General features: G+C 40.5%; 1 protein-coding gene across 1 annotated transcript; it reads right to left on the reverse strand.

The window, feature by feature from the left end:
* Positions 1-25330: 25330 nt before the first annotated feature.
* On the reverse strand, positions 25331-60063 carry LOC128105890 (rho GTPase-activating protein 20-like). The gene is given in 15 exon segments (XM_052731201.1): positions 25331-25459; positions 30999-31303; positions 33510-33771; positions 35780-35966; positions 36425-36534; positions 38946-39107; positions 39531-39788; positions 41364-41470; positions 44047-44110; positions 45725-45787; positions 52026-52107; positions 54878-54919; positions 56776-56827; positions 56830-56924; positions 59785-60063. Coding segments are annotated over 15 exon segments (2061 nt in total). The 5' UTR covers positions 59928-60063.
* Between the last annotated feature and the right edge of the window lie 2141 nt (positions 60064-62204).

Consider the following 62204-nt stretch of genomic DNA (forward strand, 5'->3'; position numbering starts at 1 on the left):
TTTGCATTTCAGTTTCCTTATCTGTATGCCAGTTGTTGGGAGAAGTAACAGAATATAAACAGAGCCCAATGATATAGACACATGAAAATGTCACAATGAAGTGCACTGAATTAGTTAGGGTTCCTATTGTTGTGATAAAACACCACGACCAAACACAGCTCAGGGAGGAAAGGGTTTATTTCAGCTTACATCTTGTAGTCCATCGTCCAGGGAAGTCAGGGCAGAAACTCAAGGCCAGACCCTGTGCCGTGGTCCTGCTTTGTCCAGGTTTAGGTCCTGAGACAGGAAAGGGGCATCGGCACAAGGAAAACTTCTGACCACCAAGTGGATTGCACTCAAGTGGCCCCAAATAGCTCAAGCCATCTTTATTTATATTTAAACAGAGTTTCTCTTACCAGGGTTACATGAACAGCTTTATTATTGGCTCCTATTTTTGACTTTAAGAAATACATCCTAATTTAAGGAATACATCATAACCATTATGAAAGCCCCCATTTTTTTCCCTTTATGCTTCCCAAAATACACCTTCCCACTCCCGTGCATAACCTTATTCTAGACATAGAGGTCAGCATTTTTGCAGACTTAACTAAATATCCAGCCAGACACATCCTGCTCTGCAGCACTTATGTCAGCTGGCAGCTGCTTGTGGTTACAAAGTTAAAAAGTAATAGACATGGGTACAATGCTTTAAGGACAACAATATTCAAACAAGTCTTTCATGTCTTCAAGATACACTTTTATAAAATTCCCTTTTCGACAAGAGGGTCCCACGTCTCAATCTCTCTATAAAAGGCAGATTTCAATAAGGCACTCTTTCCCCATCTCACTCTACCACACTTCTTCTATCAATATAAGCTCCTGTGTGTGGTAAAGATGGATCTATCTGTCCCATATTGTACATTGTACTTTTTTCCCATTGGAACATACTAGGCACTACATTGATTCTGTATTTTTGGTGTGTAGGGAACTTACTCTCAGCAGTTGGCACTATGCATATTCCTGAGGCCTTTTCCCTATTCTGTGTATGCATGTCTTACTCTCTTTTCCAGAACTGTGAGACATGGTTAATGTTCCAAGTGTTGTTTTCTCATATGTACCTAACTCTCTCTATTGTGTCAGGAAAGTTCCCAGGATTAGGAGTTGTAGTTAGTAATTCCAGATAAGAGATTTGAGAAACATTAGCCCTCCGCTGAAACTTAGAAAAAAATATTGGAGAAAGGGAAAATTACAGTTTTTGCATGTGTGACTGACAAACTAAAACTGAAAACTGCCAAAAGTATAATGAGGGAGAAAAGAGCCTGCAAGACACACGAATTTCGCAAATTCCTACACTGTCCCATGGTCCTTGTCAAGTGAGAGTTCGTTTCCACCAGTGCCTTGCCCTGAGGAAACCTGCTGGACAAGGGGTCATATGCTGATCCCAGACTCTCCTGCAAGGCTCCCAACTACCTTGGAGGCAGAGCTGATGCAGAGGCCAGGGAAGGATGATGCTTGCTGGCTTGTACTCCAAGGCCTGCTCAGCCTGCTTTCCTGTTGAATCCAGGACCATCCCAGGGGTGGCACCACCCACAGTGGGCGGGGCCCTCCCACATCAGTCGTCAATCAAGAAAATGCCCTACAGACTTACTTGCCTATAGGCAAATCCGAGGAGGCATTTTCTCAACTAAGATTCCTTCTTCCCAGTTGACCCAGCTTATGTCAAGTTGATATAAAACCCAGCCAGCACATCCATTATTGTGTACACTAATCTAAAAATCTAATTGGAGCTCTCCAATAAATAAATAAACACACCTTATTTAGGATAAAAAAAATGATAGAAAATTATTTACTGAGGGATTTAAAAAAATATTTACTTTGTAAGTTTTTATTCAAATGTCTACTGTATGTTAAACATCCCCACCCCACCCCACCCCCACCATTTCCCTCTCAGTCATCAACTTGGTAAGATTTAGAACCACCTGAGAGACAGGCCTCCGGGTGGAACTAAAGGGGATATCTTGATTAATGTAATCCAGGTGGGAGGACTTGTTCACTCTGGATGGCTCCATTCCCTGGGCTGGGATCCTGGACTGTACAAAAGGGAGAAAACTGAGCACATTTTTCACACTGTTCCTGGTTATGGATGTGATGTGCCCATCTGCTTCAGGCTCTGCTTGTCTTGACTTCCCTGCCGTGCCCAACCACACCCTTAGACTATGAGCCAAAACCAACCCCCTGTCCCTCACATGGCTTCTGTCAGTGTGTTTATCACTGCAATAAGAAAGACACCGGCCCTTTCTCAACTCTCGTTCCTCACCGAGGACTTCGGTAAGGGCTGTTTCTTAGTGGGTAATGGTAGGAAGGTACTCCTGGGCTGAAGGTGGCTTCTGGGTGATGTCATCATGGCTTGCAGACAGAAGGAAAGGAAACTGATGAGTGACCTGAATGATGTCATCCAGGAGACATTGTGAAGACCTTGAATATCACGGAGACACTGCGACATACGGGAGGGGCTTGGAGAAGAGTTGGTGCAGGGCCAACTCCTCGGCAGAGCAACTGCATGGCCTGCTCCTCTGGTTCTGCAGATGCAATTATGTTAGCTTCAAGGATGGCAGCTCTTCCTGAAGCATTTCCAAAGGATTAAAAACCACGCTTTTCTCGGCAGTTCTAAGGTGATGAGTGAGCGCTGCAAATCCCGAATCTCATCATGTGGAAAACTAAATAGAATGTTTTTGTATGCTTGCTTATGCGCCTGAAGTTTTGGGGTTTTACAGAACATGTTATTTATTTTCTTTTTTGGGTACAGGCAGATGCTTTAGTCTATGGAAAATAGTGATAAGAATATATTGCTTTCTTCAACCAACTTGCAAAATGTATTTGTATAAAATGCAAAGGGTATATGCAGGATGCATTTATACTAAATTGTTTTAAATTATAACTGTTTCAAAAATTGTTCATTTTTTATCACAAGTGACAGTCTAGCAAATTATTTTTCTGTTATTTTTTTTTCTCTTTGAAGTAAAGTACCCAAACTTCAGAGATATTGCTAACCAGGGACAATATATGTCTTAGAAATTTTAGAAGTAATTTACCACTGTAGTATATAAAAATATTACAAGTGCCAGGCATACAGTTGGTGTCCAATAAAAGCTAGCTTTTTCCTTCACTCACTGCTCTGCCAGGGCCATCTAGAAAAAGAACTTCTCCTCATTCTTGCCTCAGCATCCCCATCCCTCTCCCTCTCCATGTCATGTCCCTCCATGTCTAGTCTCCCTCAAGTCATAAAATACCTTCAGGTAGCTGTCTTAGTCACTGTTCTAGTGCTGTGAAGAGACACCATAGCAAGGCAACTCTTATAAAGGAAGGTAACTGGGGGATGGCTTACCGTAACTTCAGAGGCTTCGTCCGTTATCACTATGGTGGAGAGCATGGCGGCTCTCAGGCAGGCATGGTGCTGGAGAAGTAGCTCAAAGATAGCATGGAGAGAGAGAGAGACAGACAGACAGACAGACAGACAGGACCTCAAAGCCCATCCCTAGTGACACACTTCCAACTGGGCACTATGCATACACATATTTTAGCCCGTGGGGACCATTCTCATTCAAACCACAGCAGTAGTTCTGCTTCAAGTGTACCAGGAGTTAGCAATGCAGGGCGGACGGCGTCCTTCCCCTAAGAAACTCAGTGCAGAGAGGGAGAAAGGCAGTACAAACCTGAGTAGACTCGGCCTCTTGATCACGTGTCTCCTCTATGTTTAAGTCTATAATTCTGTTATTTCGGTCTTGCTTCCATTCATTAAACTTTGTGAGAATTGTGAATGGAGCCAGCAGAACAGCACAGCTTCTCTAGCCCTTCCCAGCAGGGAGCCTCTGTCTGTATTCACAAACCAAGAAACAGTAATGCTGTGGCACCGCACACTCTCACAGACATGTGAAGAGTGTTTCAACAGGGAAGTTTTCTGATTTTCTCTCTCTATGCATAGAGACTCCTTCTTAGGACCTGAGGGGGTGTTTCCAGAATCTTCCCTAATTTGTAATGAGTTCCGTCATTCACAACAGCAACAACAAAAATTGTTACAACTGTCAGTGTGAAAGCATAAAATATTGTAAGAGATTTGTTTGTTTCCATGATATTTTAATAATTCACAGGGTTTAAAAAAACTCTCAATCATGTCATTTTGTGCTGAATTCTGCCTAGTTTTAAATTTTTATTTTGCAGGGGGCAGGGTATGTACATGTCACATCTGTGCATAGCTGTGGAGGCCAGAGGAGGACATCGGGTGTCCTGCTCTGTTACTCTCCATCTTATTCCCTTGAGACAGGGTCTCTTACTGAACCTGGAGCTAGGCTGGCAGCCTGTGAGCCCCATGGAGCCTCCTGTCTCCACCCCTGACCGCACTGGGGTTACAGGTGCTTGTAGTGACCGCATCTGGCTTTTCACTTAGGCTTTGGGATCTGAACTCAGGCCCTCGGTTTGAGCAGCAAGCACTCTTACCCATTAAGTCACTGAATTCTACTTAATGAGACATCTTCCTCACCTCTACCGCTCAGCCAGACCCAGGTTCCGGGCTTCTCCAGCTTCCCAGCATTTGTCCACTTGCAGATGGTTTATTTCAACCCCATTTCCATCTCCCAAACCATAAGGTCAGTGTCCCGTGTCACACAGGGCAGTGGTAATGTGAAAAGGGCGGCATGCCTCATGTCTTAGTTTCTGAGTGGAATCGGGGAATTCCCTCCACTCCTCAGCAAACCAACTTATTCAGGGTGAGAAGAAACAGGTCTGGTGGATGAAACTTTGAAGGATAGAATTAAAAGGAATGAAGACATTATTTTACCTAATCCAGAGTGAAGGTGGTAACAGCAAGGAGTTGGTGATGTGTATCAACCATTAGAAGGTACCTCTGGACCAGAGCTGAAGTGTGGGAGGACTAACCCTCCATGCAGCATAGAACAGTTCTAAAGCCAGAGCTCGATTCTGCTGAGGCAAAGCCCTGGCCATTTTCTGAGATGTCCTTGGGAACACAGAATGTGGAGTTCAGGAGACGGATGGAGACCTGTATCTCAAGCGCCTACACTGCTTCTGCAAGAAAAATGCAGACCTTCAGAGTAGGGCCACAAAAGCCAGTAAGAGTCAGAGACAGCCCCTGTTCCCACTGTTAGGAGTCCCACAAGAGGACCAAGCTACACGACTGTCACATACATGCAGAGTGCCTAGGTCAGTCCCATGCAGGCTCCCTGGTTGTCGGTTCCATCTCTTGGAGCCCCTATGAGTCCAGGTTAGTTGATTGTGTGAGCCTTCCCATGGTGTCCTTGACCCTCTGCCTCCCACACTCCTTTCTTCTCCTACAATGGAGACATTTTAAATCTAAATATAAAATGGCTAAAGGACTCAGCAAATGCCAATCTAAATGATAAGCCAAACTTAAAGTAACCAAAACATCTCAAAAATTGAACTTAAAACATTGCAGGAAATCCATCTCTACTGAGCTCTGAGGGCAAGAGACAGGAACAAAGCCACCTATAGGAACCATTCTGGAAGAGAGATATGGGGTTCTGTATGATGAATCATCAGAGCTTAAAACGAAGCCAAAGCAGCCTCTGGGAAACATGGCATCCCCAGGTAGACAGGATGACATGGTAATTTCTTTTAAGGGAGAAGGGGTGGATGGGCTGAGAATTCAAAAGCAAAAGCTAGATCCACCTTTCGGAATTCCCAATATCTTAAAAGAGATTTTATGGCAAGAAATCTGCACAACCCTCTCTCACTCTTGTGGACCCATGTGCTTAAAATCCAGCACCGTTCCCTGAAGGAGCCCAAAGCAGCCTAGGCGGAGAGACCACAGCACAGAGCACAAGCCCACACATGGGCATCTGGCCAACTTAACCCAGCTAAGGATACTGTGAGCAGCATCAACTCTCAGACACATTGTGTGGAGACACTTCTGGATGCTGCCAGCAGCAGACAGTTAAGGCTTCCCAGATGAGACATCTCAGGCATGTGGAGCCGCCACGAGCCGTCCTTATCCTGTGCCATCGAAGTAAACTGGTTGACATTTGTGAGTCATAGTTAAATGAGCAAAACATACAGTTAATCAGTCCCACTCTATTGTGGAACTGCAAGAGTGTGGCCGAGGGTCTGCTGTGTTCACCAAGCAGCTCTCCAGCTGTCAGTCAAGACTGGGAAAGGCAAAGAACAGCCATTTGGGTTTGGGGAGAGGATCGTGGAGTCTAATGTTTCTTTTGTCTTGTTTTGTCTTGCTGTTCTGACAAAGAGCTTCTTACAGCCCAGGCTCGCTTCAGACTGCGGTGTAGCTGAGGCTATCTGTGAAGTCCTTACGCTCCTGCCTCGACAGGTGCTGGCAATGTAAATCTGTGACTGCAGATCCAGCTTTCAAATGCATCTTTAAAGTACTCTCAGTCTTGTCTGAATTACACACACACACACACACACACACACACACACAGAGAGAGAGAGAGAGAGAGAGAGAGAGAGAGAGAGAGAGAGAGAGAGACTTTCAGAGATCTTGGTGATAGAATTCCTAGCCACTCCGCCATGACCATGCATGTGCTGGCAAGACACTTAGTCATTGGGGGCCTTACTTCCTACGTAATCCGTGCGCAGTGTGATCATGTAATCTATGCACATGCGTGGCATAGCTAGATGAGCCCACATGTGCATGGGGATGGAATCCATAAAAGCGGATCCTGCCCACCCTTCCCCCTTCCCTTTCCATAGGCCTAAGCATGTCCCTCTGTTCCCTTCCCCTAATAAACTCTTACAGTGGGTTTGTTGTGCCTCGTAGCTTTTCTCACATGGTAAACAGCCCGCATAATAAATAACACTTGGGCTACCAGTTCTTTTCTCACCTTTCTACTCTTCCAGTGCAGGATTTAGCCTTCTTGACGATGTTGAAGTTGCCTACCACTCCTTCCTTTAGTGATCCAGCTTCCAAAGGTTGTTTTCATCTTATCTTCATTCTTTTTTAACTTGTGGGTTTATGATTCAAACTTTTTCATTGCTGTTTTAATAGGATTTGTGGGAGAAATGATATTAAGTGGACATATTCAATTTGCCATTTCTAACTGGAATTTGACCTTGACTTTTAATATCTTTCCTGAATTATATATATGTATGTATGTATCTTTGTGTATGTGTTGTGGTGATATTTTATGTGCTGAAATGTGATTTTATTTGTATGTTAATAAATAAAGTTTTCCTGGAGATCAGAGGTCATAGCAAGCCAGGAACAGAAGTCAGGTGGTGGTAGCACATGCCCCTAATCCAATCACATGGCAGGCAGAGTCTCTGTGTGTTCAAGGACACAGCCAAGTGTGGTGACACGAGCCTTTAATCCCAGTACCAACCATAGAGACCTGGAGGTCTGTATAGACAGGCAGTGATGAAGAAGTGATGTGTCTGGGCTAAGAGCCAATGAGAAGGCAAAACAGGAAGGCAATAAAAGTGCAGGTTAGACAGGAAGAAGCTCTCTCTTTGGGGAAGCTACGGCATGGTGGTAAGCTGAGGCTAGTCGTGGCTATTCGCTATTTCTCTGATCTCTTTGACTATTGCCCCTGTATTTGACTCTGTTTCTTATTTAATGACTATTTAGAAATTCGTCTACAATGTGTGTAATGTGTGTGCACGTGTGTGTGTGTGTGTGTGTGTGTGCATGTGTGTGTTTACAGTCATGCACATGCCATGGTATACATGCAGAAGTCAGAGGGCAGCTCCAACTCCAGTGTTGGTCTTCACTTTTCATCTTGTTAGAGACAGGGTCTCTTCCCTGTGATTGCTGCTGTTCACTGTTTCTACAGGCTGGCTGCCCTCGAGCTCCTCAGGGCTCACCTGCCGCTGCCTGCCACCTCACCATAAACACACTGGCATTACGGACACACTACTGTGCCTGGCTTTATGTGAGTTCTGGGGATTCGAACTCAGGTTTTCATGCCTGTACAGCAAGTGCTTTACCCACTGAGCCATCTCCCAGCCCATTCCTGGATATTTTTACTCCATTCCCTTTTACTTCATACTTAAAATACTCAAACCTGGATGCAGAAAGGCTTTAAATACGTCACCAACAGAAAGCTGCCTGCATCCTATCTTCTGTGACTCATTCGGTCCTTGGAGACATGTCTAATGTCTGAGACTCTAAAGCTCCTCTAAAAACTCATCTCTGCCAACTCCAACCACCATCACCATGGAACTCTCTTTGTTGTTGGTGTTTCAAAAACTATGGAAGAGCGGAACTCACCTGGAAGGAGAAAACAGTTGTGGCTATGGAAGACAGGCAAAGAAGGCACAAAAACTCCTCAAGAGCTGGCCAAATTGTAATTAATGTGTAGCCAGAATGAAATTAATAGGGGAAATATTAAGGCAACTCCACGTAGTTAAAAAGGGGGTTTATTTGGGGGGCAGTGGCTAACTTACAGCTAGTAAAGGGGTTGGTTACAGGATCTGGGAGAAGTGAGGTACAGTCCAGCTGGGTTCTCTGGAGAACTCTGCTCAGTCTACCATCCAGCATCCAGGATCACCAGGAACCAAGACAGCCAGCACATCTGGATCTCAGGTTTTAAGGGCTCCCATCTCAGCCCTGTCTCAGGGGCAGGTCATCGGTAGGCATGACAGTTACCAGAAGCCTCACTGGGTTTAGTACTTCCAGGTCAAAGCTAGAACAGCTACCCACTACATGAAATGTTTACACACAGTGTGCTGGGGTTTGAGCAGATGTTTTGGGTCACAGGTAATGAGACTTGGAGCACTTCATAGTGGTCATTAGCACAACCACTTAAAGGTTCAGTGATATGCCCTCTTTGCAGACAGGTCCTGTGGCTGTTTGTCCTGGATACAGAAGAGTCACTGTGTCTTGTTGTCTCTGCTTTGACAGGGTGTTTCTCCTCATGGTGCACTCTCCTCTAACCACAGCAGCTCTGAGTAACAGGCTTCCTGTCACCTCCTTGCCTCAGTTGCCCTCAGTGTCTCTGCCAGGTAGCTGTAAAGGGTCACGAGCCTCCCTGCTGTGGAATAATGCTTTTGTACACTGGTTTAACAAAACGCTGATTGCCAGTAGCCAGGCAGGAAGTATAGATGGGGTAAGCAGACAAGGAGAATTCTGGGAAGAGGAAGGCCGAGTCAGGAGACACCATCCTGCCATCCAGGGAGCAGCATGTAATGGTACACAGGTAAAGCCACAGAACATGTGGTGACATATAGATTAACAGTAATGGGCTGAGTTTACATGCAAAAGCTAGTCAGTAGTTAGCCTGAGTTAATGGCTAAGCAGTTTTAGTTGATATAAGCCTCTGTGTGTTTACTTGGGTCTGAGTGGCTGCAGACTGGGCAGGGCACAGGAAAACTTTCAGCTATAAATGGCACCCAACATGGGGCACCAAATGTAGATGAATTTTTAAATGGTCTTATTAAATAAAAAACATGAAGCCAAATATAGGGGTGAAAGCCTTAGAGATCAGGGAAATAGGAAAAGCAACCAGCCAACCTTACCTCACCAACTCTGCAACTTCCAAATACAAGCTACTTCCTGTCTATCCATGTCTTCATATGCCTTGCTTTTCTGCCCTCTCATTGGCTGTTAGCCCAGCTACCTCACTTCCTTGACACTTTCTGTCTGTACAGATTTCCAGGTCTCTATGGTTGGTACTGGGATTAAAGGCATGTGTCATCAGACTTGGCTCTGTTCCCTAATGTGGCCTTGAATGCACAGAGACCCTACCTGCTAAGTGATTGGATTAAGGGCATGTGCTGCCTGACTTTGTTTACTTAAAATGGCTGGCCTTTCCCCCCTGATCAAAGAACAAATAAAACATCACCACATTTCAGCACAAATAAAATATCACCACATAGATTCATGTATTGAGATCCACTGGAGTCTTTTTGTTTGTTTGTTTTGTTTTGTTTTGTTTGTTTGTTTGTTTTTATAATTTAATTTAATTTTACATATCAGTCACGGATTCCCTTGTTCTCCCCCCTCCTGCCTCCCTGCCTTCCCCCCAGCCCACACCTCCCATTCTCATCTCCTCCAGGGCAAAAACTCCCCTGAGGATTGAGTTCAACCTGGTAGATTCAGTCCAGGCAGGTCCAGTCCCCTCCTCCCAGGCTGAGAAAAGTGTCCCTGCATGAGCCCCAGGTTTCAAACAGCCAGCTCATGCACTAAGGACAGGTCTCAGTCTCACTGCCTGGATGCCTTCCAAACAGATCAAGCTAATCAACTGTCTCACTGATCCAGAGGGCCTGATCCAGTTGGGGGCTCCTCAGCTATTGGTTCATACTTCATGTGTTTCCATTAGTTTGGCTATTTGTCCCTGTGTTTTTTCCAACCTTGGTCTCAACAATTCTCGCTCATACAAACCCTCCTCTTTCTCGCCAGTTGAACTCCTGGAGCTCCACCTGGGGCCTGGCCGTGGATCTCTGCATCCGGTTCCCTCAGTCATTGGATGGGGTTTCTAGCATGACAATTAGGGTGTTTGGCCATCCTATCACCAGAGTAGGTCATTTTGGACTGTATCTCGACCATTGCCAGCAGTCTGTTGTGTGGGTGTCTTTGTGGATTTCTGTGGACCTCTCTAGCACTTTGCTTCTTCCTATTCTCATGTGGTCTTCATTTACCACGGTCTCTTATTCTTTGTTCTCCCTCTCTGTTCTTGATCCAGCTGGGATCTCCCGCTCCCCTAAGCTCTCTTTCCCTCGACCCTTGCCCTTCATTACCCCAACTCACATCCATGTTGTTCATGTAGATCTCATCCATTTCTCTGTCATTGGGCGATCCCTGTATCTTTCTTGGGGTCCTTTTTTCTAGGTAGCCTCCCTGGAGTTGTGAGTAGCAGTCTAGTCATCTTTGTTTTACATCTAGTATCCTCCTATGAATGAGTACATACCATGTTTGTCTTTCTGAGTCTGGGTTACTTTACTCAGGATGATTTTTTTCTAGATCCATCCATTTGCCTGCAAACCTTATGGTGTCATTGTTTTTCTCTGCCGAGTAGTATTCCATTGGGTATATGTACCACATTTTATTTATCCATTCTTCAGTTGAGGGGCATCTAGGTTGTTTCCATGTTCTGGCTATTACAAACAATGCTGATACAAACATAGCTGAGCAAGTGCCCTTGTGGTATGATTGAGCATTCCTTGGGTATATGCCCAAGAGTGGTTTAGCTGGATCTTGGGGGAGATGGATTCCCAATTTTCTAAGAAAGCGCCATATTGATTTCCAAAGTGGTTGTACAAGCTTGCATTCCCACCAGCAATGGAGGAGAGTGCCCCTAGCTGCACATCCTCTCCAGCATAAGGTGTCTTCAGTGTTTTTGATCTTAGCCATTCTGACAGGTGTAAGGTGGTATCTGAGAGTTGTTTTGATTTGCATTTCCTTGATGATTAGGGATGTTGAGTAATTCCTTAAATGTCTTTCGGCCATTTGAGTTTCCTCTGTTGAGAATTCTCTGTTTAGTTCTATAGCCCATTTCTTAATTGGAGTGTTGGGCATTTTGATGCCCAACTAATTTCTTGAGTTCTTTGTATATTCTGGATATCAGTCCTCTGTCAGATGTGGGGTTGATGAAGACCTTTTCCCATTCTGTAGGCTGTCGCTTTGCCTTGTTGACCGTATCCTTTGCTCTACAAAAGCTTCTCAGTTTCAAGAGGTCCCATTGATTGATTGTTTCTCTCAGTGTCTTTGCTACTGGTGTTATATTTAGGAAGTGATCTCCTATGCCAATGCATTCAAGACTACTTCCTATTTTCTCTTCTAGCAGGTTCAGAGTAGCTGGATTTATGTTAAGGTCTTTGATCCACTTGGACTTAAGTTTTGTGCACGGTGACAGATATGGATCTATTTGCAGCCTTCTATATGTTGATATCCAGTTATGCCAGCACCATTTGTTGAAGATGCTTTCTTTTTACCATTGTACACTTTTGGCTTCTTTGTCAAAAATTATATGTTCATAGGTATGCGGATTAATGTCAGGGTCTTCAATTCGATTCCATTGGTCCACATGTCGGTTTTTATGCCAGTACCAAGCTGTTTTTATTACTGTAGCTCTATAGTAAAGCTTGAGGTCAGGGATCGTGATGCCTCCAGAGGTTGTTTTATTGTACAGGATTCTTTTGGCTATCCTGGGTTTTTTGTTTTTCCATATGAAGTTGAGTATTATTCTTTCCAGGTCTGTGAAGAATTGTGTTGGTATTTTGATGAGGATTGCATTGAATCTGTAGATTGCTTTTGGTAAGATTGCCATTTTTACTATGTTAATCCTGCCTATCCATGAGCATGGAAGATCTTTCCATTTTCTGACATCTTCTTCAATTTCTTTTTTCAGGGACTTAAATTTCTTGTCATATAGGTCCTTCACTTGCTTGGTTAGTGTTACACCAAGATATTTTATATCATTTGTGGCTATTGTAAAGGGTGATGTATCTCTGATTTCCTTCTCAGCCTGTTTGTCAATTGTATATACGAGGGCTACTGATTTTTTTGAGTTGATCTTGTATCCTGCTATGTTGCTGAAGGTGTTTATAAGCTGTATCAGTTCCTTGGTTGAATCTTTGGGGTCACTCAAGTATACTATCATGTCATCTGCAAATAGGGAAAGATTGACTTCTTCCTTTCCAATTTGTATCCCTTTAATCTCCTTATGTTGTCCTATTGCTCTGGAACTCCAAGTACTATATTGAATAAGTATGGGGAGAGCCGACAGCCTTGCCTTGTTCCTGATTTTAGTGGAATCGCTTTGAGTTTCTCTCCATTTAATTTGATGTTGGCTGTTGGCTTGCTTTAAATTGCCTTTATTATGTTTAGGTATGTTCCCTGTATTCCTGATTGCTCCAAGACCTTTATCATGAAGGGGTGTTGGATTTTGTCAAATGCATTTTCTGCATCTAGTGAGATGATCATGGTTTTTTTTTTCTTTGAGTTTGCTTATATGGTGTATTACATTGACGGACTTTCGTATGTTGAACCACCCTTGCATCCCTGGGATGAAGCCTACATGATCATGGTGGATAATTGTTTTGATGTGTTCTTGGAGTCTGTTTGCCATTATTTTATTGAGTATTTTTGCATCAATGTTCATGAGGGAGACTGGTCTGTAGTTCTCTTTCTTTGTTGTATCCTTGTTTGGTTTAGGAATCAGGGTAATTGTAGCCTCATAGAAGGAGTTTGGTAATGTTCCTTATGTTTCTATTGTGTGGAACAATTTAAAGAGTATTGGTATTAACTCTTCTTTGAAGATCTGGTACAATTCTGTGCTGAAACCATCTGGTCCTGGGTTTTTTTTTTAATTGGGGAGACTTTTAATGACTTTCTATTTCCTTAGGGGTTATTGGACTATTTAAATAGTTTATCTGGTCTTGATTTAACTTAGGTATGTGGTACTTATCCAGAAAATTATCCATTTCTTTTAGATTTTCCAGTTTTGTGGAGTAGAGGTTTTTGAAGTATGACCTGATAGATTCTCTGGATTTCCTCAATGTCTGTTGTTATGTCCCCCTTTTCATTTCTGATTTCGTTAATTTGGATGCTCTCTCTGTCTTTTTGTTAGTTTGGATAAGGGCTTGTCTATCTTGTTGATTTTCTCAAAGAACCAACTCTTTGTTTCACTAATTTTTTGTATTTTCTTTGTTTCTATATTATTGATTTCAGCTCTCAATTTGATAATTTCCTGGCATCTATTCTTCCTGGGAGACCTTGCTTCTTCTTGTTCTAGAGCTTTCAGGTGTGCTGTTAAGTCACTAGTGTGAGATTTCTCCAACTTCTTTATGTGGGCATTTAGTGCTATGAATTTCCCTCTTAGCTCTGCTTTCACAGTGTCCCATAAGTTTAGGTATGTGGTATCTTCATTTTTGTTGATCTCTAGGAAGTCTTTAATTTCTTTATTTCTTCCTTAACCCATTGGTGATTCACTTGAGCATTATTCAGTTTCCATGAGATTGTAGGTTTTCTGTAATTTTTGTTGTTGTTGAACTCTAACTTTAAACCATGGTGGTCTGATAGAATGCAGGAGGTTATTCCAATTTTTTTGTGTCTGTTGAGATTTGTTTTGTGGCCAAGTATGTGGTCGATTTTAGAGAAGGTTCCATGGGGTGCTGAGAAGGTATATTCTTGTTAGGATGGAATGTTCTGTAGATATCGATTAAGTCCATTTGAGTCATGACATCAGTTAAGTCCTTTATTTCTCTGCTAAGTTTCGATTTGGGAGATTTGTCCAGTGGTGAAAGTAGGGTGTTGAAGTCTCCCACTGTTAATGTGTGGGGTTTTATATGTGGTTTAAGCTTTAGTAATGTTTCTTTTACATATGTGGGTGCCCTTGTGTTTGGGGCATAAATGTTCAGAATTGAAACTTCATCTTGGTGGATCTCTCCTGTGATGAGCACGTAATGCCCTTCTTGATCTCTTTTGAATGATTTTAGTTTGACATCTATTTTGCTGGATATTAGGATGGCTACACCTACTTGTTTCTTAAGACCATTTGATCGGAAAGTCTTTTCCCAGCCTTTTATTCTTAGGTAGTGTCTATCTTTGAATTTGAGGTGTGTTTCTTGTATGCAGCAGAAAGATGGGTCCTGCTTTCCTATCCATTCTGTAAGCCTGTGTCTTTTTATAGGTGAATTAAGTCCATTGATATTAAGGGATATTAATGATCAGTGATTGCTCATTCCTGTTATTTTTTGGTGGTAGTGTGTGTGTACTTCTCTTCTTTGGGGTTTACTGCTGTGGCATTATCTATTGCCTGTGTTTTTGAGGGTGTATCTGACTTCCTTAGGTTGGAATTTTCCTTCTAGTGCTTTCTGTAGGGCTGGGTTTGTGGATAAGTATTGTTTATATCTGGCTTTGTCTTGGAATGTCTTGTTTACTCCGTCTATGGTGATTGAAAGTTTTGCTAGGTATATTAGTCTAGGCTGGCATCCATGGTCTCTTAGTGTCTGCATTACATCTGTCCAGGTCCTTCTGGCTTTCAAAGTCTCCATTGAGAAATTAGGTGTTATTCTGATGGGTTTGCCTTTATAAGTCACTTGGCCTTTTTCCTTTTCTGCTCTTAATAGTCTTTCTTATTCTGTACGTTTAGTTGTTTATTATGTGGCGAGGGGACTTTTTTGGGGGGTCTAGTCTGTTTGGTGTTCTATATGCTTCTTGTATCTTCATAGGCATTTCCTTCTTTAAGTTGGGAAAGTTTTCTTCTATAATCTTGTTGAATATATTTTCTGTGCCTTTGAGTTGGTATTCTTCTCCTTCCCCTATCCCTATTATTCATAGGTTTGGTCTTTTCATGGTGTCCCAGATTTCTTGGACATTTTGGGTCATGACTTTGTTGGCTTTAGTGTTTTCTTTGACTGATGAATCTATTTCTTCTACCATATCCTCAATGCCAGAGATCCTCTCTTCCATCTCTTGCATTTTGTTGGTTATACTTGCATCTGAAGTTCTCATTCATTTACTCAGATTTTCTATTTCCAGCATTCCCTCTGTTTGTGTCTTCATTTTTTTCTATTTCCCTTTTCAGGTCTTGGACTGTTTCCTTCATCTGTTTCATTGCTTTTTCATGATTTTCTTTCAGGTCTTTATTGTTTTCTTCTGCTTTATTTGTCCTTTCCTCTAGTTTTTTTATAGCGTTCTTCCCATTTTGTTTGTCTTTTCCTGAATTTCATTTGTGATTCCTTCTATGTAAGCCTCTAACCTCTTCATGATGTTATTCAAAAGGCTGGTTTCTTCTGCTTCTTCCATTTTTTGATGTTCAGGTCTAGTTGTTGGAGGAGGGCTAGGTTCTGGTGATGCTGTATTGCTCTTCATTTTGTTGTATGTACTTCTGCCTTGACATCTGCCCATCTCCTTATGGATTTGTTCTTGGTCTTATCAGCCCACTTGGTCCAGACAGAGCTGACAGATTCAGGAAGCCTCTCTCTCTTGTCCAGATGGGAGCTCTGGTGCAGGATGGGAGCTCTTGTCCAGATGGGAGGTCTGGAGCAGGATGGGAGCTGGGGGCAGAGCATGGCAATTTCAGGGTCTGCAGGGGTTCTTGGAGAAGGGGAGCCTTCCTAGTGGGGGTAGAGGGGATCCTGCCCGATGGCCTGAACCTGGGGCCAAGTTGGGCAGGTCTTCCCTGGAATGGCTGGTGCCCAGGGATGGGATCTAGGCTGAGCCCAGGCACTCACCTCTTGTCCAGATGGGAGGTCTGGGGCAGGATCGAAATCCACTGGAGTCTTTATAACATAGTCTGTAGAACTTTGTTTCTCAAATGAAATCACATCGATTGAGTGATACAAAGTTATAGCCTTAAAATTTTTAATTATAAACTAATCACACAAAAATAAAATATTTTAGTACAACCTTACCTCAGAAACAATCCCAATATTGGGCTTATTTATATCTAAAATGCAAGCAGGTACTCAAACATCCTAGGCAGGCATGCTACAGGGGCTGTATATCCAACCCTAAAAGATGTTTATTTTTTTAAATGCTTGCACTTTTTATGTTCAGAAGCACAGCAATTAATATCTCTCTTTGGAGTTGTCTTAGGACAGTTAAAGATGGAGTGAGCTTTGTACCTCATCTCTTTCTTTTTTTTTTTTTTTAATTAATTTATTTTGCAATACAATTCAGTTCTACATATCAGCCACGGATTCCCTTGTTCTCCCCCCTCCCGTCCCCCTCACCTTCCCCCCAACCCCCCCCCCCCCATTCCCATCTCCTCCAGGGCAAAGCCTTCCCCACAGACTGAGGTCAACCTGGTAGACTCAGTCCAGGTAAGTCTAGTCCCCTCCTCCCAGGCCGAGGCAAACAATCCTGCATAGGCCCCAGGTTTCAAACAGCCAACTCATGCAATGAGCACAAGATCTGGTCCCACTGCCTGGGTGTCTCCCAAACAGATCAAGCCAATCAACTGTCTCATCCATTCAGAGGGCCTGATCCAGTGGGGACCCCTCAGCCATTGGTTCATAGTTCATGTGTTTCCATTCATTTGGCTATTTGTCCCTGTGCTTTATCCAACCTTGGTCTCAACAATTCTCGCTCATATAAACCCTCCTCATTCTCGCTAATTGGACTCCCAGAGATCCACCCGGGGCCTAGTCATGGATTTCTGCATCCAGATCCCTCAGTAGTTGGATGAGGTTTCTAGCACAACAATTAGGGTGTTTGGCCATCCCATCACCAGAGTAGGTCAGTTCGGGCTGTCTCTCGACCACTGCCATCAGTCTGTTGTGTGGGTATCTTTGTGGATTTCTGTGGGCCTCTCTAGCACTTTGCTTCTTCCTATTCTCATGTGGTCTTTATTTACCATGGTCTCCTATTCCTTATTCTCCCTCTCTGTTGTTGATCCAGCTGGGATCTCCCGCTCCCCCAAGCTCTCTTTCCCTCAACCCTCGCCTTTCATTACCCCCACTCATGTCCAGGCTGTTCATGTAGATCTCATTCCATTTCTCTGTCATTGGGTGATCCCTGTGTCTTTCTTTGGGTCCTGTTTTCCAGGTAGCCTCCCTGGTGATGTGAGTAGCAGACAAGTCATCCTTGTTTCATGTCTAGTATCCTGCTATGAGTGAGTATATACCATGTTTGTCTTTCTGAGTCTGGGTTACCTCACTCAGGATGATTTTTTCTAGATCTATCCATTTGTCTGCAAACCTCATGATGCCATTGATTTTCTCTGCTGAGTAGTATTCCATTGTGTATATGTACCACATTTTGTTTATCCATTCTTCAGTTGAAGGGCATCTGAGTTGTTTCCATGTTCTGGCTATTACAAACAATGCTGATATGAACATAACTGAACAAGTGCTCTTATGGTGTGGTTGAGCATTTCTTGGGTATATGCCCAAGAGTGGTATAGCTGGATCTTGGGGGAGATTGATTCCCAATTTTCTAAGAAAGCGCCATATTGATTTCCAAAGTGGTTGTACAACCTTGCATTCCCACCAGCAGTGGAGGAGAGTTCCCCTAGCTCCACATCCTCTCCAGGATAAGGTGTCTTCAGTGTTTTTGATCTTAGCCATTCTGACAGGCGTAAGGTGGTATCTCAGAGTTGTTTTGATTTGCATTTCCCTGATGATTAGGGATGTTGAGCAGTTCCTTAAATGTCTTTCGGCCATTTGAGTTTCCTCTGTTGAGAATTCTCTGTTTAGTTCTATAGCCCATTTCTTAATTGGACTGTTGGGCATTTTGATGTCTAATTTCTTGAATTCCTTATATATTCTGGATATCAGTCCTCTGTCAGATGTGGGGTTGGTGAAGATCTTTTCCCATTCTGTAGGCTGTCGCTTTGCCTTGTTGACCGTATCCTTTGCTCTACAAAAGCTTCTCAGTTTCAAGAGGTCCCATTGATTGATTGTTTGTCTCAGAGTCTGTGCTACTGGTGTTCTATTTAGGAAGTAGTCTCCTATGCCAATGCGTTCAAGACTACTTCCTACTTTCTCTTCTAGCAGGTTCAGAGTAGCTGGATTTATGTTGAGGTCCTTGATCCACTTGGACTTAAGTTTTGTGCACGGTGATAGATATGGATCTATTTGCAGCCTTCTACAAGTTGATATCCAGTTTTGCCAGCACCATTTGTTGAAGATGCTTTCTTTTTTCCATTGTGCACTTTTGGCTTCTTTGTCGAAAATTATATGTTCATAGGTGTGCGGATTAATGTCAGGGTCTTCAATTCGATTCCATTGGTCCACATGTCGGTTTTTATGCCAGTACCAAGCTGTTTTTATTACTGTAGCTCTATAGTAAAGCTTGAGGTCAGGGATCGTGATGCCTCCAGAGGTTGTTTTATTGTACAGGATTCTTTTGGCTATCCTGGGTTTTTTGTTTTTCCATATGAAGTTGAGTATTATTCTTTCCAGGTCTGTGAAGAATTGTGTTGGTATTTTGATGAGGATTGCATTGAATCTGTAGATTGCTTTTGGTAAGATTGCCATTTTTACTATGTTAATCCTGCCTATCCATGAGCATGGAAGATCTTTCCATTTTCTGACATCTTCTTCAATTTCTTTTTTCAGGGACTTAAATTTCTTGTCATATAGGTCCTTCACTTGCTTGGTTAGTGTTACACCAAGATATTTTATATCATTTGTGGCTATTGTAAAGGGTGATGTATCTCTGATTTCCTTCTCAGCCTGTTTGTCAATTGTATATACGAGGGCTACTGATTTTTTTGAGTTGATCTTGTATCCTGCTATGTTGCTGAAGGTGTTTATAAGCTGTATCAGTTCCTTGGTTGAATCTTTGGGGTCACTCAAGTATACTATCATGTCATCTGCAAATAGGGAAAGATTGACTTCTTCCTTTCCAATTTGTATCCCTTTAATCTCCTTATGTTGTCCTATTGCTCTGGAACTCCAAGTACTATATTGAATAAGTATGGGGAGAGCCGACAGCCTTGCCTTGTTCCTGATTTTAGTGGAATCGCTTTGAGTTTCTCTCCATTTAATTTGATGTTGGCTGTTGGCTTGCTTTAAATTGCCTTTATTATGTTTAGGTATGTTCCCTGTATTCCTGATTGCTCCAAGACCTTTATCATGAAGGGGTGTTGGATTTTGTCAAATGCATTTTCTGCATCTAGTGAGATGATCATGGTTTTTTTTTTCTTTGAGTTTGTTTATATGGTGTATTACATTGACGGACTTTCGTATGTTGAACCACCCTTGCATCCCTGGGATGAAGCCTACATGATCATGGTGGATAATTGTTTTGATGTGTTCTTGGAGTCTGTTTGCCATTATTTTATTGAGTATTTTTGCATCAATGTTCATGAGGGAGACTGGTCTGTAGTTCTCTTTCTTTGTTGTATCCTTGTTTGGTTTAGGAATCAGGGTAATTGTAGCCTCATAGAAGGAGTTTGGTAATGTTCCTTATGTTTCTATTGTGTGGAACAATTTAAAGAGTATTGGTATTAACTCTTCTTTGAAGATCTGGTACAATTCTGTGCTGAAACCATCTGGTCCTGGGTTTTTTTTTTAATTGGGGAGACTTTTAATGACTTTCTATTTCCTTAGGGGTTATTGGACTATTTAAATAGTTTATCTGGTCTTGATTTAACTTAGGTATGTGGTACTTATCCAGAAAATTATCCATTTCTTTTAGATTTTCCAGTTTTGTGGAGTAGAGGTTTTTGAAGTATGACCTGATAGATTCTCTGGATTTCCTCAATGTCTGTTGTTATGTCCCCCTTTTCATTTCTGATTTCGTTAATTTGGATGCTCTCTCTGTCTTTTTGTTAGTTTGGATAAGGGCTTGTCTATCTTGTTGATTTTCTCAAAGAACCAACTCTTTGTTTCACTAATTTTTTGTATTTTCTTTGTTTCTATATTATTGATTTCAGCTCTCAATTTGATAATTTCCTGGCATCTATTCTTCCTGGGAGACCTTGCTTCTTCTTGTTCTAGAGCTTTCAGGTGTGCTGTTAAGTCACTAGTGTGAGATTTCTCCAACTTCTTTATGTGGGCATTTAGTGCTATGAATTTCCCTCTTAGCTCTGCTTTCACAGTGTCCCATAAGTTTAGGTATGTGGTATCTTCATTTTTGTTGATCTCTAGGAAGTCTTTAATTTCTTTATTTCTTCCTTAACCCATTGGTGATTCACTTGAGCATTATTCAGTTTCCATGAGATTGTAGGTTTTCTGTAATTTTTGTTGTTGTTGAACTCTAACTTTAAACCATGGTGGTCTGATAGAATGCAGGAGGTTATTCCAATTTTTTTGTGTCTGTTGAGATTTGTTTTGTGGCCAAGTATGTGGTCGATTTTAGAGAAGGTTCCATGGGGTGCTGAGAAGGTATATTCTTGTTAGGATGGAATGTTCTGTAGATATCGATTAAGTCCATTTGAGTCATGACATCAGTTAAGTCCTTTATTTCTCTGCTAAGTTTCGATTTGGGAGATTTGTCCAGTGGTGAAAGTAGGGTGTTGAAGTCTCCCACTGTTAATGTGTGGGGTTTTATATGTGGTTTAAGCTTTAGTAATGTTTCTTTTACATATGTGGGTGCCCTTGTGTTTGGGGCATAAATGTTCAGAATTGAAACTTCATCTTGGTGGATCTCTCCTGTGATGAGCACGTAATGCCCTTCTTGATCTCTTTTGAATGATTTTAGTTTGACATCTATTTTGCTGGATATTAGGATGGCTACACCTACTTGTTTCTTAAGACCATTTGATCGGAAAGTCTTTTCCCAGCCTTTTATTCTTAGGTAGTGTCTATCTTTGAATTTGAGGTGTGTTTCTTGTATGCAGCAGAAAGATGGGTCCTGCTTTCCTATCCATTCTGTAAGCCTGTGTCTTTTTATAGGTGAATTAAGTCCATTGATATTAAGGGATATTAATGATCAGTGATTGCTCATTCCTGTTATTTTTTGGTGGTAGTGTGTGTGTACTTCTCTTCTTTGGGGTTTACTGCTGTGGCATTATCTATTGCCTGTGTTTTTGAGGGTGTATCTGACTTCCTTAGGTTGGAATTTTCCTTCTAGTGCTTTCTGTAGGGCTGGGTTTGTGGATAAGTATTGTTTATATCTGGCTTTGTCTTGGAATGTCTTGTTTACTCCGTCTATGGTGATTGAAAGTTTTGCTAGGTATATTAGTCTAGGCTGGCATCCATGGTCTCTTAGTGTCTGCATTACATCTGTCCAGGTCCTTCTGGCTTTCAAAGTCTCCATTGAGAAATTAGGTGTTATTCTGATGGGTTTGCCTTTATAAGTCACTTGGCCTTTTTCCTTTTCTGCTCTTAATAGTCTTTCTTATTCTGTACGTTTAGTTGTTTATTATGTGGCGAGGGGACTTTTTTGGGGGGTCTAGTCTGTTTGGTGTTCTATATGCTTCTTGTATCTTCATAGGCATTTCCTTCTTTAAGTTGGGAAAGTTTTCTTCTATAATCTTGTTGAATATATTTTCTGTGCCTTTGAGTTGGTATTCTTCTCCTTCCCCTATCCCTATTATTCATAGGTTTGGTCTTTTCATGGTGTCCCAGATTTCTTGGACATTTTGGGTCATGACTTTGTTGGCTTTAGTGTTTTCTTTGACTGATGAATCTATTTCTTCTACCATATCCTCAATGCCAGAGATCCTCTCTTCCATCTCTTGCATTTTGTTGGTTATACTTGCATCTGAAGTTCTCATTCATTTACTCAGATTTTCTATTTCCAGCATTCCCTCTGTTTGTGTCTTCATTTTTTTCTATTTCCCTTTTCAGGTCTTGGACTGTTTCCTTCATCTGTTTCATTGCTTTTTCATGATTTTCTTTCAGGTCTTTATTGTTTTCTTCTGCTTTATTTGTCCTTTCCTCTAGTTTTTTTATAGCGTTCTTCCCATTTTGTTTGTCTTTTCCTGAATTTCATTTGTGATTCCTTCTATGTAAGCCTCTAACCTCTTCATGATGTTATTCATAAGGCTGGTTTCTTCTGCTTCTTCCATTTTTTGATGTTCAGGTCTAGTTGTTGGAGGAGGGCTAGGTTCTGGTGATGCTGTATTGCTCTTCATTTTGTTGTATGTACTTCTGCCTTGACATCTGCCCATCTCCTTATGGATTTGTTCTTGGTCTTATCAGCCCACTTGGTCCAGACAGAGCTGACAGATTCAGGAAGCCTCTCTCTCTTGTCCAGATGGGAGCTCTGGTGCAGGATGGGAGCTCTTGTCCAGATGGGAGGTCTGGAGCAGGATGGGAGCTGGGGGCAGAGCATGGCAATTTCAGGGTCTGCAGGGGTTCTTGGAGAAGGGGAGCCTTCCTAGTGGGGGTAGAGGGGATCCTGCCCGATGGCCTGAACCTGGGGCCAAGTTGGGCAGGTCTTCCCTGGAATGGCTGGTGCCCAGGGATGGGATCTAGGCTGAGCCCAGGCACTCACCTCTTGTCCAGATGGGAGGTCTGGGGCAGGATCGAGATCCACTGGAGTCTTTATAACATAGTCTGTAGAACTTTGTTTCTCAAATGAAATCACATCGATTGAGTGATACAAAGTTATAGCCTTAAAATTTTTAATTATAAACTAATCACACAAAAATAAAATATTTTAGTACAACCTTACCTCAGAAACAATCCCAATATTGGGCTTATTTATATCTAAATGCAAGCAGGTACTCAAACATCCTAGGCAGGCATGCTACAGGGGCTGTATATCCAACCCTAAAAGATGTTTATTTTTTTAAATGCTTGCACTTTTTATGTTCAGAAGCACAGCAATTAATATCTCTCTTTGGAGTTGTCTTAGGACAGTTAAAGATGGAGTGAGCTTTGTACCTCATCTCTTTCTATCTCTGTCTAGGACATTCCTTACATTGCTTTGCTTTGCTTTGCTTTGGGTTTTAAGACAGATTTCTTGACTGAAAAGGATTACTACAGACTTGAACTTGTGTGAGGTAAAATGTGAACTGGGCTCCTCCTGTAAGGCTGAGGAGTGGTGCACACATTGAATCTCTCTCTGCCCTAGACCTCAGGGACTTCTTTCTCATACATGGCTCTCCTCTCCAGTCTGGCTTAGCATCACAGATTCATGCTGCCGCCACTCGTGTGGTACAGGGCAGATGTCTACCCATCATCTGTTCTGTTCCTTCTGAGCCTTTTGTATTTCATGTGGTTTGTTACTACTGTCTGTATTTGTCCCTAGCAATACTAGAACACCTGTTGCTTAAATTATAACCTTGTTAGGGCTGGGAAGATGTCTCAGCAGGTGAAGGTGCTTGCTGTTCAAGACTGATGACCTGTGTTCATCCTGAGACCCCACGGTAGAAGGAGAGAACTGACTCCTGCAAGTTGTCCTCTAACCTCCATGCACACACATACACACACACACACACACACACACACACACACACACACACACACACACTATTAAAAATAAATTTGAGAGAAAAATGTTTTAGTTTGTAGCTAGAGTTTTCCTGCCTGGCCCACAGTCAGGACAAATCTCTGTCACCTGCCAGTCCCACAGCCACTCAGACCCGACCAAGTAAACACAGACTTATATTGGTTACAAACTGTATGGCCGTGGCAGGCTTCTTGCTAACTGTTCTTATATCTTAAATTAACCCATTTCTATAAATCTATACCTTGCCACGTGGTTCGTGGCTTACCGGCATCTTCACATGCTGTTTGTCATGGTGGCAGCTGGCAGTGTCTCCTTCCACCTTCCTGTTCTCTCAGTTCTCCTCTGTTACTCCCGCTTATACTTCCTGCCTGGCCACTGGCCAATCAGTATTTTATTTATTGACCAATCAGAGCAACACATTTGACATACAGACCATCCAACAGCACTTCCCCTTTTCTTTCTTTTTTTTTTTAGGTTTTAACTTTTACACATCTCCAAAGCCAGCTTGGTATATTTGGGAATTTTGGCGTAGCTTCTCTTACTACTTCCTGCTGGAGGGGGGCGCTGTATCTTATGGGGACACAAAGAAAAATGTTTTAAATTACAGTTTTACAGGCTGGCAAGGTGGCTTACTGGGTAAAAACCGCTGCTGTCAAGCTTGAACATCTGAGTTTGATCCCTGTGATTCACATGGTAGGAGAGAGATGACCTCCACAAGTTGTCCTCTGACCTCATATGTGCACCATGATCATCCCCCAAACACATACACATGTATACATACATATACATGTTAAAGATGATTTAAGAATACTGTTATATCTTTATTAATCTCTATCATAATTTTGCCAAATTTTGATTTGTTATTTGCTTCTTGCAGAAACAAGACCCTACCTTCACTTCTGAGGTGATAGTTGATGATGGCAGTGGAGACCAGACTTCAAAGGTAAATATGTGTGCTTTTCCAATGTCTGGTCGATAGGAAACTTGGAGTCATGTAGGACATGTGGTCATTTCCACTTGCTGGAGGAACCCAAAGCTGTGCTCATTATTTCCTGTCCCATTTTCACATCTGTTATTAATAAAATGCCCTGACCAGAGAAACAACTTAAGGGAGAAGGGGTTCATCACTGCAGGAAAGTCACTGAGGCAGGAGCATGAGTCAACTGGTCACATCACGTCCACAGTCAGGAGCAGAGAGGAACAAGTGCACCCACACTGCCTGTCTGCCTGCTAGCTTTCTTCAGTCACAGTGTTCAGGCCTAGAGAATGGTGCCACCACAGTGGGCTGTGTCTTCCAATGTCTGTTAACACTCAACACAATCCCCCATTGAAATGCCAAGGCCAAGCTGTCACAAGAAAGGTAAGCTGCCTTGGTGGTGTCTGTGCCGAGTGTAAAACCTGGAATCTGTTTGACTTGTGGAATACGAGTTGGAAATGAAAAAGTCAAAGTATCTTTATTTGCAGATTATATGATAGTATACATTTGTGAGCCTAAAATTCCACCAGGAAACTTGCAGCTGGTAAACTCTTTCAGCAAGTAGCAGGATATAAAATAAACACACACTAATCAGAAATCTACTTGTACACAAACGACAAACTTTCTGAAAAGAAAGTCAGGGAAACACCACCATTCTTCACAATCAGCTCAAAAATCCAAACTGTCTTGGGGTGACTCTGAGAAGTGAAGGACTTGTATGACCAAAACTTTAAGACATTGAGGAAAGAAGTTGAAGAAGATGTCAGAAGATGAAAATATTCTCCCATGCTCAAGAATTGGTAGGACTAATATAGTAAAAATGAACAGCCTATAAAATACAATTTTGATTCTACCCTTTTTCAGCCTGATAACATTTGTAAAGCTTCTGATATTACTAGAAAAACAGTCTCACAGAAAGCTTCCTGATCCTTTGGTTTTTACACTCTTCTCCCTCTCTTCTGCAATGTTCCCTGAGTCTTACCCATAAAGCCTCATCGACATGACTGCCCACATGTTAGCTGAACAAGGATAACACCTATGTACACAAAAAACTGAATGGGGAAAAGTCCCTGAGGGCTGAACTCTACACAAAGAAACATAGGCAACTGAGGAAAGCTGGGAGGGGTAATAGGTGGTCATCCCCAGGGAAAACACATCACTTGGTTGTTCTGTATCAAACAATCATCCCTGAAAACATACATAAAAGTAACTTTATCCTGACTTAACAGTTAATATTTTAAAATATATATGTATATACATATACATACATGCATACAATAACACTTGGTGGAAAAAGTGGCCATGAATGTTAAGGTTAGGGGCATATGGAAGGATCTAGTTTACAATCAAATTTGACATCAGAGTCTTTAAAGGAAGAAAAACTTGAAATCCAGAATTATGAAGAGAATAGCAGTTACTCCAAACAGATATGAACCCATGAATGACTAAGAATATTATGAACGTGTATTTAATTATACAATCAGTATAATACATTATAATAAATAGAAAAAGCTTCGATATTTCAAAAGTTTCAATATCATTACAATGACTAATGTTTTATGTTTCTTCTTAATGGTGCATGCGTGTGTGCTCTCCCCCTCTCTCTGTGTGTGCGTGTGTGTAGTTATATGCCCTTGTGAGTACTTGATGGCCATGGAAACTAGAAAAGGTGGTCAGATGCTTGAGGCCGAGATTTCAGGCAGTTGTAGAGCACCAGACATGGGAGATAGAGACCCAACTCAGGTCCCCGGCAAGAGTCCTACTAACACCTGAGACATGTATCTCTCCCCCTGGAAATTTCTTACTGTTAACCTAACTAAATTGTGATTTACCTTGCACACACACACACACACACACACACACACACACACACACACACATACACAACAAACCTCCAGGTACGTCTGTATTTCCAGACAGCATTAAATGAGGAGGTAAGTCTCCCCAAATCCATTGATGCATGTCCCAGATTGACTAAAAGAATAAATAATACTGAAATCACCTAAGCACCGGCTTTTCATTTCTTTTTGCAAACACACTGCTGTTCTCCAAGGTCTCTGTCTGGAATGGAGATTCTAGGGTCTTTGCATCTTACTAAAATATTTAGTTAAAATTTCATATATATTCACAAAGCTACACAGAGAAACCCTGTCTCAAAAAAAAAATTTTCATACATATTGCAAAGAAAAAGAAATTACTAGAAAGCAAACAGACATTTCAGAACTGATATGCTGCCAAGAGGAACTGGGAATGAATTGAATTAGTGACTTTACAGGTACCATGATTAACCCTTGGTTTTGTTTGTTTATTTGTTTGTTTGTTTTGAGATGAAAAGGAGGAGGAGTTTGGTTGCAGTGGTTTGAATGTGATGCCCCTCTAAGTTCAGGTATCTCAAAACTTGATGTCCTCTTTTTGACACCATTTGGGTGGTTTAGGTGATTTGGGTTCCTGGAGGAAGTACATCATTGGTTGGAATTTAGGGTTTCAAAGGCCCTGAGCCATTTCCGGTCACTCTCTCTACTTCATGTTTGCTGTCCAAGGTAAGATCCTCCAGCTCTCAGCTTCCTGTTTGCGTTGCTCTGTTTGCCTGTGGCCATGCTCCTCTGCTGTGATTGTGAGGATTCTAATCTTGAAGCCCCAAATAAACACATGCTTCTAGAAGTTGCCTTGGCCATGGTTTTATACCAAAGCAATAGAAAGTAACTAAGAGAAGAAGTTGGTTTCAGGGGTAGCAAATCATGTAGAGATATCTGAGAAGAGGGAATCTGAATTGAGAAGATACCTCCATAGAATGACCTATAGCGTTGGGAAGTCTATGGGACATTGTCTTGATTAACAAATGAATTAGTAAGGCCCAGATCGCCAGGATGGTGCCATCCCTGAGCTAGTGATCCTGGGTTATGTAAGAAAGCTTTCTGAGAAAGGGAAATAGGGCAAGGCAGTAAGCAGAACTCCTGCACACCCTCTGCTTCAGCTCTAGCCTCCAGTTCCTGCTCTGCTTCAGTGGGAGCCCTGCCACTTCGCACTGGAAGTGGATCATGAAGGGAATCCTTTCCTCCATAAACTTATTTTTGTTAGTGTTTCATCACAGCAATAGTCACAAAGTAAGGCACTTGCTAAGCTGAACAATACTGAAAATTAATTGTCTTTTGATTGAGATGGTGAAGTTAAGTCATCTTTATTAATCACTTATGTTCCTTCCCAGGATGCACCTAATTTTATGTTTGACCAGTCTTGCACAAGATAGGAAAGAAATGATTATCAGAAAGATCACACTCAGATGATTGCTGTATTTCATATGCAAACAGTTCAGAATGGTTTTGCTCTTTGCTTTCATACCTGAACATATAAAGGAACATATCTGAATAGAATTGTCCATAATGGGAGAAGCATTAATTGTTGTTAGAAGTGAAAAAACAGATTTTGTTGCTCCATTTGGATTGAACATCCAGCTTAACATAGGCTTGGATTTTATATTGCCAGTAGCTTGGTAGTTGAATAGTTTAAAGGGGGGTGTGTGCATAGCCCAAGCCAGCTAGAGTCCTAGGTGAGTAAGCTGTTCCTCATGCTATACTGTCCCATTGTGAGTCACGTGACCATGACTTCCTTCCTATGGGCCTTATCCCTGGAATCTACTGGGTGAAATATACCCTTGCTCCCGTATAAAGGTTTTGCCTGTCATTTTAACACAAAACAAAAGAAACTGTCGTATAAGTCTGCATTTGTACATTAAGGGTTTACTATTTATTTCTATTTTCTCAGTTTTCTGAATTTAGTACAAAATGTTTTGATCATATTCCATTCCCAGAACTCTTCCCATATATCTATTCCTACTGAACTTTGTACCCTTCCTTTGCTTAAAGCCATCATGTCTGATTTGTTTGTTACAGATTTCCTCAGGAGGCTTATATATTAATGACTTAATCTTTCAGGCTCTTCTACTGGGAATTAAGTTTTAATAGATAAGCCAAACTGTGAGGCAAATGGATCATGCTGCTGTGACATTAGAGGGAATATAAGACCCCATCTTCCTCTCTGTCTGTCTCTCATTCTGCTTTTTTCCTAACAGATGAGTATATTCTCTCAGGAATTTTCCCCCACACATGAAGGGTTCCTCTCAGGCTATCTAAATAAAGAAAGCATATCAATAAGAAATCTGAAACACCAACAGCACAAGTTAATACAAACTGTTGTGTGGAGCGCTGGCTCAGAAGGTGTGACTCCTGGCAGCTGTCTCAGAGGACCCTGCTCTTGCTCCCAGCACCCGTATTTTGGATCACAACCGTCTGGAACTCCAGTTCCATGGGATCCAATGTTGTGTTGCTTCCAAGGGCCCAAACTTACATGCAGGCAACTTACTGTAAAGTAAAAAAAATAAACATTTCATTCATGCTTCATACAAATTAAACATTTTGTGCTAGAATTATGGCTCGGTAGATAAGAGCACTGGTTGAGAGTCTAGAGGATCCAGTTTGGATTCTCAGGACCTCATGGTAGCTCACAGCTGTATGTGACCTTAATTCCAAAGAATCCAAAGCTTTCTTCTGACATCCAGGGGCACTAGGCAAGGTTGGAATATACAAACTTACATTCAATCAGAACATTAATAACACAAAAATAATTTTAAATACTTTAATAATATCAATGTTAATTTTTATAAGTGAATCCTTACAATATGTAGTTATCCAAATGAAAAGCTGCCTGGCATAGGAACTGATAGACAAGATTTTGCTGACTGAGCCATAAACAGCCAACAGAATACACTGTGTATAGAGCCTTGGTGCCCATATGTTCAATCCACACATAAGTGTGACTAAAGACCAGAGTAGCTGGGAATAAATGTCATTCCCTAGGATAAGAAAACTACTTTTGAATATTTGTCTAAGTCTATGTATTGTTCCATATTTATCCACAGTCCTGAATATTAGTTTGTTGAACCCCAGCACACATCTCTTTTCTCATCTCTATGGTTCAGGCACATCAGATTCTCAATCCCAATTAAGAAAGGAATGATTCATTTCCTTTCAATCCACATTTACTATTTCCCTTCCCAAAGCTCTCTGAAATAGACCAATTCCTCTTCCACCTCACAAGAATGCAACTCAAGCTGGGCGTGGTGGTGCATGCCTTTAATCCCAGCACTGGGGAGGCAGACCCAGGTGGATCTGTGAGTTCGAGGCCAGCCTGGTCTACAGAGCGAGTTCCAGGACAGACACAAAAACTGCACAGAGAATACCTGTCTCAAAAAAGCAAAAAAAAAAAAAAAAGAAAGAAAGAAAGAAAGAAAAGAATGCAATTCAAGGGTTCCATTAATAGTAATGATCTGTCCAAGGTATACCTAATTCCTGGATCACAATGGAGACTTTGTTTCCAAAGGCAGAGAACAAGTGCCCTTACCTTTTTTTGAGAGACCATCTCCAAATCCCAAGTTGCAAGAAGTAGGCCTCCATCTAAGATAAGGGGCTATGCGAACTGACCATCCATAAGCGTCCATGTGATTAACAGAAGAATGACTTTAAATCTTGTATAATACACTCATAAGGTGTCTCAAGAGGATGAAATTAGGTTTTGGCATCTGTGATAAAAGACTATACAGAGAAAAATGGGGCAGTTATGTTTGTTTGTCCTACAAGTAATGTTACTTATGAATCCGTAAATACCAAGAGAATTGTGAGTATAGTGCTAAAATGGATGCCACACACTTAATGTGTATTTTCAATGGCAATTTAGTAACATTTAAAATAGCTCATGTCATATTGGGTGGCTTGTAAATACATTCTACTAGAATGAAAGGGTTAATACACAGCACAGAACAATGCTTATATATAATTCCTTTATAATACAAAAGAAAGCACTCTAGATATTTTGAATTATAAAATAGAATAATCTCAGTGGCAATGATACTAAGGAAGACCCCAGAGTAATATGGAGTCATGAAAGAAGCTGGAAGAGTTGAGGTTTGGGGACTCAGAGGGTCTCACCCATAGACCTATTTCCTCCAATAAGCTGGTGGGTTTGGGTCTTTGTGGAAAAGAGTTGAAGACATGGAAACACTGTAGGTTTTGTTATGGTTTTTTTTTTCAGTCTTCTTGAATTACATGGCTCTAACTTCAGCAGGATTAATTTCTTTGAGGCAGTATTTTAAAAGGATCTCACTCTCATGGACAGGTTATCTAGATATTCATTAGTCTTACAATTCACTGAAAACAGAGGTTTCTGGAAATTATGTTGAACAGGAGAGCTGTAGACACCGAGAGTGAAACTCACCAGTATTGGAGTAGGCAGATTGCCATCCTCACACACACTCAGGAGAGACATCCTGAAGAGGTGTCTCTTGATGGGTGGTGATGGGGTGTCAGAATTTACAATGAGTTGCTCCTCACTTGGTAGCCATTGGGTGTCAGAATTTCCAACAAGGAGTTCCTTGTTTGGTGCTGGTGGGTTATCAGAATTTCCAGTGGGGGGTTCCTCATTTGGCACTGGTGGAATTAAACACATGTTGTCTTGGCTGGTATCAGAGCCCCATGTAATCATCAAATTTATTAAAGACATTTTGACATGTTCCTCAGAATCTAAAAAAGAAGAGAAATCACTGTATGTTATAATTGGATTCACTTAACCCTTCCATGCCTTTTCATTTTATAGCTTACATACCTTCTGCATCACCATAATATACAGACAAGAACCAATAATATAACATTTATGATAATGAGACTGCATCCTGAGGGGCATGATATCTAGCGGTATATGGCCCATAATCAGTAATTTCTGGTGTTTGTCTTGAAAGCTATGCATATAGATATTAGAATCTAGCAGTGATGTAGTATACAATCTGAGTCCTCCTGTGTGAATTCTTGACTGAACAGCCATGGGCAGTATTTGAAACTATGGGGGGTACAGCCCCTCGATAGCCCTCTCCCAGGGTCCAGGAAGAATCTACAACCAGCTGATAATCTAATCTTTGACAATATTAAATAAAAATCTATGCACATGAAACTCTTTAGTTCATATGCTTTATTTTTGTGAGTCAGTTCTCTCTCTACATAGTTTCTTTTCTGTTCATATACTTAGCTCCTCACTGTCCCTTCTCTTCCTGTCCTATCATTGTCCTAGTTCCTACTAAGCTCTTTCCATCTCAACCTCATCTTCATCTCTGTCAGTTCCTCTGTCCATCTTCCTCACTTCCTCTCCTGCTCTCAGGACCTGACTCAACCCACCTACAATCTGCAAAAACTCTGCCTTGTTGCTTTCTCCTTGGGCCATGTCACTCTGCTAGGAATCTTGCCTCAATTGCTTCCCTCCACCTGGTATGAAAAACAAAACAAAACAAAAAACCAAAAACAACAACAAAAAAACCTCTTTGTCCTGAGTCACTTGGCCTGTGAGAGGAAGGAGGTTCTGAGCTTCATTTGCACAAGAGATAAAGCTATGCACCTAGCCTGTCTCCAAGGCAGTGTCTCCAGAAGGGTGTTTACCTTAATTCAGGAGACCATTTGCCATTATAGCCTAGGATGTTTGAGAAGAATTTTAGGAAAAATACACTGTTAAAAGTTCTTGGGAAGTTATAAGTGCATATGAAATTAATAGCAGAAGACAGATGATATATTAAAAGCTGAATAACACCAAATACTCCTTGAGATTTGGCTTAATGCTCTCAAAGGCCCTTAGCTTCTTCCAGGTATTAGCTTTTCCATATTTGGCTGAATTTCTACTACATTCCTGTGGCTTGCAGCAGGGAAACTATAATTTAAGAGCAGTATCTGCACGTCATCGCATAGCTTGCCTGACGGTATTTCTCTGACAGTCTTTAGCTTTTCTCCCTTGAACTATGAGAGCAAATCTGAGATCACAGCATAATTCTCCCCTATGGGTATATATGCTATATGAAGACTTCCAAAAGAATATGCATGGTGGTGCACATCTTTAATCCCAGTTCTCAGGAGGTAGAGCCAAGAGGATCTCTGTGAGTTTGTGACCACCCTGCTCTACAAAGCTAGTTCCAAGACAGTCATGGCTGTTAAAGGGAGAAACCCTGACTGGCAAAATTGAGTGACTATTCAGAGTATTGTAATAATCAGTCAGGAGTCAAGATATCAAGGTAAGTGACATTTCTCCACATATTCTCAATTAATTGTATACTTGGCACTTCCAGAATTTACTTCTTACATAAATTCAGTACCACTGTGAAGAAGAAATGACAATTTCCAGGCAGTGAAAACAGGAAAACACCTATAATGTACAGGTGAAGTTTCACTTCCAAATGGTTTTAGTAGACTCCCAATCACTGTGCTGTGGGATGTCTTTCTATATGCTGTGAATATGTGTTGCTCTGATTGGTTGATAAACAAAGCTGTTTGGCCAATGGTGAGTCAGAATAAGGTTAGGCGGGACATTGCAACTGAAGAGAGAGGAGGGGAAAGGAGAGTGGGGCAGATGCTGCGAGCCACCACCGGGAGAAGCAAGACGTGAAAGTAACGGTAAGCCACGAAGCCACACGCCAATGCAGAGATCATTAGAAATGGGCTGAGTTGAGTTGTAAGAGCTAGCTAGTGAGAAGCCTGAGCCATTAGGCCATACAGTTTGTAAATAATATAAGCCGCTGTGTGTTTTACTTGGGACCAAGTGGCTGTGGGACACGAGTGGGAGAGATTCATCCTGACTTTTGGGCCAGGCAGGACCGGAGAAGTTTCCAGCTACACAGCTCTTTGTTGTAAATGATGTTTTCAGGGCTAAATGTGTCTAACTCATAGGTTAAGGTTATAGATCATCTATACTTACCTATAATTCCCTCACTGTGGAGAGGAGCAGTTGGACTTCTGGGCTCTGCATCATTAACTGTGGGGCTTGTCCTCCCACTGGGACAGGGGTTGTCTTCTTGTTCCTTCTCCTCTGTCCCAACACTGTTGGTTGGAGTGTTCAGGGAATTGTAAGCCTTCTCCCCATCAGAGCAAAGCAATGAGCTCTATAATGAGCTCTCATAAATGAGCTCTTCTCCAAATATTTTTGGATAGTTCTCAATAAGGAATTTGACAAGAGAAACCTGTAATAAAACAAGGCAAACACAAAGGGTCTCTGTCATTTTGCATGGTTGTAAATCACATTTGATATATGAGCCTTGAGGCTAAAAGTATGTAGTTCAAAATTCAGAGAAAAAGTCAGCTTCTACAAAATATGGGGGGGTTCTGTTAGAAATATGAAAGAAGATTTTTGAGATCAGATGATAAAATGTGATCATCACAGTGCAATACTATAGAAGAGGATGGTTTCTAGTGCTCCCACTGTGACGGCTACTGTATACTGTTAACTTGAATAACTTTTGTTCCATTTGGAACAGACAAGGATGCTTACAGAAAGGTACAGTTAAGGAGTGAAGACTACCCCTCAGTGTAGGCTCCATCCTATTGAAAGTTCCTACTGGGTGACTAAAAATGAAGAGACAGGCAAAGCCAACTGAGCAACAGCATTCGTGTGTCTCTGGTTGCTCAGTGCAGAGGTAATGCAAACAGCTTGACAAACAGGTTCATTATTATACATAACTTTGTAACTCTATAGCCTTGGTCCCGGGTTTCAGCACCAAAATATAAGTAACTTTGTTGCAATTCTGGGGGTTTGCTTGGGGCTGCTAGGACAGCTGATGGCTGGAGCTGCAAAGAGACAGCTCAGCCCTGGAGGGTTCAGTATCCTGGACACCTCCAGCTGTATAGAACAGCTCTGCCCAGGAGATGTCCCAGACACCTTGAGCTGCTCAGGAGCCCAGGGCCAGGGTGCTACTTTCCTGCTCTGTGATTGGTTGGTTCCACAGGTCAGTTGGCTAGGGACAGAGATGGCTCTGATCTGAGCCTGTGTTTCCTTTACTGGGCTTTCTTAGCTTTTTGACACTAATTCCAAGGTCAGGGCACATTTCTTTCACTGACTCAGATTCTAGGGACCAAGAGTGTTTCTTTGGTACTGGTTTCAGAGTTAGGGCATGTTTCCTTAGTTCTGAATTTGGGGATAAGGTGTTCATCTCTCTGGCTCAGGTCCCAAACCCAGGCTGTGTTTCTTTCCCTGGTCTTGGGCTCCAGGGCCAGGATGCTACTTTCCTACTCTGTGATTGGTTAGTTTCACAGGTCAGTTGTCCAGGAGCAGAGATGACTCTGATCTGAGCCTAACTGTATTTCTTTCTGCCCTGATCTGAGCCATCTTTCCCTAGTTCTGGGCTCCAGGGTCAGGGTGGGTTTCTTTAGCCAGCCCCCCTTTCCCTACAATTATATTGGGGAAATATTTGATGTAGGGCCTATTTGGAGTGAATTGGGTAATTGTGGATCTGCAATGACAGGTTGTTTGGAACTCTTTCTCTTCTGTTCATTGATTCTACACAATATGAGAAAAGATGTCCTGAGTCAGGCCTTCCTGTGATGTACTTCTTAGAGGTCCAAGCGCAATTGCTCAGTCAATAGTTAATCAGAAACTCAAATACTGAGAGTCCAAATAACCATTTGGTCTTTATACTAAATAAATTCTGGTATTTTGTTATCATATTTGAAATGTGCATGCCATAGGAAAGTGTCTCTAATCCAACCATAATCAGCAACAAGAGGCCAAGGATATATTTGATCACACTAACCATGTCTCAGAACAACATATCTGATAAAACAATCCATATTGCCTTTGTTTAGTTGGGAAACCACCTTGAAAACAAGTAGAAATTCACACATTCCTCAATGACGACATCAAGAATTCAGTCTTGATTTTCTACCCCAGCATCCATGTTTTCTTATCATTTCACAATATTAGCTCTCAGTTGGGTTAGTCTAACAACATTCTAAATCATAATTGACAAAGGACTGAGTCACTGAGCTCAAATACCCATTTAAATTCTACTTATTCAAAATCCACAAATGATTCTTCCTCTCCAGATGAATGAAAATCAAAGGTGCACTCATTTAAAAAACAAAAACAAAAACAAACAAACAAAAAATCAAACTCCAGACTCTCAGAATAATCCTGTGTTCCTGTCTCATTGTGAAGACTTGTTTACTCTAGACATAAAATTTATGTCTCATTACCTTTTTGGTGATATCTGCCAATCTTGAGTTGCCAGAGCTAGGCAGGCATAGAATACACAGGGCTATGCAAATGGCTAAATTAGAAGATGTCATGTGGTTGAATTCAGAGTTTCTCTCAATTTTATATAATATTCCGAAAAGTGGTTTCAAAAGAATGATATTTGGTTGGGGTAGTTGCTCTAAAAGACTGAACACAGAAACAAGTTATTTAAAAACAATAAATTTTACTCATGAAATTGTAAATATGAAGAAAGGGAACAGAGTAATTCTATCTTATTCATGGTCCCCTGAGAATAAAATGGAAGGAGGAATGTGTCCTATAAATTATGCTTGCAATATCTCCCCAAAGTCAGAAAAAAAGAACAAATTTAATTGATATGTACACACACACACACACACACACACACACACACACACACACACACACACACGTTACATAATGCTGAGATTAAAAGCATGGGCCACTGTGACTCCCCAAGTCATACTTCTCCTTTCACAATGTCTTCTGTGTTTGTGAACAATTGAAACCTTTTGTTGTCAGTCAATATGTTTAGTAAATAATTCTGTGGTATAGGATCTAATGTTTCTAAGCAAACATTATTCCTCCTTTTGTTGGTGTTGCTCAAGAAATTAGTGAATCATTACCTCTGCACTGCAGCTACTTTCTTCTCTTCATACACTTGGTCGAGGACACCAAGCCATTCATCATATAGTCTAGATGTCAGCACACTTCCTGGTATATTTCTTAGAAACTCCTGACATACATAGAAAAAATATTTTGTGGAAAATATATGTCATTCAAAATACTTTCAACTATAAAATTCAGCTTAGTTCCAACTTCATTCTTAGTTCCCAACCTATCCCCTAGTTGGAACATAGTCTGACATGTAGACCCACTAAGTTTTGTCCATCGAAACTAGAAACCTAAGAGCAGATTTTGGGTAGAGCACACTAGCACACTCTTAAGAGATCAATACCTCATCTCAACTCTTACGTTCAAATGACAAACATACACATTATAGTAATTTCTTCATGATCAAGGAGTTTTTGCTTCTCACCCTAATGGTTCTGAAACAAGTGATCTAACTGCATGGACCCATGCACTCAGAAGCCGAGGTTGGGTGAGCCTGGACTTTCTTTTATGTGCTGCGTTCTCCAAGAGAAAATGCTTGTAGTAACATTATTGTAGAATATTATTTTAAGGTGTGTTATTTTTGTTTATGTTGCATTTGCTTAACTCTGTGAAACTGTTACTGTGCCTGTCTAAAACACCTGATGGCCTAATAAAGAACTGAACAGCCAGGAGTGAGACAGGAGAGAGAAATAGGTGGGGCTGGCACTCAGAAAGAATACATAGAAAGAGAAATCTGGAAAGGGGGAGATCAAGGAGCCAGAGAATGATGAGACCTCCAGGGGCTAGCCACCCAGCTACATAGCAAGCCACAGAGTAAGAATGAAAGTAACATATACAGAAGTAAGAAAAGGAAAAGCCCAGAGGGGAAAAGGTAGATGGGATAATTTAAAGATAAGAAAAGCTGGCAATAAATAAGCCAAGCTAAGGCTGGGCATTTATAATTAAGAATAAGCCTCGTGTGTGGTTTATTTGAGAACTGAGTGCCCCCTCCCCCCAAAAAAAGCAAAACAACAACATAACATCCTCTAAGTGGCAGAGGAAATGGAATGTGTGTCTTTGTATAGTGACTGTCAAATAAATATCTCAAAACTGAGCAACAATATGGTTGCTTAAACAATATTCCTGAACAAAAATATCATCCTAAAATAGCACTAACTTGGGATGGGGAAATCACATGAAGCCAGACTTCTAGATATAGAACTACAGACACATAAATACTTATGGTGATATTTTATTTGTATTAAAATGTTATTTGTATGTTAATAAATAAAGTTGCCCGGGGGTCAGAGCTATTAGCAAGCCATAGGAAAGCAGGGCAGTGGTAGCGTACGCTTGTAATTCCAGCACTTGGTAGGCAGAGCTGGGTAAGTCTCTGTGTGTTCAGGGATACAGCCATTATTGGATACACATGCCTTTAATCTTAATACCAATCATGGAAAACCTGGAGGCCTATACAGACAGGCCGTGAGGAGGCGGTCATGTGGTTGGGTTTACAACCAATGAGAAGGCAGGACAGGAACTCTATATAAAGACTTTAACACAGGGGTAGCTCTGGTTCGGAGAGGTAGGACCACCGCAGGAGGAAGGGTAAGGTTTTAGCTCTTAGCTCTGACCTCTTGGCTTTCTTCTTTGCATTGGTTCTGTGTTTCTTATTTAATAAGAAGGTTGGATACATCTACAAATACTACTGAGAGTGGAAAAATTAGTCTTCCTCAAAGATGAACCCCCTAATTGGTAATCCAATACCAATTGGTGGCTAAGAAATAGCGCATATACTGCTAACCATAAGTGGACTCATCAGGTGGTTTTAACATTTTTATGAATGTATATGTATATATGTATGTAATAACAAAAATTAAAGAAAATGGACCCTGTATTTGAGAGGAAGTGGGAAGTTGATGGGAAACATGAGGACTTAGAGCAAGGAAAAGGAAGGCATGAAATGATGTAATTTCAGTTGAATTTTAATAGTAACATGAAAGTATCATTTTATGGGGCTGAAGAGATGGCTCAGTGATTAAGAATGCCAGCTTCAAAGCCATGAGGACCTGCATTTGGATCTCAACATTGCATGAGAGGGAGACAGGAAAATCATGGGATCTTACTGGCTATGTGTAGCCAAAGTATATGTGGAGGAGATACATGCTCTACTAAGGAAGAAAAACCCGCCTCTCAGGAAAAACTTAGAGTGACAGAGAATGTTGGAAACTGGTAACAAAACACACCTGACGAGGCATGGACACAAGGTGACACCCATGTGCCTGTATAAATAACCCTCCGTACCCTATTATTATTTTGAAACCTGTTTTGCATGAGGAACAGAGGAATCAAATAACGATGCTTAGTCACATTCCCCTTCACTGTGACAGGTTTGTGCTTGAACCCTTCTGTTGTGAGCATCACAGGAACCTTTGGCTTATCAGATTTCTGTCAGTCCTGTCTACTGCCCTTCAAGAGTACACACGATGCAGGAAACTACTCACACAGATTGGGAGGAATCCTGAGTGCAGAGGATGCGAGGACTCTCCCTACCTTGAAGATAGACGCCACAACAGGGACACTTTCGTGGTTCAAGTTCACGTCTGTCCCGGGATCCAGCCTTTCTTTTAGGGCTAGGAATGCTCTTATTTTGCCAGGTGTGCTGAAGATGCCTTCAGTGATTGGCCCCCTTACACTAATAAAGGAGAGTATGTCCTGAGAGAAGAAAGAGAAACACCCGTCACTCCACTGGCAGCACAGAGCAGGGTTTCCTTCTTCTTGAGAACCAGGCTAATGGTGTGCGCAGGTGCAATGCCAGAGCTGGTGTGGATGAAGAGGACCTTGGCCTGGTTTTGGTGCTTCTATCTCCTGTTGTACCCATCCCACCCTAGCGTTAACCCTGAGACCTCAGGCAATGTTTATTTGTAATCAGATTTTCCACTACAGCAAAGTGATTTAATCCAACTTTTCCAATACACGGTTTGTGGCCAATAGCCCTCTCTTACCTTCCTATTCTTAAGCCAACGATTTGATGCACACTTGCTTCTCCACTTGATGATAGAATCGAAGCGGGGAGGCATTTAGGAGAAGCAGGATTTTGTCCTCAGGACAGCCAGAGAAGAACCATGTGAGACCTACCAGAATTGCTGTGGGTAGATTGCCATCCTCACAAATGGCAGTCAGATCTTTTCTGAAGATTTTTCCTGTCTTCACAACTGGCAGGGCTGTGCACACTTGGTCCTCATGGGGCACAGAGCCCTTGTGGAACAACCAGCATATGAAAGGCCGTCTTCTCTTAACTGTTGGCTCCTCTGTATCTAAAGAGGAGATGAGATCATTACACGGAGTAGTTTCATTTACGTAACCTTTGTCGCAGATCCCCAGTTTATAATGTACCTGTTGCAATGCATACAAAGAGGTTATCATTTCTGATATAAAATTCCCCACATTCTTAAGTTGATTACTCATCCTGTCGTGTGTGTGTGTGTGTGTGTGTGTGTGTGTGTGTGTGTGTGTGTGTGTGTGTGCATTCTTCTTCTCTATACTCTACACTGTTGTTAATCTCAGAGACTTGATCTGAGTGTTCTTTGGTGGGAATTCTCACAACACAATGTTGTCTAGCCCCCACATTACATCATGAGGTACTTGATAGCCAGTTGAACAAGCTTCCTGAGTTATGTACCATCAGAGGCCTCAGTGGTCATTTCCTTTTTCACAGCCACCCTCACTGGTATTCAGATCAAGCTGTGTTCTTGTCCTCCAGTGTCATAGTGTCCCATTCTTAGGTTTCTTGCTGAGCTTTTTGAAGAACCACTGTCAACTCTCTTTCATCAGCAGCAGATGCCCTCATGAGAAAGTGTACATGACTACGTTTGTCCAACAGACTCTGGGCCCACGCCCCCACTGTGTTAATTCAAAGCTGAGATCAAAGTTTCTTCTTCTCTTCTGAGATTGCTTTTAGAATATTGGACGATAGTGAAATCTTTAAAAAGTTACAACAAACACATTAACATTAAACAAAGGAGTCCCAGAACAAAACACAAAATACACAGTCTTTCTCAGCATACAATATACTGGTTGGCTTTCCAATACCAAATAGTCAGGTCTTAAAACACAAGTGATATCATTCAGATTGAGTAAGATGTGTGAGTGAGTGAGTAAGTGAGTGAGTGAGCATGTGCGTGTGTGTGTGTGTGTGTGTGCACATGTGCTTATACATGTATATATGTAATAATTTTTTAAAAGACAAAAATTTGAAAGCAACCTCAGTGGTTCATGGGAGGTTTTGGAGAAAGGAGAGGAAAGGGGAAAATAATGAAAGTATAGTATAATTTGAAAAATATTTAAATAAATTCAAAGGCCCCAGTATACAAATGTTAGGTCCACTCAGATCCAAAGACATATATAAAACACAGTTGTTTTGTGAACTGAAATGAGATTAGAGACTGGGCTCTTATCCTAAGACCATTTCTACCCAAGTCCAGAACAGATGATCTCCCCTTCCACTTTCATTACAGGTTTGTCTAAGTGTAGTGATTAGGACATTTTTTGCTCTGATCATGAAACCACATGATGGGGAACATATGGGGATCCAGGTCTTAGAAATCATATTCTAATGGGACCAAAGGTGTATGCACACATGGTTATGTGTAGACAGTATCTTGGCATACTTATGGTGACAATCTGCCTGGAAGAGTGGAATGTTCTCCCTATGGACAAGCTGAGTCTTGCAGCACTTAGAATTCTCTCAAGTCTGGCCTGTGGTGTGTTGTTTGGTTTTTGATTTTGTTCCTTATAGTGCCCCTTTCCAAGCAAGAAATGACACTATGCATTGATATTGTATGCAGAACAGAAACTGGAATTGAGAAAGGCCACTTGAAGGAAGGTCAGGGACTCACTGCTCTGCTTCTGGCTTCTTGCTGGATCTCTGGGCTTTAGGATGAATCGCCCCTATAGATCTGGTTGTTCCACATACAGCCCAGGCAGGGCAGGAAAAGCTGTGCACTTTCTTGATTTCTGTCGTCGACTGACAGTATTTTGAATGTTTCTCATTATGATGTCATAGGGATGCTCATGCTCTATGAGAAGAAAATACAAATGTGAGTTGAAACTGAGGGTAATGAATGTGAGCAAACCTGCCAATGTGCTTTAGCATGCACTGTTATATTGGATTTCTCCTTGTGCTTCTCGACCAAGTAGATTGTACACGCAGATCGTCAGGAGCCTCCCTGGGATACTCTGATGAGGTAAAGATGTGTAAGCCGAGAACTCTAAAAACAGAAAACTTTCAACTTGTCACTTTGTTTGAAGAACATAGGCCCATCAGCGCACTGTGTAAGGGGACTTTTGCTGTGCTCCTTGTGACAGTTTTAAGGCCTGCTGGTTTCTGTCTTGAAAACACAGAAGCCTCCTGGACACACAGCAGTTGTTTACCACTCAAGGGGGCACGAACCTGGGACATGGGGCCTTAACATGAGGTGGACTAAAGTCTCACGAAGTAGCCAACTTTACTGAGAGCATCAGACAATTGATATCTGAGGGAGAAGAAGAGTCTCCTGAGCAAAGTGCACAATCACAAGGACAAGCTGCACGTGGCAAAAATACTTTCCATAGAGGCTGAAGAGTAACAGCAGCTGGAGTGAACTCACTCCTATCTGCTACACCTGGGAAGAGCACAAAATCACATGCCAAAACATTTCCGTGTTTTTGATGAAACTGAAGTCACAAGACCTTTGTCTTGGTTTCGTGGAGTTTTCTCACAAGCACTCAGAATTTCCCTCTCATGACTCCATTCTTGGACTGTGTTCTGACAGCAACTGTGGGCTAGAACTACATCTACAAAATTGGAACTAATGTAGAGATGTTTTCTTTGCTCTCCCATGTTTTACATTTTTCTTCTCTAAAGGAACCTTAAAGAGTCTGTGCTGGGATGTGGATATGGTTTTCTGGGAAGGATGAAATCTTGCCCTTGTCCATTTCTGATGAATCACCAACATAATTAAGCTCTTGCTTTACCTTTCCTTCTGACACAGATACAGTGTCAGTGCTACAATCAGATCAAGAGTTACAGTAACATTTAAATTAGTAGACTCTAGAAGCTTCCAAGGGATCAATATGGAACAATCTAGGCATGAGTATACTTACTTGAGTATGGCCTGTGGGTTGAAATACACATTCAAAATGAATGCTGGGAAATCAACAAGACTGCTAAGTTCTTGGGATTTCTGAAGCATCCATGATATGCAAAGCTCTTCCAAACCTTAGAATTAAAATATTACCAAGTTGACACCTTTCAGTAATTTATTTTGTAATAAGCCCCCCACATTTGTCTTATCATTGACTGAGAACTGTAATTGTATCCACCTTATAAAAAGCAAAAGGACCAGACATTTTTGGCACATGTCTGTATTCCCAGCACTCATGTGATGGTGACAGTGAGGGTCAGGATTCCCTTACCTGCCTGGGCTCCACATCAATACCCTGTGCCATAAAGAAAAAAATATCAAAGATGTAGGTGGGTTACTCCCCCCATATTGCCCAGTGTACTAAAACCCGGAAAATAAGTATTTATAAAAATTAGTCTGATTTCTGTACTTTGAGTAACCAAGAATGTCCCCAGAGATTGTTCTCAGGATACATGAGAAAGGTTTGAACAACAAGGCAATGTTCTCTCATCTCCAACAGACATCCTCACTGTTACTTGTCTAAGGGATACTACATGTCTTAGATGTCTTAGAACATCACCTTTTCAGTATCTTTTGAAGGTCAGCCTCAAGAGCAGACTTGGTAATCTCAGATTTTTAATTCTTATCCAAATGCTTCAGATAATTCTTCTATTACTATTACCTATGTGTCAATAATCTTGTGGAAAAATTCCAGAAAAATGCAACATAAGGAATAGCAGGTGATTCAGTCAGGAAGGCTCCCAAAGTCTGAACAGAATATCTGTCATTCAATGAGGTCATAGAGAGATGTGAACTGACTATATTTACATGGATTCAGAGAAATGGCTAAATTTCACATTTTCATGCCAAAACAGAAGCTACATAGTTTGGAGTAAACAGAATATTTTTTAAAGTTTTTAAATTTAGTTTTAGACTTATTTATGTATGTGTTTTTTTCTCACATGTGTATCTGTGCACCATGTTGTACCTGGTGCCTGAGCAGATCAGAAGAGGTAATCACATCCCCTGAAATTCGAGTTTTGGATGGTTGTGGGTGTTGTGGATCAAAACCAGCCCTTTTGCAAGAACAACAAGTTAGTAAGTGCTCTTAATCACTGAGACATGTCTCTAGCCCCTAGCATTGTCTTTAATCTTCAATGAATGAAAATTAAAATTTTTTTATTTAGAATCAAGAAATCCAAAGTCTTGTTTTGTTTGTCTTTTTAGGAAAATTCTGTTTCTCAGGTGGAAATGCACAGGAAAATTCCAGGGTTTTTTTCACCAGACCATAGACCGTTGCATAAAAAGATAGTATCATGTGACTAGGTTCTATTAAATAGTTGGTAATTGTGAATTAAATGAATGAAATAATGTTTAAGTTATTTTCTTTTAATGTTGATTTAACTTTAAGAATGAATGACAAAAACATTGAGAATTCAGGGTGAAAACATTGCCTTGGTCAGCCCTCTTTAGTTTTCCCTGTTACTTACCTTGGAGTAGGCTTGGGGCTTCTTGGAGGCCACGACAGAACCACAGTTGATAATCTTGAGCACTCTGGGGGCACAAAAAGAACCAACCATCACAGATAGTCTTTCACAGTGGATTCTTTAAGAATACCTTTCCTCACCATTCCCAGCTCTCCAGCAGGAAAATTTTTAGGATCACTATTAATGATGTGTCTTTTGACTACAGGTTTGAGTCACCTGCAATGATTTCAGGAGAAAACGCTTGGGTACTTGGCTTGCCTTTCTGATGGAGCCTAGATCTATTGATCCACAATAGAATGTGAATGTCCATGGGATAAAAAATTATATTCACCCATCAACAGTTACCAAGAAAAAGGTTATTCCAAGATCTGTTACATCTGTTTGTCCACATGTGTGTGGAATATTGAACTTTGACATGAAATGCCCACACAACCTAGTACCCAGAGAGCCACACAACCTCAGTGCCTATGATTTCTTGAGCAAAGTATCCTTTGAAAGAGTAAGGCTGGGCAAAATAGACAAAAAACAGAGAGGCTTTGAGGATGCCTAGGAGTAAAAACAAATTTTGGCTTTCATTCAGAGATGTCCAATCTGTGGAGAGGAAGTACATGTGTCTAACCTAGAAAATAGACCAGATGCTGAAAACAAGCTCCACAACACAATTACTGTACACAGTGCTATGGATCCATTTGGAACAACTTTCTAAATGGAGTATTCTGTTGAAATATTTAGCACCCTACTATAGTGGGTAAAGTAAAAATATGCTTTAACTGGAGTTATCATTAATTGTACTTTATTGTTGATTCTGGATTAAAAACAGTTGCATTGCTCTGCAGAAGTCTTAATTATTAAAACGAGCAGACATACACATTCAAGCAAACGAACACACCACTACCACCACCCCCAACACACCATGGGAGTGAGAGAAAGAGAGAGGGACATAGACCCAGGGAAAGACATACATAGACCCAGGGAGAGACAGAGACAGAGAGAACAATACAGAGAAATCATACAAACTCACAGGAGGTGATAGAGAGGGTCATATACACATACAGAGAAACATATACACAAAGAGAGACATAAATACAGAGACACATATTTACACAAAAAAGACAAAGTTAAACACAGATATGTATGCAGAGAGAAAGAAGAACTGAGATAAAAATAGACACATACACATAAATATTAAGAGAGAAAAAGAACACATCCAAACACAACATCTACATCTCCACACACAGAGAAGTGAAAGAAGAAGGAATGGGAGAGGAGAAGGAATTAGATACCAAATATGAAGTGCAATATAATCAAAAAATAAAAAAGAAGAACATCATTCCCTCTATGATTGGCAGTCTTTAAATTTGATGTGTGCATATAACCAAATAATCTCAATTATTTTTTATAATAGAAAATGTAAATTGCCTAGGGAGACTAAAAGTATAGCTCAAAACCATTGAGCTATGAGTTTCATTTCACATGAACCTTAGACAAATATTCAAGAAAAATGTCCCTCTAATTTATCATTTTATCTTAGATGCTTCAGTTCTAAAAGGAGATTGTAAAATATGATTTGTAAATTTATCATGATCAAGTGTCTTCTGTATATCTTTATATGCACATTTGCACATATGTAGATCTCAAAAAAAGCTCAAATTTAAGTCAAAATAGCTTGAAAGTAACTTACAGGATTTCCTATCATAGGTAGCAACTTCTTCATAACATCATTCACAGTTTCCAAGTCTGTTGTTGTTACATATAAAGGTTATAAAAAGTGCAGAGAAAATGCTATAAAATAACTTAAAGGCACACGATTAGTTATTGTCTAATCATCACTTATAATCTATGGGCTCTCATGACAACTCTAATGTAGAATAAGTATCTTGTTTTCTTCCCTTTATATACCATAACGCTGGAAAACTATAAGTCTAACATATTTATCTTCAATTTAAGTACTTGGGTACTGGGTATTCAAACACAGCAGGTAACTGGTTTTTATGATAAAGGCAGACTGTGGAGCCATGGGTGCTGGAACTCAGCATTCTGAATTTTCTTTCCTTATTGGGGGTGGGGGTTAAAAAGAGGGTTGATGCCTTTCCTTCCACCCCAGCTCTGCCTCCATCATGTTACATCTTTATTTTCATGCACAGCATGTGTGCAGGTCTAAGAAAGTCAGGATAAGAACTGGCTGCATCTTTTCTTTCTCTTCAAAATACCAATATGGATGAGCACTTTCTCCATGTCAGGCTTTGCAAATAGATGATATTCAGTGTAGAAATCTGCTGAGGTCATAAATTCAGCTACACTGAGCCTGACAGAAGAGAAAGTAGGAAGTGGCCTTGAAAGCATTGGCACAGGGACCACTTGCTAAATATAACACCAGTAGCACAGACACTGAGAGCAACAATTAATAAATGGGGCATCCTAAAACTGAGAAACTTCTGTAAAGCAAAGGACACAATAAATAAGACAAAACAACAGCCTACAGAATGGAAAAAGATCTTCATCAACCCCACGTCTGATAGAGGGCTGATCTCTAAAATATATAAAGAACTCAAGAAACTAGACATCAAAATACCAAACAATCCAGTTAAAAAATGGGCTACAGAGCTAAACAGAGAATTCTCAGAAGAAGAATCTCAAATGGCCAAAAGACATTTAAGGAATTGCTCGACATCCTTAGTCATCAGGGAAATGCAAATCAAAACAACTCTGAGATACCATCTTACTCCTGTCAGAATGGCTAAGATCAAAAACACTGAAGACAGCTTAAGTTGGAGAGGATGTAGAGCAAAGGGAACACTCCTCCACAGTTGGTGGGAGTGCAATCTTGTACAGCCTTTTGGGAATTAGTATGGTGACTTCTCAGAAAATTGAGAATCAATCTATTTCAAGACCCAATGATATAACTCTTGGGCATATACCCAAGGCAGATGTAGAGAGCCATGCACGGCCGCGCCTCAAAGATGGCACCAGCGTCCAGCTTCCGCCTTCCCGATGGCAGGTGTTCTCTGGGATAAACAACTCCTTATTTGGCTTGGGCGTGGAATCTGGCTTGCTTGCGTATGTCTGTCCCTATCGGCATTGTCCACGTGGCACTACGGGGTTGGTTGCCCAGTGGCTATAAAGGGCGTGGGCTGGCTTTCCCCGGGGTCAGAGGATTGTTCAAGGTTCCTGAATATACTGCTTGGAGAAGAGCCTGGTGTTGTGTCTTCCTTGCTGGTCGAGGCAGACGCGACAGGCAGACTCAACCATACCACAAGGACACTTGCTCAACTATGTTCATAGCAGCATTATTCATAATAGCCAGAACCTGGAAACAACCTAGATGCCCCTCAACTGAAGAATGGATAAAGAATATGTGGTACATACACACAATGGAGTATTACTCAGCTGTAAAAAAAAAAAAAATTACATCATAAAATTTGCAAGCAAATGGATGGAACTAGAAAATATCATCCTGAGTGAGGTAACCCAGACTCAGAATGACAAATATGGTATGTACTCACTCATATGTGGATACTAGATGTAAAGCAAAGGATAACTAGACTACAACCCACAGCTCCAGAGAAGCTAGGTAACAAGGAGGATCACAGAGGGACGCATGGATCACCTTAGGAAGGGAAAATAGATTAGATCTCCATGAGTAAACTGGGAGGTGGGGGCAGTAGTGGGGAGGGGATGGGGGATGAGTACATGAGGGAACAGGATAGTTGAGCTGGGGGAGGGATGGAGTGGGAGAGCAATGTAAGTGATATCTTGATAGAGGGAGACATTATGGGGTTAGGGAAGTTCCCAGGAATCCACAAGGACCAGCCCAGCCTAAACTACTAGCAATAGTGAAGAAGGTGCTTGATCTGGCCTACTGCTGTAATCAGATTGGTGAATACCCTGTCATCATGGAGCCTCCATCCAGTAACTGATGGAAGCAGATGCAGAGATCCATACTAAGCAGCAGGCCAAACTCTGGGAGTCCAGTCGAAGAGAGGAAAGAGGGATTATATGAGTAAGGGGGGTTCAAGATCATGATGGGGAAATCTACAGAGACAACTGAACCAAGCTCGTAGGAGAAACTCACGAACTTTAGACCAACAGCTGTGGAACCTGCATTGGACCAGACTACGCCCTCTGCATGTGGGAGACAGTTATGTAGCTTGCTCTATTTGAGGGGACCCTGGCAGTGGGATCAGGATCCATCCTTGGTGCATGAGCTGCCTTTTGGAGCCCACTACCTATGGTGGGATGCCTTGCTCAGTCTAGATGCAGGGGGAAGTGGATTGGTCCTGCCTCAACTAAATGTACCAGGCTTTACTGACTCCCCATGGCATCCTTTACCCTTTTGGAGGAGGGGATGGGGGGCTGGGTTGGTGGGGAGGAAGGCTGGAGAGGAACGGGAGGAGGAAATGAGTGGGGGATCTATGGTTGGTATGTAAATGAATAAAAAGTTTTCTTAAATTAAAAAAAAATCTGTTGAGGTGATAGATCCAGAAGATTTTAGAAATGAAACCCCATCTCTCAATACTCTTAAGAACAATGTGCTCATAGTATTAGCTCTTTACTGCCTCTCACGTTGAGAATCTTCTCCAAAGATCTAGGAAGACAGTGTATAGGAAATAGAATGAAACTAATTGATAAGAATCTGAGTTGATAGCACTGATATAGTGGAATTCTAATACATCTTTATAGAATACGACAATCAATAGATAGGTATAGTTTTATGCACATGGTTTCTTTAACATCAGATATATCTGCAATAAGGATTGTAGGAAGACTCTAGGAAACTGTCCTTTAAAGGAGAAAAACAACACAGGTGCCCGCTCCCTATCCTTAACAACACTGAAGCAAGGTGAAAGGAACCACTCCATAAGCCACCTCTTTCAAGGCAATTTCATTTATTATCCTTTAACTATTAGGCATAACCGACTAACTTGAAAATAAGTGTGTGTGCAGTGCTGAAGATTGATGCCAAACTTTTCTGTAACATGCCAGGTTAATTGAATTTTATGAACAAGGACATCTTACACTCACTGATTTAACATCTTACTAACCATAGAATATATATATATGAGAGAGAGAGAGGAGTAATATCTTTAACGATAAGAAAAGCTTCTGATATTTTGGTGAATGTGTGAAAACTCTTCTCAATAATTTTAAAACAGTGAAGTATTTTTTACAAAAAATATTGTGTGATGGGCTAATAGTGTTTTAATTCACATCATTAGAAGATATTGTATTTTCAAAGCATTTGGAACATATTAAGATCTAAATAATGATTGCAGGGATGTGTACATTCCTTCCTGATGGTGATTTTGTTCATAAAACAGTCACATTTCAAGAGACAGAGTCTATATAAAGAAACTATTTCTGAAAATAGGGTTTTTGGGAGAATTAAAAATGAAAATATAACATAGTTTTGCTGTGTATGTTAAAATATTACTTGACACATAAAGAACCAGGGATATGTAAATAATTCTTAAGAATGAAGACCAACCTCATAATAGGTCACATGTTGAAACTATGAGGAGTAATAAGTTTTTATAATTATGCTTAATGATATAAAGGAATTATTTTTAATGTTAAAAATAACTATAGCCTCAGATAGAAATATAAAGTATAATAATAATGAAATTATACATTAAGAAAACTAAATAAAAATAATGATCAGGTAAAATAATATTATTGATATCACTAACAAGGCATGAATTTCAAAACATTATTTAAAATCATATAGGCATACAGTGAAATGCTTTCTTCCAGCCATAGCATAGCCATTGACTCATGAGGACAGCACAGTTAATTATTATCTATACAAGATTAAGTTTAAAAAGTTATTATTGTCTACATGTGAAATTAAAGTCAATAGGGGAGAGAGAGAGAGAGAGAGAGAGAGAGAGAGAGAGAGAGAGAGAGAGAATGATTTTGGGATATCTTGGGTGTAGGTGAGTTGGCAATGGATTTGTATACTTGCATAAAATTATGGAAGATAATTTTAGAAATCATCTGCATCTATGTATTTAAAAATATAAACAATCTGAGAGATCTATGTTCAATTCTAAAAATTTTACTGTGAAAATTAGGAGGCAAAATAGTCCGAAAGTAAGAATAGCATAAAACTTCCCTTAATTTGTACAAAGAAAAAAATGTCAGATTTATTTTAAGTGTAATGAAATACACAGATGATTCAAAGAACTATCAAACCTCAAAAAGCCAAATTATAAATAGAAAATCAAAGAAAGCCTTAAAGAAGTAGATAAAAATATGTATGAAGGATCATTGCTGACTGGAAAACATGGAGAAAGAAAAATGATGGATGATATTTAAGAACCAAAAACATCAAAAGAATGTTCTATGTTCTGAGAATCTCTTTAAGAATAAGAGGGAAATAAATACATTATCACATGAAGAAAGCCAAAACATATGTATAGCCAATCACCTGCACTACGCAAAAGGGTACTGGATAAAATATTGCAGGATAAAATATAAAAGCAACAGAATCTTGGATGGAAATTGGTAAGTAATTTTATTTTAAAAGAATGTCTCATTTGCATTGGTGTTTTAAGGTATCAGGGAGATTTCTCATGTGTAATACTGAACATGTGCCATGGCTGAAATCAAGCCAGCAGGGGCAAGAGAACATTTCCCTACTGGTCATTCTGCGCTGCTCTGCCCTGAAGACACATCTGGTTCAGCAAAGCTGGCTAGAGTGTTCTCATGATTTACATTACAGGCTAGAAATTACTTTTATACAACACTTTTCTCCTTAAGCACTGTTGTGTATGATGGGGACCTACTATGCAGAACCAGTTGCTGCATGATCTAAACTATCTTCATCAGACACACCTTGGTTACTCGAGTTCAGTTTCAACAGTGACACATTAGAATATTGACTCTGATGTGTTTTATATAAAAGTCAGAAAGGTGGCGATCCTTTCAGCTAGATTCCATCCTGTTTTTATAGTAGGAAAGGTTTTTTTCAATGCTTAGCATTCTATATAATAGCTAAATTGCTGATCTTCAGTGAATCCAGTAGTGGAATGGGAACAAAAATAGAAAAATTAGAAAAACAAACCAGAAAAGCAAACTAGTATATTAATAGACATGTATGTAACTCAATGACAGAACAACTGTCTAGTATGTATGAAGTCATAAGACTTATTTTAAAGACTATTTACATACATGTGTTCTCTCTCTCTCTCTCTCTCTCTCTCTCTCTCTCTCTCTCTCTCTCTCTTTCTCTCTCTCTCTCTCTCTCTTTCACACACACACACACACACACACACACACACACACACACACACACACACTCACACAGCAATGTTCAGTTTCTAAAGGTGGATTCTCAACTGAAGTTCCATGAAAGGATGTCCTTATGCCGTGAGATTCACATGGTGATGCAGCCATTCTTCAAAGCACGTGAGAGAACACACAGTGAGAGACAAAGAGAAGTAGCAAGGGACGGGTTCATAGAGGTCAATTATGATCAAGCAGGTGAGTATGGAGAGTGAATAAAATTCTTGATAATAGTTTGCTTAAAATTTGTTTATAATAATCTATGATTAGAATTATTTATGATTAGACAAAAATATTTTAAAATAAATAAGGAATAGTAGAAACAACACATAAGTCTCTATGTAAGCAACAAGAACTGGAAAAAAATTAAATTGCAGTAGGAATACTTAGCTTGGAAATGTATGTTGTTGGAACTACCTGAGTCAATCTTCAGTCATTTAACCAAAAATTATTTCTTTTGTTTTAGCACTGTAGCTAATGTGGATCAATCTTGCTTCATGTTGTTTTCTACATATCACATATGAAAGACAGGTATGCATGGCATACACATATACCTTTTTAACAAAATACTACCTAAATCTCAAACTCTCTCTCCCCTCCACCCCCTTCTTATGTCCCCAACTTCCATTGCTTTATAAGCTGCATGTCTCTCCTAGTCATGAACTTGGGATGTCATTTTTGGTTTTATATTCACATACACTGGCACAGCTTGGGATGTCCTCGGTGAATATCGGGAGTTTAACATGCTTCCTGTAGCCCTTTGTGGCTTCATTAATGGATCTGTTCAAATGCATTAAAACACACAATACAGTAATGTGTTTGTTAATATCTTATTTTGCACTAGTCATTGTTAATATTTTATCAATATCATGTTGGTTTTAAATAAAAGACTATCAGTTCAGCAATATGCATTATAGAATAAGAAATGTTCAAAAATATTTCAGCAACAAAGACATGTTTAGGTAATTGCAGAGACCCACAGAGGTTTCCTATTAACAACTTATGCAGTGTCTGAGAATCTGAGCTTGCTTTACCCAGCAGGGCTGCATAAAGGGATGATTTGACCATAGGTATGGTTACCAGGTATTTGGCAGGGTCTACAATTGGCTGTGTGGTGAGCGTTGATCTAGAAAGGGGGAGGTCTTTTGCCCCACCCCTTGGTATTGTTATAAAAAACCCTTTTGAAGAGGCAGAGGAGATGGTGGTTTTGATCCAGGTCCTCCTGAAGCTATCCTGTGTTTCTGTCTTTCTCCTCTTCGTTTTCTTTCTAAGTTTCTTATCCCTCTCTCCTCCTCATAGGAACGCTTTAAAAGGTGGGAGCTGGCCTCATACAGATTGGCACCAGAACTAGGGACTTGGGTGCAGAGGAAGTAAGTGGGGGAGAAAGAACCACGGAAGCAGTTGGACATGTTTGGTTTTGTATTAAGTTTAAGGCGGTGGTATTTTATTCTTTGAGAGCAAAAACTGTATACAGCAAGTATCGCTCTCTGTCTAGGTTTCTCTCTTTCTCTCTCTCTCAATTTCTATCTATTAAATTAATAAAAGAAATGTAGGGTTTGGGTATAGGAATGTTGTGTAGGAAGAAACTTAGGGTAAGAGTAGAATTTCCGTAGTGCCGGACCTGAAAACAGCGTCCAGGAACAAGCAGCCACCGCGGACTTAGCAGTCTGAGGAGAAAAGCTGCCGTAGGGCAGGGAAACAGTCGGCAGATGTTTGTATACTCGCTTGTAGAGAGTTTGGAAACTGGGGGGTTCGGGTAGAACAGCAACAAGTACAGAGGTTCCTGGAGTTCGTAGAGGAGCCGTGTCCTTGGTTTTCTGACTATGGGACTCTGGACACAGACTCCTGGGGGAGAATTAGAGTTGAAATGCAAAAATATCATGAGGAACATGGGCCGGAAAAAATTCCAGTGGAAGCTTTTAGCCTGTGGGCATTAATTCAGGACAGCTTAAATCTAAATCCTGAGCAGCAGGGGGTAGTTTTCCTGAGGCAGATACAGGCAGAACAAAACCCTCTGCTCTGCCAGAGCTGCTGGTAGATGAGAGTGTTTTACAACATCATTCAATCAGGGTCAGTTCCCTCTTGGCCATGAAGCCCAGTTTAAGGAACAGAAAACTTGGGATTAGACAAGGGAGGAACTAAAGTGCTTGGAAAACTTCGTAATTTCTCTTTCTTAAAAACTGGAAGCTCTTCAGGTCTCTCCTTCTCAGAAGGGAACTTCTGGGGGGGTGTCATCTATCAGAATGGCAAAGTCACCCATAATATTAGTGAACCATGGTTTGGTGAATCTAAGGGAGTCTTTAGGTTTGATGCAGTTGCATCAGGAGTCTATCGATTTATTTGATGCCTTTGCATCAAGAGTTTATTGATTTAAAAAAGGACTTAGCACAGCTAAGGCTGTTATAAACATCTTGACCCATACAAAAAGGACATTCCATCTTGGTCATCCTCTACTCCTTTCCTGGGGAGCAGGGGGTGGCAGCCATAGGGATTGCTGTGGTTATTCAAACTACTTGCAGCTCCTAGTAGGGACCTGAGTAGGAGCTGAGTTAAGCTCTGTACTTCCCCCTGCCAGAGGCTGGTAGTCAGAGACAGGTAAAGTTCTTCTTGCTAGCTGCTAACGGATGACAGAGGATGCTTGATGGAAAGTGTATCTCCACAATGGGTAAAGAAGATTATAAAGAAGGACGACCTAAGGCAGGCACAGTCCATCTGAGGGGTCTGAGGGGCCCGTTAATGTATTAAAAAGCAGGAGCAATAGACAACCACAGAGGTTTCCTAGTAAGAACTTACTCAGGGTCCAAGAATTTGAGCTTGCTTTACCCAGTAGAGCTACATAAAGGGATGGTTTGACCACAGGCGTGGTTACCAGGTATTTGGAAGGGTCTACACTTGGCTGCACGGTGTGCTTTGATCTAGCAAAGAGGAGGTCTTTTGCCCTGCCACTTGACACCATTATAAAAATCCCTTTTGAAGAGGCAGAAGGGGCTGGTGGGTTTTGATCCAGCTCTTCCCAAAAATATCCTGTGTTGCTGTCTTTTTCCTCTTCACTATCTTTCTATCTAATATTTTCTTATTCCTCTCTCCTCCTAATAGGAACCCTTTAAAAGGTGGGAGCTGGCCTCCCATAGGTAATAGCACATTGCCCTTAGATGTGATTTTGGAAGCATATCCAGTCCTCAAAATGTTTTGTGTGACAGGGAAGGGCAGGAACCTGCTTGATTTCAAAGTAGGAAGCAGCAGATGGTTTGAGTGTGGATGGTAGAGTAACCTGTATTGATGGGAGTTTAAAATAAGTCTGGGAGTACCGTTTACCCCAATATATAGATTAAAGAGGAGATGATGAAGAGCATGGCAAGAAGGACTTCCTCAAAATTAAACAAAATATGCATATTAACAGGAGAAAATGAAACAGTAGTGAGGGATCATCTAATCAACACCACATTTGGAGACAATCTATCAGATTATATCAGAATATATATATATATATAATCACAGACTACCATTCCTATACTACCAAGGAATTAAAATACGAATACTAGTAAAATACCTTTGGAGATAAAAATACCACCGATCTTTCTGTTCCATGGAACTGTAATATAAAAAGTGAAAAACAAATTAGACTCTTGAAACACTTGTACAAAGATTTTTAAGACTATTCCTCATAAAGATATTATACGCCATTTGTTATCAATGAGGGTGCAGGTGTAGATGGCATTCTCCACATGACTGGGATTCTGATTGACCTGTTATTTCACTGGAAATCTTCCATGATAAGAAGTTCACTGTAGTGTGGAGGCTGGTCGTGCATTTCACTATTTTTATTTCCCCTTGCCCACATCCCTGTGCCATGTATTGTTTTTCCATTCATAAGTTTAATATGTGAATTGTTTCTACATTCTGGATATAATGATCCGTGCTGTGAAGAACATTCATGCACAGACTTTTCTTCTCCCTTTTTCAATGGTTCTACATCCATGTTTGGAGCTGCAGAGTCACATGGAAATTCTATGTAACTTTCTGTGGTACTATGGACTGATTTTTGCCCAGAGACCAGCACATTTCATGTTTCTACAATTACCTGCTCATCCACTTTATATTCTGCCTGTAACCAGTTTCATCAGAAGGGTGGATTATGCCTGTGATTCCCAACCTTCCCATATACATAGACTGTTGTCTACGTAATCATCTAATATCACCAATTACAAAAGTGACATAGCAGGAAACTTTAAAGACACTTAGTGATAGGCACGGTTGAAGACACTGATACATATTCAATTGAAAGTGAACTAGTCTAAATATGACTTCCAAATTTCACTCCTTCATAAAAGGAAAAGTTTAATGGAAATGCTGTCGTGAAACTCTTCATAATCCCTAAATACAGTACTTCCTCTCATATTCAATGTGGAAGAAACACTAAGCATTAACTATAGATAATCTTCAGGAATATTAACAAGGGGAAAGAGTGTATTTAGAGAATGACACAAAGATGATCTTCTTCCTCAAAAATTTCTGTGGAAATGTTTTTCTCAGGTAAAGAGCAAACTCACAGAACCAGAAAGTTTATAAAACCTGCAAGTGTTTATGTTAATTGAGTAAATTCTGGAGTGAGGCTAGAAGTTTGGACAGAGGAATGAGGAGAGTCCAAATTTGGGGGTTGTATATGATGAATTCTTCATGTGGAAAACAAAGATGAATACTGGTGTATGCTTTCCCACAGCAGGTGTATGCTACACTATCCCTGTGATTCCAATGATTGCACTCCAGGTATTCTTGGTATACCATGATCAGATCCTCTCATGAAAGATAAGAATGTGAATTTGACATTTACCTGCACTCCACAAATTAACTCTGATTCTGATGGTCTAATGACACTGGTCCTCATGTGTTGACTATAGACACCAATGATATTCCACTACAAAAACATTTAAGAACCTGAGCTTTTAATGAGTAACTAGGTTCATCTGTATGGTTAAATACTATTTTTTTTAGGAAATTAACTTGGGAGTGTAGGAGGTAATTTTCAAATTTATACTACACAGTACCATTGGAGTGAGATCAACTTGTGTACTTTCAAAACCCAGAGAATACCAGATCATTTGGGGAAGAAGAATGTGGGGAATGGAGTAAGGCCTTGTCCTGTCCATATCCTTCAACAGAATTCTACCCCAGGGATCTTGTAGAGTCCTGATGAACATCACAGGTGAAAATCTAAGGAGTCTAGTTCTGTGAAGAAATGTGTGTGGTGGAAAGTACACACTAGGTTCATCATGGGAGGAAAAAACTTGAATTGGCAGCCTGTATACAATCAGACTAACATGGTTTCTTAATCTGTAAACATTCTGGTTCATTGATTTGGTTTTTTCCCTGTGAATTAAACAGCATTAAATTGACCCACAGTTTCCACAGCAGCCTCTTGTGAACACAAGTCCAAGCTGTAGGTCTTACCAAAAGGTAGTCACAAAATTTCCCACGGGCCAGGACAGGAGAATCGACTTGCAGCAGAGCTGTTGTCTGTCCCGACTATGTCCACATAGTCACCCATCCACAGATAACTCCGTGGGATGACATATTTTATCTTAAAGTTTCTCTTACGCCTAGAGAGAGAATCGGGGCAATCTGTTAGTTTGCTTTTCACTGTAGTTGGAATTACTTGTGGTAAGACCTAGTTCTTCCTGCTCCAGAGCAGAGGAGGACTCGTCCATTTCTATCACGCAGGCAGGGCTCATGCCATGGTAGATGCGCCTCAGTAAAGCCTGTGCTGAAGGAAGTTATGAGGCTCACACTTTTTGATGGCCAAGAATAGCCATAGTCTGGTCTTTTTTCTGATTGGTGAGTGTTTAGAATGACCATACTGTGTATTTTAGAGACATGGCATTTTTAGAAAACCATGTGCTTCAATATTTCTCCCCTCTATTTAGTTAAGTGCTGAACTTTTCTGCTTGTTTATTTCCATAACTTCAATACCAAGAAAATTAGTTAAATGTTTTATATTTTACTTAAATAATTACATTTAATGATCTTTTCCAAATAAATAATATAGAAATATTGCCTAACTTAATAAAATCATATTCTGTTGTCCCTCTCCCTGTCCTAGCAAGTCATGTGAGCAATTGCTCAGGAGGGTCTGAGCTCAGTACAACTGCTCCTTTAGTAAACCCACAATGTGTTTCTCATACAACTAACCACAAAGAGGATTCTGTTCTCCAATAACCTAGTCAAATGGTTACAAATATGCCTTCCTATCAAGCCTTCAGATGCTATCAAAAGTGTTCTTGAGAAACAACTGTCTTGGGAGCACTAATTTTCCTTCTTTCTTTGCTCTTTTTATATGGAGCTTGTTCTGTGATAATTTCACATGCATATTCAATGTGTTCTGATTATTTTCTATTACTCTATCTTCTTTCCCTTCTATCTCTGGACCACTCTGCTTCCCACATCCATACTCTTTTGTATTTTTTTATGATTGACTGTGTTTTACCCGGGGCACTTTTTGTGTGAACCTGGGCATGGAACTCTCTATTGGAGACTAGTGAGGTAATAGGTGGCTGCATAATTGAAGAAGATTCGCTCTCTCTCAGATTCAGAGAACACTATGTCAAAAGTATAACCTCTGGTTCAAAAACCCCACATGTAAATCTTCTCAAATCCAAAACATCTGAAGACTAACATGATACTCCCATGAAAGAAGGCCCACCCCATCTAATAGAACATGCTCTAGACAAAATGCAAGCATAGCATGTAACATTCGTTTCAGGATTCACCTACATACGTCTCAAATATCTGAAACATCTGTATTTCCATTTCTTTTCACCCTCAAGACATCTAATCGCATATATATTAATACACAATTATTATATATACACACACATACATATATATATATAATATGAAATGCTTAAACTAGAAACCTCTAATTCTAATTTTTGTGTTAAGGGATAATCTGCCTTGAAAATGTAAATAATGAAAATCATCTCTTATAAGCTTGATAATCCTCTTTCCTTAATACAAACAACAATCTCAAATAGTTTTAATTACCATTGTAACACAACAGAAGGGGAACAAAAACTTTGTCTTTTAGGAAAGTCAACCATTTTACTTTCATTTATTCTCAAAAAACACAGTGAATTTCACTTACATTCACAAATTACACACATAAGGAAAATTATCAGTATGTTTTATTTATTTCAAATGAGTTTATTACTATCTTTTCAGACTAAAATATGAGGATTTCCAACCGTGGCATGAAGGGGTGCTGAGGAGAAATGACAAGGAAGATGGGCAGGTTGGTGGACAGCCAGGCCATTCAATCGTTTCATTCTTGCTGCAGTCAGACACTAACTGACCATCAGTGTCTAGACTGGGAACTTTGGGGGACTGTTCAGGGTTGAAAGGGAAATGGACCCAGTTGGTTGTGTCTAGAATGCAGAGCAGAACTCTCTCCTGCACCCTTCCTTCTTCTCACCATTTGTGAAGTAGATCTTCAGCAATATTAATCACTGATGACTAGAACGTTTACCCCCAAAATTGAATGAACTGTTGTATTGATGCCTGTTCTCCAGTCTACTTATGTATTTATGAGAACACACCCTTAAAATATTTACTTGATAAGGCCAGTACCTATTTCGTACCTTTCAGAGTAATATGAAGGCTACGATCCTCTGGAGAGGTGATCACAGAAAATACCTCCACGGTTCTATGTGACAATACCACCATGTATAAAGCTTCAATCACAGCAGTTTCCTATATCATCCACACAATCACCATGCTGGATCTAGCTGATGTCTAAGTTTCCCCTGATTGGTTTAGGGATAGTAGCTGCTTCTCATCTCTTCACACTACTTTGGAAGTTATGAGCTCACAGAGGTTCACATGTGTGGCCCCTTATGAGCAACCATCATAATCAGGGATTTCCCCTCTTGCTTCTACAATCTATCTGTAAACACCAAGCAAGAGGGCCCCTGATTATCATGTTTTTAGTATTTTACTTTGAGAAGATGTCTCCACAAGATCCACAAATTTGCGATACTCATAAATCAGCTTCCAAAGTGCTGGAATTGCTGGCAAGTGCTACCACACCTGCCTCCTTTCCAAGTTTGTTGCTATTCTTTCCCCAGGATCAAAGAGCAAAACAATTGGTCACCCGATAACATATAGACAGCCCTGAAAACATATATACAAGTGTCTAATATATGTATAGTTAAAAATACATACATATATTTTAATATACATATATATGGAACAACAATTAATAAAAAAAGAAGCCATGATTTTCAAAGAGAGCAAGAAAGGGAATATGGGAGGACTTGTCAAGTGGAAAGGGAAAGGGGAGATGATAATGAAGTATTTATAATCTCAAAAAATAAAAGAAATAAAAAATCTTTTGTGGTTTTGAACAGCAAGGCCTAATCAAAGTGTAGCCTCTCATAGTAAGGAAGGCACAGTGCACATACTCACAGGTTATTAGATATAATCAAAACATCACTGAACAAGGAGAGATGTTGTTTCTTCCTTCTCCAGCCTCTTCTGAGTTCCATGGGGCCTTGGAACAGCAAGGTTCGATGTATCCCTCCCATGGCTTTCTCCTCAAGGGTTTCCATGTAGGAAAAAAAGACTTCTCCTGGTTCAGGTCTCCAACTAGCAGAACAGGTATTCAGTGGTTGTTAATTGATACCTAATTTCAAAGGGTGAATGATATAAAAACACAGGCTCAGTTCTCTAACAGGACTCTGTTGAGTTATCAACAGAAAAGAAGAGGTTGCTTAGGAAAGGAAGCATTGGGAACAGACTGCAGGAGTGGGCTCTCTTCCAGAAGGTATCAACTTAGGGACATGGGAACAGTCTGAACAAGGGTAGCTGGTAGGGTCTAGAGAAGTGGTTCTCCACCTTTCTAATGATGCATTCCTTCAGTACAGTTCTTCATGTTATGGGGACACCCAACTATAAAATTATTTCATTACTTCTTTGTCACTGTAATTTTGCTACTGTTATGAATCCTAATGTCAATATCTGATATGCAGAATATCTGATAAAGGAACCCCAAAGGGATCGTTACCCACAGGTTGAGAACCACTAGTCTAGAGTGAGAAAATGGCTGAGTGATGTAATTCCATCTCATTTTAAATCATTTTAAAAATTGAACAATAAAAATATCAATTTTTAAAAAATAATTTGGATTTACCAACATAATTCATGATTTATAAATGAAGTAGTAACACATTACAAGGCATCCTGTTGGAGAGAAATATTCACACACTAGAGGGATTCACAAGAAAGGAGAGATCAATGGCTAACATTAAATGAGGGCCAAAGTAGGCGACTCCTGAAAAATGGCCATTGGAGCAGCAACTTGGTTGTCATTGCCAACCCTAACTGCAATAATATGTGTACAATAATAGGAGGAATTCTTGTGCAAAACTTTGTGCAATGCAGATTTATCCCCAAAGACTCTCAATCCTAATTCTTTTAACCTATCAAAGGTCCATGTGATAAAAGCAGCATGCAGACATCATTAACACTGTGAACCTTAGAGTTTAACAGATGCAAGAATCACAGGAGACTTTATAGACGAATGTGCCTTAGCGAGACAGTCAGAAAGCTGCATGCACAGGTAAGTCAGGTAGCTTTGGAGACTACGGAGGAGAGGTGCATGCTTAGAAGAAGTAACGCCTAGAGGCACAAAGGATTGTGACTGAAACAACCTGGAAGATGCTGTGTAAATCTCATAGTTCATTATGAAGTATACCTTGGACACATAATAATCATAGAAAGATCATGTAAGACTAGAATGCCCATGTCTTTAAAATGATTGAATTTTGGTGACAGTAAAAGATTTTACCTTCTGCAAACTGTGTGTTTTCACTGATATGTGTAATTATATAGTACTAATTAAGATAGCAAAACTCTACCAAATTGTAAAGTTCTTTATAAAGATTTTCTGCTGTGTAATTATGTTTTAAAATGACTGATATGTTGGAGTGTGGTAAAGAAAACAAATAAGAAAGTAATCTATGTATTGAAATGCCATAATTAACCCATTCCTTTGTAGGCTGTCATAAATAGATGTGAAAGAAAAAAAAGGTTTTTCCTAATGATTTAAACAAGTCAGGTCTCGGGAGCACATATATCCAGACATGTCAGTCTTTGTCAGCACAAGGTAGACTGTAGAAGGATCTCTGGTGGTTAGAAAACAACAAAACAAAACAAAACAAACAAAAACAAAAATTAGCTTTCATCCAGAATTTGTGAAATGGATCTTGAACAGCAGAGGGAGTCATTTCCATTGCCTCTGTCAAAAGGGACATATGGCTCTCCAGTGACCTGTGGCTGCTGTCAACACCCGTGCTGCCTTCCAGGTTCCCTGAGTCAAAAGTACTTACTGTATATCTCACAGCCCCATCTACTTTCCTGTCCCTTCACAACCAACCCACCTCCTTCTGCACTATGCAGACTCCCAAAATGTTCTAGAACCCCCCTTGCTCTCTTCAGGAAGTCGAGGTATTCCCCCTGCCCCAGCCATCTCCACTACTCTCTTTTGCTATTCTCCCTTCTCTCACAGACTGTTTTGGTCACATCAAGTCTGTTTCTTTTTATTTCTACTCTGAACTCTTCCAGACGCCTCTGAACATTCTCTCTTATCCACAATAAAATTCTTCTCTGTAATTATGGAGCAGCATTTTCAGTGGTTTCTTTACTGTGCCATGCTCATACACCTTAAATATTCAAAATATGGAGTTCTTCAGGTGTATATTACTCTTCCCAAGACATATGTTATATCTTTCAAGGAATATGCACAGAAACACCATAGCTTTCATCTAGCTTTAAGATACCTGTGAATCAAAGCTTCAAAGAGAGACTCAAACAGCCAGTGGTTGTCC

Source organism: Peromyscus californicus, unplaced genomic scaffold (assembly GCF_007827085.1).
Source record: "Peromyscus californicus insignis strain IS unplaced genomic scaffold, ASM782708v3 Scaffold_9__1_contigs__length_137607984, whole genome shotgun sequence".
Taxonomy (NCBI): Eukaryota; Metazoa; Chordata; class Mammalia; order Rodentia; family Cricetidae; genus Peromyscus; species Peromyscus californicus.